The sequence below is a fragment of the Mirounga angustirostris genome, unplaced genomic scaffold (genome assembly GCF_029215605.1).
Source record: "Mirounga angustirostris isolate CCGP_5_RB_7025 unplaced genomic scaffold, mMirAng1.0.hap1 SCAF_7, whole genome shotgun sequence".
NCBI lineage: Eukaryota > Metazoa > Chordata > Mammalia > Carnivora > Phocidae > Mirounga > Mirounga angustirostris.
Genome location: NW_026991715.1, coordinates 144,126,802 through 144,198,890, shown reverse-complemented (window position 1 = coordinate 144,198,890; position 72,089 = coordinate 144,126,802). Strand labels below are relative to the sequence as shown.

At 35.3% G+C, this 72,089-nt stretch overlaps 1 long non-coding RNA gene across 1 annotated transcript; it reads left to right on the top strand.

Moving 5' to 3' along the window:
• The first annotated feature begins 19,003 nt into the window (after positions 1-19,003).
• LOC135365270 (uncharacterized) lies at positions 19,004-48,283 on the top strand. The gene is made up of 3 exons (XR_010412913.1): positions 19,004-19,203; positions 33,389-33,505; positions 48,009-48,283. It is a non-coding gene; the product is annotated as an uncharacterized LOC135365270 (long non-coding RNA).
• Positions 48,284-72,089: the final 23,806 nt, after the last annotated feature.

The window sequence follows — 72,089 nt, the reverse complement described above, 5'->3', positions numbered from 1 at the left end:
AATATCCCAGAAAAATGGATAGATTTTTAGGAATGATTTCTTTGAGCTTATGAGAAAGGATATGATCTAGTACATAAATGCCTACCTCTTTGGAGGCTCTAAAGAAACAAAGAGATGAACCCATGCAAAAATAATGGATCACATAATATATTTATAATGATAGATATTCATACATAGTAAGATATAGTGACATGTACATTTATGCCATCCATAAAAAAAATGGACTGGAAAGTTAACTGCAAATAGTTAGAACACCTGATCCTTTAGAAATGGAGAAACCACCATGACATATTCCAGCTATTTGACACTCATTTTTGTTGTTGTTGTTGCTGTTCTGCTAGTTGCCATTTGGTTAACAAATTCCTTCTTCATTCAGAAAACCTTATTAAATGTCTTACTATAAACTTACACTCTTACCTCTCTACAATTTGAGTGCTTTTGAAAATTTGTCTGTTGAGTGGTAACCATACTCCTATACAATGAAAAGCAATCTCTTAGCAACCTATAAATAACACCAACACTATGGGTCCCTTACAGTATTTTACTTCTTAGAGAGAAACCACAGATTCATCATTTCTGTATTTTTGTGATGGGACAAAACAAACATGATCTTAAACAACAACCTAAAAGTACTGTAGTATTGATATAAAATCAAGTGAAGATACTAGAACATGGGAAGAATTATCCTGATCTGGAGTTTTAAATGGAATTTTGGAACACTAACCCATGGATATCTAAATACAGGCTGAATTCATGATCTTTCCTAAATCCTCTTCTCCTTGTGGGGACAATCTGGAGATTATTATAATTAACCTAAACATATATCTGCAATTAAACCCCATCCTCTTACACTATGCAAATCCAGTAGATCTCCAAGTCATTCCCATTTCCTAAATAATTTCTAAACCTTTCTATTTCTTCATCCCTGCTAACTCTCATAATTTTTTTCAGTTCTTCTAACAGCAGACATCCCTATGTGTATTCCTTTCCTTTGTCTTGTTTTCCTATGATTTTCTCACTACTACTGAAATCATATTTCTAAAATAAGAATCTGATCGTTTCCTTAAAATAATCAGTAGTCTCCTATAAATTCCACACTTCCTACCGTGGTGTTTAAGTAATTCATAATCTGGTTCCTGTCTACATATTCAGAATGATCACTAATTATACCCCAGTACACGATCTACGCTTTGACTATTTATAGCTAACATTTATTGAATGGTTCATTGTGATAAACTCTCTGCATATATTACATTGCATATATTACTACATTAAAAAAATCACGACGACTCTATGAGATAGAAAACATTAGTATTCTAGTTTTACAGATAACTAAGCCCAGAGATGCTAAGAAACTTTGGGAACATCACACAGTTAATGAATGTCAGCAGTTAGATGTCAACCCAGCCGCCCACTTCAGAGCCACTATGTTCTGACAAGACTGGGGAACAATCGTTCCACGACCTGGAAACAAAATGTATCATTAAGTCTTCCATACCTTTAAATATGATATTTCCTCTGCCTCAAATGTCCTCTTTCCCCAGATAGAAATAGAAATTTCATTTTTCTTTAAGATTTCTAGCAATGTTTGCACACTGTTAACTCTCTGAGGTTTTATTGTAATTCTTTTTTAAAAAATCATAAAACCAAAATTCAGTTAATTCATGGCCTACCTCCTTCAGTAGGGAATAAATACCTTGAGGACTAGTGTGTTTTAGTAAAGTTTATATTTTTACTGAATATCACATAGGATGTGTTTTGCACATGGTAGCTGAATAAATAAGTCAGATTTATGCAATAGTAATGAAAGCCAGAAGCCAAAATACTTGGCATGGTGTCAGCAAGGGACGATTGTGGGAGAAAGGTTGGAGTTTGTAAAGACTCAATGCAAGGCCTTTTTCCAGCAATCGATCCCACAGCACAGTGCTGAAGGTTCTGTGTCACATAACAAATATTTTCCATGCAGTACATGGAAATAGGCACGAAACTCTGGGGAGATGAGGAGATTTTATTTTCTCTCTCTCTCTTGGCATTAATATATTCTCCAATTCTGTACTTCATTCTCCACACCCATTCTCCATTTGTGTGGCACCATAAGAAAAAAATATCCTTTATCTGATGCTTTTGGTTTTCACCAATATTTGGTAATTTTTGGTTAGCTATCCAGATGTGTCTGTGGAGAAGTCTCATTCTGAATTTGATATTTTTCCCTAAAATAAATTGAATTTAAAGGTCTATGTGGATCCTCTTTCATCTTTAATTTTTAAATATTTGGCAACTATATATATATATATGTATATAGTCTAAAAACAAGTTTATAACTAAACTAATATTTATAAGTTTATAATATTAATATAATATTAATAATATTATATGACTATTTACATTAATTTTTTCAGTTTTTTCATTGGTTCTCAAAAATCTTAAAAACCAGAGCTTAGTGAAATTGCAAGTATAACTACAAGAAGGCTTGTAGTTATGTTTTTTGAAGAACAATTTTATAAAATAATGACCTACCCTCAATCCATATATGTACATGCACACATACACATGCACACACATACACGTATGTGAAATGGTCACTTAAAAATATTTTTATTGGGGATAGGTCTAAGTAACACAAAAATTTTGTATTCTACCTTTGTCTGACATTTCAAATCATTATATAACCTTGATTCATTTATGACAGTGTACTTTCTCTCTTTTTTAAAGTTTTTATTTAAATTCCAGTTAACATACAGAGTAATACTAGTTTCAGATGTACAATTTAGTGATTCAGCTATGACAGCATACTTGCATTACATATTAGAACCTTTCCCTTCCATGGGTTGCCTCGTAAAAATGCAAATGTTTCTCTAAAATTATGAACTCCAACCAAAACTCCTTTAGTTAGGTATCAATTTTTTGATAATCAATTATTAAGATTCAATTATTCATGTGGCCTTAGCTAAATAGATTAGTCCTATGTCATGCACACATAAATAATATTACAATAAATTACAAAAATTTCTGAGGAAATTTTGATTCAATAAAAGCCATCGTTAAATCAAATTCCACCTCCTACACGGTATTAAAAACAAAGTAGTTATGTGTCCTAAAGCTCCTCTTGACTGTGAGTTCCTCAAGATGGGAAATCTATCTCATTTACCCCTTTTTCTCCGGTACCAAATTATTTGCTTTGCTTAACAAGGGATAAATAAATTACTTTTAGTTAGTTGCAGCTTAATGATTTATGTTTTTATTAGAATGTTGTGAAAAAGAGCTTAAGGAGTTGGAAAGAAAAGAAGATTTATTATCACCTAAGAAAGGCTATTTAGCTATTTAAGCTTCATGTTTCTCCTTTATAAAGGACAGGAATGTTATTAAATGCTCTACCAATCTCTTAAGGTTGTTATAGGGAATAAATTACCTAGCAGATATTGGTAGTTTCTTATTTGAGCTGTAATATACAAATCTGGGGTATTAATATCATTTTATCTGCCCCAAAGCATTCCTAACCCACAGCAATAGAAAAATAAAAGTGGTTCTCATTTTCTCCACAGGGAGGTTGCAAAGAAATTACTTATAATTTGAATTCATAGATATAGAGACAGAAGATTAGAAACATTTCATTACATTTGTTTCTGGTTTCCTTCACCTTTGTAGACTTTGCGTTATGATTTTGTCAAATAAGTAAAAGATTACTTACTCTGGTTTCATTTTCAATCTCCATTGTATCAAATATACTCTTTTATGAAACTAATTATTACTTTGAAATATTTTAATTGGTATTAAGGCTATTAATGGAGATTGATTAAATATTTAAAATATTAAAAATATACATATCATCTACCTAAACTGTCATGAATAAAATAACTTTTATGTTGCTTTGCTTAGAAAATTGTTTTTTAAGTTTACTTCATAATGAGACCATTGAAATCATATTACATGTAGAGTAATAAGAGTTACTTGAAAGAAAGTGCATTCTTATATTTAATTTTAAAGAATAGCTTAGTAATACCACCATAATCTTTACATTTGCAATTATTTCTATTATATGATATTTAGAATAAAATTGTCTATTTCAAATAATAAATGTGATATTTTAATCTATTGTATAATACTTCAAAAAATAATGAGTCTGATTTTTAAAATTTTTTTCAGATGATAAGGGATACATAGTTAATTTGAATGTTGGCAGCAGAAAGATGGAGTAAATATTCTTAAAATGTGAAAATAATGGAAGAAAAGCAATTTAGTGATTAGTTAGGAAGAACAGAATATATATAAATCACATGGTCATCTCCCATAAAGAAAAATAATTTTCTAATGAAAACAATTATTTTCATAGAGAGTTGTTTAGAGATTTTATGAAATGTTCAAGGAACGGAAAGTAAGTATTTTTATGATACTGTGATTCAGGAGAAACATCTGGTTGCCCTATAAATTTTGGACTCATCAGCAATTAGATGATATTTAAAATTATGAGAAGATTTCCTTAGGCAGATCCTATGAGATTAAAAAGATGAGGGGAAAATGGCAAAGTAGACCCACAAGGCCATTAGTTATTTTGGAAGAAAACCAAGGAGAGAGTGTATGACTACTATCCAAGTGAAACACTGGGTTTAGTTAAGAAAAAACTGTTAAATGATGTTGGCAACTCATGTAACTGAGAAATAAATTAATATAATTGAAGGATAGTATGTAAAACATTGCATAATTTATTTGAAAATCAAGATCAAATGAACACAAAATCGAAAAATATAAATTTAAGAGGTATGATAGAAAGAAATAGAAACCAGAATTGATTAATAAGAATAAAATATTTTATAATAGTGATCAAAGATAGTCTCAGAAAGAAGACACAAAGAACATTTGTCTCTATGGCTGGACCTAACAAACCTGTTAACTGTTACCATTGTTTTTATATACAAAGAGTTCTTGAATACAGAAAAAAATATCATGGAATTTTACAGAACAAAAAAATCATGGAAAATCTCTCTAGTTTTATCACTGAGTCCAATGAGGACATTGATAATAATGTTGGAGAGACAGCACAATAGGAGGAAATTTTATAAATAATTTTTATAAATACGAAAACAATCATCTTTAGAAAATTTTTTAAAATAGTATTCAATAGTTGGTTTAAAAATCCAATATTCCAGAAATATAAAGATGACTGAAAGAAGAGCAAATTAGTAACAGTAATAGTGTATGTGTATACCACAATAAGAAAGAAATTCTATTTCTTACTACACCAAGAAACATTAGAAACTATATTTTCTCCTCATATGGTCATCTCTCATAGGTGGAGAAAACAATTTTCCATAATTCAATGTATATTAGAGATAGAAAGGATCAATCACACCAGGGTACATAATAATCCCTTATTAGCAAAAAGACCCAAAATGGCCAGATGTAACACTGATTTAAGGAATCATTGTGAGCTTTGAGAAAGGTTCCACTCCTTGGAATTAAAATATCAGAAGCAATAAAATGAAAATACTGGGGAAAGAAATTTTTAAATGTGGATATTGTTGGGCATAATAATAATAAGAGTCATTCCCACTTGGGCTCCTGATTTCCAAATGCATATATTCTGCTTTGGGAAAAGCCATACCAAATGTTAGTATTTGATTCAAAGCCTTTATCACATTCTTGGTACAACGACCCAAATCTCTGCATTTCCCATTCCTCTAAAATGACTTTTTTCTTGAGAAGCAACGTTGTATACGACACCAGAGTACATAACTCAAATTCTGGGAAGATGGTGGTGATATAGAGGTCAATTTTAAATCTTCCCAAACAAGGTAACTAGGATAAGAAAACTAAAACTCCATAGAAAACATTTGCAAAAAAAAAAAGATCTGTTCCTGTTATGTTTTGCCATGTGACAAATTGCTTTAAACATGAGTGCCTTAAAACACACTTTTTATTATAACTCACACTTTTATGAGTCAGGAATTTGAACAGGGCTCTGGTTGGTAATTCTTCTCTTCCAGGTGATATTGACAGGTCTCTCACTAGTACTCAACTGGCAGGTGGTTGGGTCTGCAGGACCAAACAGAGCATTCCTTACAGGTCTGTAACCTTGGATGGGATGGGTAAAAGGTTAGAATTAGTTCAAACTACCAACCAGTTGACCTACTTGAAGATGCTTCTGCGTGGTGGTTGAGAGGTAGTAAGATTTCTTACGTGGTTGCTTAGGGCTTTCAGATGAGAGTATTCCAAAAGATAGGAAGTTAGAAACTACTAGTTTTCCTGAGCACTGGCATGGTGTCATTCCATTGTGTGCTATTTGTCCAAGCCCACCATGAAGAACTCCCAAATTCAAGGTGTAGGGCATAGGCCCCATTTTTGACTGAAAAATTGTTAGGAGTTGGCAGCCATATTTAATCTGACACACTAAATGACAACATATCTGAAGAAATACCATAATATGAGCAAATGAGGATAAAATAGAACCACAAAAATTCTTATATTGTTATAAGAAAAGAAGCGCAGGAAAGTTAGAGCTACTTGTGATAGCCCAGAGAAAAGGAGAAAGTCAAAACTGCTGTTGGAATGTCACTAGAATTTTTGGAAAGTAGGAATTAGGAAGGCAAATTGCTCTTCTCTGATAATTAAGTGCCTCCGGGGGTCTTTCCTACCTCTCTGAAAAGCACCACTATCATTCTTCTGTTTTACTTTTTTTTCCCTGTCCCACCACACATTCAATCCATACTAATCCTATTTGTTCTCACTTCAAAACACATTCAAAGTTTGAGTGCTTCTCTTTTTCTCCTCTACTATTACCCTGGTGAAGCTACCATTATTTCACACCTCTCTGATTTCAGTATATTTCCTATATGTCTTCCCCACGTCCTTATTAACCCCATACTACAGACCACACTCAAAGTCCTCAGCCCTTTGTCAATTATCCCTTTAAAGGGCAATTCAGATACTGTTTTCAAAGTAAGCCAGACTAATGCTCCTTAGAAAAGTAAGTCAGGTATTTTCACTCCTCTGCTAAAACCTCTCCAAATCTCTCCCATCAGACTCAGTAAATGCCAATCCCTTTAACACAAATGACCCCCAACATTCTATAAAATCTAGTTCCTCTAATTCTTTATGACTCATCCTCTACTGCTCTTTCCCTAGTTCACTCTGCTGCAGCATGGTGGGGTCCTTGCTGTTTCCAGATCCTGAGAACGTAACCCATCTCAGGCCATCATGCTTTGCTGTTCCAGCAGGCTGGAATGTCTTTTCTCCTATATGCACATGGTTGCTTTCTTCAGCTATTGTTCCTACTTCAAATACCACTTTGGCGGAATGTGAATCTCTGATGACCCTACTTATATTTGCAATCCCCTTCCGGCCTAGCAATCCCTAATTTTATCTTTTGCACTTAAAATAACATGCTATGTGTTCTACTCATTTTGTATATTTTCTGACATTCCACATTAAAATGTCAGCATCGTGAAGTCAGGGTGACAAACTTTTACCTGTTTCATTCATTATTCCAAGTTCAGTGACTGATGCAGCATCTCGTACATGATAGATGCTGAATGTTGAATAAACTGGTTGATGAATGAGTGAATGACAAAATTCTGGTGCAATTTTTATAAAATTAGGGAATCTCCACTTTTCTATTTTATGTATTTCCAAGAATATCTTCAAAATCTTTAGCAATGTATTTTTCAGTTTTGAACTTTGATGATAATGTAGGGGAATTATTTTCTAAGAAGACTTTTTTTTTTAAGATTTTATTTATTTATTTGAAAGAGAGAGAATGAGAGAGAGAGAGCACATGAGAGGGAGGAGGGTCAGAGGGAGAAGCAGACTCCCTGCCGAGCAGGGAGCCCGATGCGGGACTCGATCCCGGGACTCCAGGATCATGACCTGAGCCGAAGGCAGTCGCTTAACCAGCTGAGCCACCCAGGCGCCCCAAGAAGACATTTTTTAATCGTTAATTCGTATTTATCGTCTGTGAGAATTTTGCAGCACAGAATTAGATATGTTTGGGAATCTGATTTCACTGATTTGTTGTTAACCTGACTTTTCTGGGGTTTATGAAGACATGAGAACTAGTTTCTGCTACTTTCAAAGCCTAGACAGTAATGAGTTTAATTCAGAGAATTAAATATGTTTTCTCCAAATTTGCCTGTTGTTGTCTACTAAAATGCCTTAGCCTCTTCCCTTATCGAAAAAATATTTGGCATCTTGTACAAATAGATTTGTTTTGCTATTTTGTGGCAATCTACTCTTTAAATTACTGCATTTTAAATTGGGCTAATAGCTTAAAATTAGAGTTTTGATTATTATATGGGTTGTCTACATACATCTAATAGAGCATCCTGATTAAAAAGAATTAGAAAAAGTTTAATATTGAAGTTTTTAGAGTTGACACATATTTAAATTTGTATTTATACAATACAGTGCAAATTAATTTCTTGTCTACTTCAAGTTGATTCTGGCTAATGAAGCCAGCTTTTTCTAGATATAGTCCCTCATGGTAATCATTAAATACCCTTCACAGGAGAATATATTTTTTAATCTCACATTAATTATGTTTTAAAAATGTAAGATCTGATTTTATTAGTAAATATTCCACATAAAGCGGGCACCTGGGTGGCTCAGTCGTTAAGCATCTGCCTTCGACTCAGGTCATGATCCCAGAGTCCTGGGATCGAGTCCCGCATCGGGCTCCCTGCTCAGCGGGAAGCCTGCTTCTCCCTTTTCCACTCCCCCTGCTTGTGTTCCTGCTCTCGCGATCTCTTTCTCTCTGTCAAATAAATAAATAAAATCTTTAAAAAAATATTCCACATAAAGCAGTGTATTTTAATACATTCTTTTTTCTTCTCCTTTTAGTACATGACTACTTGAAATATATATTTAGATATGGTCTCTAACTTTTATAGTCTTTGACACTAGGAATATTTGCCATTTTCACAAAAGTGAAAACTGTAGCTCTCAATCATCTCTTTTAATATTTCCGTATAGCTTCAAATTTGGAAATTGAAGATTTTTCACGTTTTTATGGATTTTGGAGGCTGCTCACTCTTGCTCATTTTACCCTTTGATAGTTAACAGACCCGTGAATTTAATTATTTGCACCCTTATACCGAGGTTTATGTTATAAAATTGGGCATAACTACAACATGCACCTCACTGGAGAGTTGTGAACATTTATGGAAAAAAAGAAAAGTATATTGAGAACTTTGCACAGTACATGTCAAAAATAAATACTTAAGGGATGCCTGGGTGGCTCAGTCAGTTAAGTGTCTACCTTCAGTTCAGGTCATGATCCCAGGGAGTCCCCATATCGGGCTCCTTGCTCAGCAGGAGCCTGCTTCTCTCTCTGCCTCTGCTTGCCACTCCCCCTGCTTGTTCTCTCTCTCTGTGTCAAATAAATAAATAAAATCTCTAAAAATTAAATTAAATTAAATTAAAATAAAATAAATGCTCAATAAATAATGGCAATTATTATTTTTGAATAAATATTTAAACTTCAGCTGAAGGGTTTGCATTGATTATATATTACTTGAATTGTGCAATAATAGCAAACTTTCATTTGTTTTTTGTGTTGTGAAACACATTTCATATTTTAAATATCTTTGTGCATTGTTCTATATAGTTTAAAAACTACTTAACTGTATTTTTTGTCTGATTTGCTAACAACCAAAAACAAGAGGTAAAGCAAATTAATGTCCATTGAAGTTGAATGAAGTATTAAAACACCAGAAAGAAATTTCCTAAGCAGGGAATGGATTACAGGAAATTTCACTGCAAATTTATTACTTTTTCTAATTATAATTATATAATTATAATTATAATTAAGATCTAATTATCTGAACTGTGTAAGAGCTTAATTCTATTGTAAATATTACAACATATTTTAATATGAATTATTTAACTTATTTATAATGATGTTAAGGGGGAAAATTCTAGGGTGATCTAAGAACAACCATCAATGCCAGAAAGCAAAAATAGTAGTAATAATAACACAGTTTTTATTATTATTGTTAGTTATCATAAAAAATAATGAAGGAAGCACTCAAATCAACAGAATGGAACAAACTTCAGATGTTCTAGAGAAGGTTTAAGTGCTATCAACTCACCTGGGAACTTTTGAAAGATGTAGAGCCAGGTTTTTCTCAACTTGTAATCTTTCCCTCCGTAGGGCATTTGGAAATGTCTGGAGACTTTTTTAGTTGTCACAGTGGGGAGTGGGGTTGCTATTGGCATCTAGTGAGCAGTGGCGAGGGCAGCTGCCACACTTCTTACAGTGCACGGGACAACCTCCCACTACAGAGAATTATCCAGCATAAAATGTCAATGGTGTCCAAGTTGAGAAACCCCAACGTATAGGAAGATAAAAATAAAATAAAGAAACATGTTCAACTGCTACAGGAAGAATGTACCCAAGATGTATACAAAAATGTATACTCAAGGTCTAAAATACTGACAAGCTGAAGCAAGCCAATGTTGTGGAGAGATTATGGGAGAAATATTTGTTCTTCACTAGTTCTGTGGGGACACCAAATTCAGAAGCAGCCACTAAGACACGAAGGCAAGATTTATAGTGCAAATAATTTATGTGGAAGATGATCCCAGGAGTCACTGGGAAGGAAAAGCAATACATAAAGTATGGCTATGAAGCATGTAACCACTGAGAATACCTGAAGCTAAATCCTTCTGGAGAATACTGTCAGACAATGAAGATCATATGCCTCAGAATTATCACCAAAATCAAAGACAAGAAGCTGAAGTATTTATTGATACACCAGTAGCCACTGGTCAATGGATGAGGTCTGCTCCTCTTAGAAAGATTTATAAAACAAGTGGAAACCTACCTTTAGTTACTTTTCCCTTATTGATCTGTGTCTACTTTGGAACCATGGAGGTCACGTTCAATCCCCTTTGGACATTATGACTTTGTAGCTACTGGAAGATAACTGGCAATAAGTTGGAGCTGGCTCATAAAACCGATGAGGGCTAACTGCATTTCTTGGCAACTCCATGGTCAGTGATGTCATACTGGTAGTTTGAAATCAATCATGGTGCATTTGCATCACAGAAACTGGAAAAATACGAATCAGAACTTCCTCGGAGAGCCTGTTGTCAGACAGCTGTCAGAGACCCTGGAAAATTGCTCCCACCTCCTTAGGTCTTTCTAGTAGCTAGTTAAATTCACTGCCTAGAGAAAGGACATAGTCTGATCTGAATACCTTTGCTAGATTCATCTTCAGTTGCCTCTATTTTTCCCTTAATGCTATAAAGTGAACCAACATTGTTGTGAAACAGTACCTTTAGCATCCATCTTACGATTTTTAAGTACATTTCTTTATAGGAGTATCGAAAAGAAATTGATCACTGTGGGTCGGTCTTGCTTTGTCTCACCTGCTTAATAATTTAATCTCTTAATATAATTACAACAGGTTAATGCTTCAGTATGATATGAGGGAGGAAATACTAATCTTCTCTGGAGAATGATGAAAAAGTTTTAAAATTTTTTTATTGCTATGATCCTGGCAAATAAAGCTTGAGTAGAAGAAAAAAACTGTTGAAATGTTTAACCAAATTTGAAAATCACTCACCCTTAATAAGCAGCAAGAGCCCCGCAGTGTCTTCCTTAATTCTTTTAAATAATTTATCATTTGAATCTCCCCTGCGTGGAAGTTATATAGGGGAAGTTAAGGCATTTTTTTTTCACATGCCCTTTAGCTTATAAGTACATCAAAGATAGATCTGAGCTGCTCAGAATAAATGTCTCCATTTCAGAATGCATGCCATGTTATTTTTAATGATGTTACATGTACAAAATGGCTTATTTGACAAGGCCACAGGATTTATTTTAAGAGGTGAAAATAGTGCATTCAACATTGGCTTTGATTTTTATTTCTGCATTGAGTGTGGCTTTGATAGACTAGGCATATTAATTTTGGTTCACTTAAAAAATCCATAAGCTATTGCTTTTCTATTCAAAGCTTTGACAGAATAAGAAAACTGAATGTTTTCCAAAAGTATGGATGAAAATGTCTATAACAGAGAAACCCCAGTCTCCCGTGTATTCATGAGCATTACCGAAAGCATTTCAATTTGCAATATATAAAAGAATCTTCAGTGATTGAGAGAATTCTCATCTTTGTTTTACTTCTTTACTTAGCACTTATAAAAAAATTTAAAAAATATTCAGTAAGGCAAAGTACAAATCAGCTGTCATTTCAAGTTTATTAAACCTAAAACCTCAACCGTGAGCATTTATTATTTCATAGATCCTGAAGTTTACTCTGCTGGGCATTTGGAATGGTCTCAACAATTTAAATTTCTGATGAATTCTAATATAAGTAAGAAAAGATGGCGGACCTACCTCCAACTCTCCTTGTGAATGTAAGCTTTAGTATAAATACTGTCCATTTTTCCAAGAGACAACATCATATTTTATTCAGCTAAATATTAGTGGTTATTTTGTGATAAACTTGTTTAAAAATTAGTGTAACAAAATAAGGAACAAGGACCGCTTGCTGATACATATATCATCTTTATAAGTAGATAGAAAGAGAAAATTTAATTTAAGCAAAATATCATTAGAGAAACCGCAAAGAATGACCATGAGAATATAATATTAAACCAGCATGAATGTAAGACTTCAGTGTTTTCTTCTGTTCCTCCTGAAATATGAACTTGTTGATATGAATTCCCGATTCAGTGCCTGCATGAACTCTGCTAACATGCGAAATCATATCTAATTTTCAAAGGTATCTTTTGCTTTCATCGATAAGAATTTTGGTAGAGGAAAAATAAAAACAACTCTACTATTGTATTAGTCTTGAGGCATTGATCTAGCTTATAGATCACATTTTAGGAGGTCCCCACCAGTTTTCACTCATACTGTCAATGCCATTAAAATGTAAGACCATACCCTTAAATCAAAGAGCAATTACTCAGTATGCCAGAAATTTAGGTATGCATATGAATAAATTAAGATGCATCATGGATCATCTACTAAAAAAAAAAAAAAGATTGCCCAAGATCCATTTTCTTGTATATTTTCTGGCTGCAATATCTTTCCAATTCATCAGTGATAAAACAACTATTTCAGAATAGCATGTTAAGCTATAAGACTCATTTTTATATAGAGATACACATATGTACATACATATATTCATTTTTTAAAAGATTGTATTTATTTATTTACTTACTTATTTGAAAGAGAAGGAGTGTGTGTGTGTGTGTGTGTGTGTGTGTGTGTGTGTGTGTGTGAGCTGGGGAGGAGCAGAGAGAGAGGGACAAGCAGACTCGGCACTGAGCATGGAGCCAGCCAAGGGGCTTGATCCTAGGACCCTGAGATCATGACCTGAGCTGAAATCAAGTCAGACGCTTAGCTGAATGAACCACCCAGGCACCCCTATATATTCACTTACAAGTATGTTTATTTTCTTGAAAGAAATTTCTTCATAAAAAATTTAATGTCAAGTGTTATGTTCACAAGACTGTCCTCAAAGTATGCTTTTAGGGGTGCCTGGGTGGCTCAGTCGTTAAGCGTCTGCCTTCAGCTCAGGTCATGATCCCGGGGTCCTGGGATCGAGCCCCACACCGGGCTCCGTGCTCGGCGGGAAGCCTGCTTCTCCCTCTGCCACTCCCCCTGCTTGTGTTCCCTCTCCCGCTGTGTCTCTCTCTGTCCTATAAATAAATAAATAAATAAAATCTTAAAAAAAAAAAAGTATGCTTTTAGCAGGCATATCACATAATAAATATTTGCCTAATACTTTAACATTTAATTGAACCATTTCTTTTTTTTTTTTAAAGATTTTATTTATTTATTTGACAGAGAGAGAGAACAAGTAGGCAGAGAGGCAGGCAGAAGGTAGGTATCATCATTAATGTTTTATTGGTACTTATTTACAGATATTTGACAAACTAAAGAATTTATGCAGAGTAACAGTGCAATAGTGTGTCTAAATATGTCTCTAATGTGATTTCCATGGTACTTCAATTACAGCTTAAAATAAACACTTTTTCTTTTCAGTCTCTAGAATTAGTTAGGGAAAATCAACCTACAAATTATACATTATATATTAAATATCAAATTGTAAATGTATAATCATTATAAGTATAATACTTATAATCATGGTTATTTTAAGTATTATTAATATATAGTTAATGATAAGTATAATGTACAATTATGTATAATGTGTGTATATGTGTATATATAGATAGGTATAGATAACAATTCAACCACAATATAATTCAAAGACTTCTCTATTCGTCCTTGAATGTTAACTTACTCTTTTTTTTAATTATACTATTTTATTGTGAAAATACAACCTAAGGACCAATGCAGAATGCATATTTTTAGAACTAAATCTCTTTTCCAGCTCTAATCGTCCCTCCTCTGTAGACAGTGATAATCTGGCCTGTGAGAAAGAAGGTAGGCAAAGTATGGACCTATAGATGGTGGCTCCAGGGTTAGCCAAAATTATATAGCCTATTTCATAGGAAAAATTTAAGGATACTTATTAAGTGCTTAAAGCAGATCCAGAAGCATGTTATATGCTTTATACAAGTGTTTAGTTTTGTTTATTTTACTTTGTTTCTATAGAAAACATCAGCCACGCATATGCATGGATCATGGGTATTACTACTAAGTGTCATGTTTGTAAAAATGGCACTATGTTAAACAATTATTTTATATATATATGTGTATATATATATATAATCTGGGTTTTATAAATTTAATAATTTTGAACAGGAAAACCTAAAGAAATAAGGTTGTGTTCATTGTACAAGTTTTCCAATATGCAGACACAGGAGAATATCCAATGCTTCTCTCAAAAATCTTTTTATTTAATATATTAATACCTTGCTTCTTTGCATGGTCATTAATTAAATCAGTAATCATCAATTATTAGCCATCATTGTGCGGTTAATAAAAGTGGTATTCTAATGTTTAAAATATGCAAAATTTCTATTGGCATTTTACCAAGCAGTTAGGCTTGGGTTCTATTTCATAAGAGCACCTCTTTCTTCGTAAAGCTATTGATTACCATGAAAGCTTTTGGTAGCCTAAGAATCCTTGGACAAATGAAGTGAAAGGTGATGAGTACAGCTGAACTTGGCACAGATGAACACACAGCCAATGCATAACGTAAAACCAACGATTTTATTTAGAGAATAGTATTTTCTCTGTATGGATGTTTTTTTCCCAAATTTCTGACTCCATTGAAACACGCACACACACAACACACACACACACACACACACACACACAGTCAAATTGTTCCTCATGCGAATAACTACAAGCATATGCTTGTTCCCAGGAGCACAGCAACACTTAAGACTCCTTTATAGGTATCATGTCACTGAAGGGATATTTGCAACCATCTGTGCCATGTCTTTTTGCCTGGCTTTGAGCGACAGGGGTATGCTCTTTTGTACCTGGTGCTAGACTGGTGTCAAATGGAAGAATTGTCTCAGCTGTACTGGAGTGAGATTCTTTTCTTTTTTTTTAATTTTAATGCAACCAATTTGTTTATTTTATTGGAGTAAGAACACTTAACCAATTTTTAGGTGCATAATACAGTATTTTAACTGTAGCTCAGCTCTTCCCAGGTCTCTATCAAAAAGCATATTATTTGATACAATGTGTCCTAGGATTCAAGTCCTTCCTCTACTTCTAATAAACTATATAACGATGAGTAAATCAACTAACATTTCTGAGCTTCATCATTAAAATGCTAATAATATTGCCTGTTTATTTTCACCTGCTAGTAAATATAAGAAATAGCGCCCACATGATTAGATGGTAAACACTAGATTCTATGAATATATAAAATTGCAATATCAATCCAAATTCTTATGTATGAAGTGCATATCTATAGAAACGGCCGCTGAAACAGTGCACGATAAAATATTAACTTCATGCCAGCATTATTTCTCTTAAAATAGAATAAAAATGTAGAAAAATAACAAGAATTAGTGATTTTCTTCATTCAATTGTTAAAATCCTCTAGAACATTTAAAAATATCTCTTGGCTAGACTCAGATTCATGCACTCTGCTTAATTATTCCTTATTCAAGGGAAATAAGGGGATTTCATTGCATTTTATGTAGAGCCCTTCAACTACTAAATTAGAAAATTTGGCATGCATTCCTAAAACAGAAGAGAGATATAAAAAGAACACATTCAACTTCTTGGAAGCACAGTCTCTATTAAAGAGAAAAAAAAACATATATTTACAGCTATCAGGAGACAAATGCCTTTCTTGATAAGATGTAAACTTCTTTTTTTGCAGTTAATCATTTTGTTCTTCCTACAATAATGCTTATTTTGTTGTCAGTCAACCCGAATGTGTACTTGAGGTAATCAGTTTAGAAATGAGGCAGCTTCTGCTGCCACTTCTACTTTATGCTGAGAATCTTCATATTATTTGCGCAAGCAGCTTGGATCATTCTAACCGATGGGTAGATCAAACATATAATATGATAAGTATGTTAATAGGTAGTTTGATAAGAGACAACCAAGTTTATTTGGACTTTCACCAAATTATTTTACTCCATGGAGAGAGTGATGTCACCAAAATGACAGAGTATGAGACCCCAAGCCCTGTCCCCTGATACAGATCAATAATCAGACTGCTGTCCACAAACAAAAAAAGCACTAGAGTACACTTAAAAATTTCAGCCACACCATGAAACAAAAAACCTGAGAACAATCACACAAAAAGGGAAGGAAGTTTCATTCTGCTTTATCATTCCATCTTCTAAGCCAACGCTGCTCATTGCCGAGAGGAAACTCTCCAGCTAGAAAGAGCGCCTTTCACCAGGAAAGGGAAAGTAGAGTGAGCAACCAGCATCCCCAGGTTTTCAGGACACCATGGGAAGGACCCACTTCAGTTTTACCATTCCAGAGAATGGCAAAGCTGAGACAGAGAGAGTTGGCTAGGAACAAGGAAGAAAAGCAGGGGATATCAGTATCAGCCAATGCATCAGAGCAGTCTTTTTTTTTTTTTTTTCAAATTTATTTTTTTGAGAGAGATTGAGAGAACGAGTCAGGGGAGGGATAGAGGGAGAAGCAGACTTCCTACAAAGCAGGGAGCCTGATGCAGGACTTGATCCCAGGACCCTAGGACCATGACCCAATACGAAGGCAGACACCCAACCGACTGAGCCACCCAGGCGCCCCAGAAGAATCTTTATAAGCAACGTGTTGAATGATGAGAATTCCGAATCAGTTAACATATGGAGACCATCCACAGACTCTTCATACAGAGGATTCTGAATAGAGATTCAATTCTTCAATACCCATTTCAAACTTCTCATTCTTTCATAAGTCAGCAAAAACATGGCAGACAATATTATTTGGTTATCAAGCAGCCATTTTACTCCTTCCTTGTGTAACAAAACAAAACAAAACAAAACAAAAGCAAAATATTTTTGAGGGACAATGACAACCCTGTGCAACTTTCCCAGAGAGTTGCTTTCTCAGCTTGGTTTGCAATTGGACATGGCTATGGATATATTTATTTATTTGTTTTAAAATTTCATTTATTTATTTATTTTGAGAGAGAGAGAGTGGGGGGGGGGAGAACAGAGGGAGAGAGAGAATCTCAAGCATACTTCACACTGAGTGCAGAACCCAATGCAGGGCTTGATCTAATGACCCTGAGATCATGACCTGAGCTGAAGTCATGAGTCAGACGCTTAATCGACTGAACCATCCAGGTGCCCCCTATGAATATATTTATATATCCTATAAGGCAATAAGGCAGAGTCTTCTGGTGGGTTTCTGAGAGAGAAAAGATCCATGTGAAGAAAAGCCCCTTCGCTTCCCATGCACACTGTCTTTGAATTTGGGCATGAAAAGTGCAATTGAATAAGGAGATAGCATAATGAGATTCAGGGCAATACACTGAGAATGGTTGAAAAGATGGATAGACAGGTTAATTTGTTGACCTTCTATAAGATTCCCTGGCAGTAGCATAATTAAGTCTCTATTTCTGTAGCCGCTATTAGTTGGGTATTCTGATATTTGCAGTTGATATAATACTAAATGAGTAATCAAAAAATTGCTGTACCTGTGCATACTAATTTTCTTCTAAAATCATGGTTACAAATGTGTTGCATTTTAATTCAATGGTGTTAATATTAACTATTCAACTTATGAAGCCAGTATTGCTTGGCATATCTAGGAAATGAATACATACATCAGGGCTGTTCCTTACTTTCAGAGGCCTTTCAACATATTTTAGAGATAAGAGAAAGATTGTATGTCACATTTTGGCAAGACTTTCCTACTTCTCCTCAAATTCTCTCCCTCTCTTCTGATCCTGAGAGATCATGTCAATGCATCTAAAATGGCAGTCTGTATATATTTCAGTGTGCTTACAATACTTTCTTTTTTTCAGTGGCAATATAACCCAGTATTAGTTACACTGTCGTATTCAATGCCCTGCACAGAATATTGTCCACTCAGACACTTTATTCATATTTTCAAACATTACTTAATTTGTTTACTTAATAGACATTTCTTGAACAGTTAGGATGGACATTTCTTGAACAGTAAGGATGGACAGAGTCTTGAGGGGGTTAGGCATATTTTTAAGGATTAAGGAGTCAAGCTTCCTGCCCTCTAGGAGCTCATGATTTACTTTTACAATTAAAGAAATACATGGCATACTTTTAGCATACATTATTACAAATGCATTTTTAAAATAACAATGAAACAAAAACCCCACCACCCTCATGACCGACAATAATTAATTCTGCCATAGAGACTTGCAAAATAAGTCACAGAAAAAGATACATACAATCTTAGCTGAGAATAATGTGTTGTGTTTGGAAGAAGAAAGAAGGGTGTTGTGGAAGTATGAAGAACATGGAGATTTAAACCGGTTTGGAATTTTCAGAAGAAAAACATTTTTTGATGTGTTACTAGTTTAGACAGTAGAATAATCTTAGAGGTTTTTGACATGAATTTGAAGATGCGTATATGAGATGTTAGCAGTAAAAAACTGAAGTATCCACACCCGAATCTCATGCATTGTTTTAGACATTAGAGCTGGTTATCATGTTTCTGGTTTTCTTTTCCTTCCAGGAACATGGGAAGATCAAACTTTCATGTTCCCTTGAAGTTTAATATGGCTGTGTAGCCACCCAAAATTTATTGGGGTCTTTTCTATGCCCCCAAATCTCAAAATTGCTTTGACAGTTGGGTATTACATCTCTTCTCAAATATACAGGGTAAGTGTCCATTGTGTTTAATGGAAATATATTCTCTTTTCTAATATTTTGACCTCTTACTAATACTAATAATACTAATACTTTTTTTAGATACATGACAATGCCAACTCTTTTCCATCTTGAAATAAAACCAAAAACATTAACAAAACTAATAATAAAATACCCTTCCTTTCACCTTGTATGCCCTCCAATGACTGACTCTCCTTATCTTTCAATGATCCTGCTTAGCCAATACGAAATAATTGCATATGGTTATTTTCACCAGCTTTATATCTCAGATTCACTGAAGCCACTATGATTTTGCATCTAGGTCTTGACTTGGTCAAGCTCTCATCATAGCATATTTTATTATACTGGTAATTTTATATTTTATTTTTCTGATATGGGCATTTATTTTATCTTAGTATACAATTTTTTTGAAATTTAGCTATAATTAAATTTTTGCATGTCTTTACCAATGAATATATGATTTAACCAATTCAAAATTTGTTGGGAAGCTAATATAAACTTGGTATTCTCATGGAGCTGGAATGATAAAAATTGGTAGTTATGGCCTATTAAGAAATGATATGTGGTAAATAATCTAGGCTTTCACTTGAGACATCGAAACACAGCCTGTATTCTAGAAACTGTGGTGAAGTACATATCATAAATTCTTCTCAAAGAATAAAACCCAATTTGGGATCATTTTAATCCCTGATTAGATTAATGTTATCAGCTAATATCTTAATTTCTATTTAGATTCAAAATATATTCTACTCTGAAAATATTATTACATTATTCAGAATACAAATATTATTCCAACCTTAACAATTTCACAATTTTTAACATCAGAAGTCAAGAAAAAATGAGAAAATAACACATTGCTTTGAAATACTGCAATTAAGTTGACCACTGACATTTCTAAAGAAACTATATAATATGGTAGGTGGTGGAATACCTTGACATTTTTTAAAGAAAATAACTACTGATCCACAACCTTATGCCCAGCAATTGTATCCCCCAAATGAAGTAAAAATAGATACTTGAGCCAAACACATGTTGAGAGATTTGACACCAAAAGAACAGCCCTAATACAAATATATTTTTTCATGTCATTTTATTTTATTTATTTTTTTATTATGTTCAGTTAACCACTGTATAGTACATCATTAGTTTTTGATATAGTGTTCAATGATTCATTAGTTGAGTATTTAAAAAAGTTCTTGAGGCTTGTGGAAAATGTTAACTGATAAAAGTGTTAGTTTTTTTTAAGTTTTTAATCTTTATTTTTCTCTTGTTCCATTTTCCTAGTATCACAAAGTGTTCCCAAACTAGAAATTTTTTTTTGTTCTTATGTTAATCCCCATACATTACATCATTAGTTTTAGATGAAGTGTTCCATGATTCATTGTTTGTGCATAACACCCAGTGCTCCATGCAGAATGTGCCCTCCTCAATACCCACCACCAGGCTAACCCATCCTCCCACCCCCCTCCCCTCTAGAACCCTATTTGTTTTTCAGAGTCCATTGTCTCTCATGGTTCGTCTACCCCTCCGATTTCCCCCGCTTCATTCTTCCCCTCCCGCTACCGTCTTCTTCTTCTTTTTTTTTTTTCTTAACATATATTGCATTATTTGTTTCAGAGGTACAGATCTGAGATTCAACAGTCTTGCACAATTCACAGCGCTTACCAGAGCACATACCCTCCCCAGTGTCTATCACCCAGTCACCCCATCCCTCCCAGCCCACCCCCCACTCCAACAACACTCAGTTTGTTTCCTGCGATTAAGAATTCCTCGTATCAGTGAGATCATATGATACATGTCTTTCTCTGCCAAACTAGAAATTTTTAACCACTTAAATTTATGATTAGTGAAAGTGGCAAACTGACGTTGCCTTTATTTTATTTTGTACTTTGTGCAGATTATTCTTTACTTCCTTCTGACTCTCCTCCCTTTTGTTGGACTGTTCTTAAATTGTCATTTTCCCTTTAGTTATTTGGAAAGCTTTATATAATATGTCAACTTTCTGACATTTACACTAAAATATATCTCATGTGTTTGACTTAAAGACTAAATTTTAACAATTTAAAGAACTTACTATGAACTATATTGATAGAATGAAAGCACTCATTTATATAGCATTATAATTATCAAAAGTTATTCTGCATGCTTTAAATATAAGGATTTATTTATGTATTTTCATGCATATATTTTCCAAATATTTATATTCCTAATTTTCCATAGTCTACATTAGAGATTTTAATACCCTAGGGCAGAGGAATATTTAAGTCAGGGTATAAAGTGTAAATAAATAAATTCCAAGAGCTTTCCTTCCAAGAAGTATGTAGCAGTTAGTAGGAAGCCAGTGAAGGCACCAATCTTGTGGCAAACACTTAAAATCAATGAAGAAGAAGAAAAAAATATATATATATACATATATATATGTATATATATATGTATCTGTCATTCCTAGTGGAACTGAGATTAATGACCAATTCAAACCTAGGGACATTTGCTGAGTCTGAATTTACTCTGAATTTTGTGCATGTCATAAGATAGAGGATTCTACTAGGCTTTCTATAGGAAGAGAGAAGCTTGAGATGGCCCTGTGGGCTGGCAGAATTAATCATAATCTAAAAAAGCAATAGATGCATGATTGGTTTTAATCATGAGACATTTACAGATGATGGAGCAATGTATTGAGTTGGAAAAGAATGGAGGGGTCCAGAAGAGTAGAGTTAAATCTGTATATAACCCTTTGCTATCTAAGAGACAAAATACCAACAGAGGATGAAACTGATACCAAAAACATCACAGGTCTCACCTTCAAGTCATTCAAAACTAATTAGAAGTGAAATATGTATAATTAAGCTGCAGACCAGACAGTCTCAACACAGCTAAATCCCTGCTTCTTATCCTACAGACCTTTTAAAATAGTATCATTTTTAATAACAAGAGACTTAGCAATATCCATGCTATCCATGGCTGACGTTTTCTATAGAAACAAAGAGAAATAACACACTGAGCCGTATACGGAGTATAACATGCTTCTGGATCTGTTTTAAGCACTTGTACAGATCTTCAAGTTTTCCATATGAAATAGGTGATAGAGTCTTAGCTAACCCTGGAGCCACAGTCCCTGACTCCATATTTTGCCTCCCTTCTTTCTCTCCAGGCCGGATTATCACTCTGCCTACAGATGAGGGATGATTAGGATTGGCAAAGAGATACAGATGTAGTTCTAAAACTCTGAATTCGCATTGGTCCTTAGGATGTATTTCCACAGTAAAATAATATAATAAAAAAAAGAGTAAGTTAATTTTCAGGGTAGAATACAGAAGCTTTTGAGTATATAGCTCTCTACCTCTCTACCAATTATACATAATTATAAATTGTACTTACAATTACTTATCATTAACTATATATGAATAATACTTAAATACCTATAATTATAAGAATTATGCTTAAAATGACTATTATACACTTATAATTTAATATATGTTATGCTTATATATATAATATAATTTGTAGGTTGATTTTTATTAATCCTAGGCACTAGAAAGAGAATGTTTTTAACCTATAATTAAAGTACTACTAAATCACATTAGAGACACATTTAAACACACTATTGCACTGTTACTCTGAATCAGTTCTTTAATTTGTTAAGTATCTCTAAATAAGTAGCAATAAAATATTAATGATAATACATACTTTAAAGATTTCTTGAAATGGTTCAATTAAATGTTATTTTTAAAGTACTAGGTACATATTTAACTAGTATTATATGAAATGCATGCTATAATAATACTTTGAAGGCAGTCTTGTGAATATAACACTTTAAATTATTTTATGAATATATTTATTTATATTATGTAGATTTTATGAATTTACTAATTTTGAATAGAAACATACACACATATATATGTATATAAATATATATATTGAAATGTTATTCAGTTTTATAAAAGAAGGAAATCCTGCCTTCTTTTATGGATAAACTATTGAGGATAAACCATTTATAAGGATAAACCTTAAAGATATTATGCTAACAAAAATAAACCAGTTAGAGAGGGACAAATACTGTATGATTCCACTTGTATGAGGTATCTATGAGAGTCAAACTCAAAGAAGCAGAGAGTAGAATGGTGATTGTCAGGGCTGGGGGAGGGAGAATGGGAGTTGTCATTCATTGGGCATGAAGTCAGTTATATAAGATGAGTAAGTTCTAGAAATCTACTGTACAACATTGTACATATAGTTAACAATATGGAAATGTGGACTTCAAAATTTGTTTTGAAGATAGAACTCTTCAGTATTCTTACCACAATAAAAATTTGTTATTTAATACCATAGTTCTCTCGCTTTACTCCCTAGATAACTTTCAGTAAGCAGTCCATGGTTGATTTGCCTTCTAACATAGATTCCTAAATTCCACTGTGCAATGACGCAATCTGAAAGCCTACAGTTACTTCGAAAAAGTAGTATATCAAATCCCAGTGGAGGAGAGACACGCATGAGATAATTTTTTCTTTTCTTTTCTTTTCTTTTTTAAAGATTTGATTATTTATTCATGAGAGACAGAGAGAGAGAGAGAGAGAGGCAGAGACAGAGGGAGAAGCAGGCTCCCTACGGAGCCACCCAGGTGCCCCGAGATAATTTTTTCTATTTTAAGTTTTTTTCTTTATTTAAATAATCTCTACACTTGACATGGGGCTCGAACTCAGGACCCTGAGATGTAGAGTTGCTTGCTTTTCTAACTGAGCCATCCACGCACCCCTTGCATGAGATATTTTTATGTAAACTGCATATGTCATGAGGGTGCTTAGATATCTGCTTATTTACTCCATTTGTTTACAAGCATTTGAACAGGCTTGCTTTGAGGGGAATGGCATGTGGGAATCAATCTGAAATCTACTTCAATACCAACCATAAAATCAACAATTAAGAGAAAAATGTATACTGGGCATCACAGAAATTAGCTGTATGACAAAGGGACACCGAAGCATTTTAAAAAGAAAACTTAGTGAAGTACTTTCTCACACTGTTGAATGACTCAGTGACAGCGATGTTGTAATGACAGTCAAATGAGCTCAGAGATGCACGATGCCAGCCAGAACTGGACAAACACACAGGATCCAGTGTATATGAAATTTGTAGTAGTGAGTGTGCAGGTTAAGATTGAATTTTCGATGTGAAATGTAACTCTTGTATTATATCACTCTCATTTCTATAAAGTTTTATACCAAACAGAAGTGGATATTATAATATTGTTACATATGTCCATGTGTTATCCTGCTTTTGGAAAGGCATAGATAGATGGATAGATAGATAAATAGACAGATGGTAGATGGCTCATGGTATTTTGTTAAGTCAGCCATAGCAAACTAGTACAAATACCTTGGTCTGAAGCAGGATAACCAAGAGGCCGTATGGAAATAACTATGATGAGATGGAAATATGGATTTAATTAGGACGCATACCAGTTAGGCACACATTAGCAGGAATGCTAGGAAGAGAGTAATGAATAAGACAGACACAATCCCATCTCTTAACAAACTTGTTTGCTAATGATTACAACCCATTATCATTTTTTTAAACAAAGAGTGTTTTTTTAAAAAAAGATATATTTATTTGAGAAAGAAAAGGGGGATGTGGCAGAGGGAGAAACAGAATCTCAAGCAGACTCTGTGTTGAGCGCAGAGCCTGACGGGAGGCTTGATCTCACGACCCTGATATCATGACCTGAACTGAAACCTAGAGACTGATGTTTAACTGAATGAGCCACCCAGGTGCCCCACAACCTATTATTTTTAATGTAAATATGTACATATTAACTTGTGCCCCAAATCCCTGCTTTCCCTTAACCTATCACAGATCTATTCTAATTTTGATAAATAGATACACAAATTACTGTTTCTAATAGGTCCATAATCTTTCATTTTATGGCAATACAATAGTTTTATTAAAAATACTACTTTGGGCAGTTAGGTTGTTTCTAAGTTTCACTACCATACAAGTTCCACAGTGCAGTGTTTAAGGTGTTAAATTTTCCTGGGATTAAAATTTTGCTGCTGAAGACTTCATTGCCATCATATGAATGTGTTTTGGTATATTAAAGTGGAATTGGGAAAAGTTTCAGAAATCATCAATAAGCCAATTCATGCAGCCTAAAGATGTGACAAACCTTTTTATAAAAATTCTTATTATTCTACATATTATGTAAGGGAGTAACACTACCATGAAAATGAATTTAGTCAAGCACTGTATTTGTTACTGAAGTATCTTAATATTGCTTATTTAATATTAAGGTTGTGATTTTTTTGTATTTTGTATAATATTATTAGTGTTTAGTCCTCATTAATTAGTATACTGAAATTCAATACCAATGCAATATGTTTCTGCAATTTTTTATTGGAGTTTATCTTAACAGTTTTATATGTGTTGATGGCTGCATTTCAAAAATGTCAAAGTCTTAGATAGGAAATAGTTCTCAGGAACTGTCTCATAAAATATCTATACCCTTACTACTAAATCAAGAAACCTTTTTTTTTTTCCCTTCTCTTTAACCAGTGACAAAGGCAATTTTGGCCACATTTACGAAAAAGCATAAAAATGGGTTTCATGTTATAAGTGGTTTCTGGATGGATTAAATTTCATCTCTTTCCTCTCAATTTGGTTTTGAAATCAGGTTAAATTTATTTTTAGTAGGAGAAGAATCCCACCTCCAGTCAATTTTACTTACCAGTTCATGAACTATTTTATTAAAAATATTTCTATTTTAACAGAGTTTCCATGCTTCTGCCATTTGTCTTGCCACTAGAGCTTTGGAATACACCATTCTTCTTTGAAATGTATTTCTCTATATCTGATTAAAGCTTCCTGTAACAATGCAACTTCTTTTGAGTATGATTCATACTTCTGATATGGTGCACATTTGATGGGCTTTCAGAAAGAAGCAGGGTAAGTAAAGCTCATTGACATTTTCTTGGATACATTTGTTATTATCCATCTCTTGGTATGTTTACATTCTAAGGATGCCTTCCTTTAGTGCAGCTAAATAATTCATGTGGAAAAAGAAAAAGATTTGTAGGGAAATAGTGCTAGGTCTCCTTATTTTTTCTTATCTTTTTCACAAAAGAACAGATGTACCAGAGCAAAATACACCAAGGGTTTGGTTTGCCTTCTCCCAGTAAGGAGAAATTCAGGGTATAGTGAAGAGACCTGATAGTTAGTATATAATTTCCAAGAAAAGCAAAGAGCATACTGCAAGAGGAAAGTATACAATATATATGAATAATTAGTTTCCTTTTATGCTTGCTTTGCTTTTGTTAACTTCTTGGTGACAGCCAAGTAGCACATGAGTAAATCAAATACTTGTAGTCTCCAGAGTAGTTCAAGAAGGGGAAGACAACATAAAAAAAGATTTGTTATAAAAATACCACCATCCCTGTGCTAAAGTGGTTTATTAATATGTGTGGTTGGGTGTTTGTCCTGCAAAGGGACCTCAGGCTTGTTGGCTGAGTCTCTGTGTTCAGTCCAGTTCTAGAGCACTGTGGACCGTTAGGGGGAGTTCAAGGTACTCTTCCTCCTCGTTCCTGAGTCAAGGTTGAGATTGGATTTCTCAACATGTTACACAAGGTTTTTAAAATTTCAGGCTTCTGCCTGGTGGGTGCTGTCTTTGTCTGTCTCTTCTGAATTCGGCTAGAATGGAGATCCTCTCAACCCCTTCCCTCTCCACACAGCATGCAGTTCCATCAGGAACTTCCAGGTCCCCCAGAAGAAGCACTTTTTTTAATCTCATACATTAGGTCTCCAACATGGAGCAGGTGCAAATGAAACGTGGGATAAATAACCTGGACCGGAAGTTCTGAGCCTTAGTAAAACAGCCTGTGTTCAAAGGTAGCAACTTGTACAAGAAAGGTCTGTAACTTATAGGCTTTAGCTGTGTTTGCTCTCAGTGTAGTTTGTGCACCCAGAAGAACAAGATGCTTTCATTATGCTACATATTCTGGAACAAGCCGACCAGAGCAGGGGTTTCCAATGGAGAGTTTGGGTCTACAGTCCTCATTTTCCTGCGTGAATGTGTGTTTATATGGATTCAGGGGTAGGTATACTTGAAGATGCTTCTGAAGATGACTTAAGCAATAGTAGACAGGTGGGTTAAGAATTTAGGAACTTTGGCTACTATTAAAAAATTGCTTCACAAACATTACCTTAAGAAAGCGAGGTTAATTTATACCAGGAAGAGGGGAATGAGATGAAAGAAAATCCCCAATTTGAGAGGGTAAATCCTTGGATTAAGAGAGTTCTCTAATATCAAAGCTGAAAATGCAAATGAAGCTGGATATCCACTGAGCAGCATTCTATAGGGAAATCAGCTCTATCCTGACTGTGCTGATGGGAATTCTCCTGGCCTGAGTAGTGGTCACCTTAAAATAGGTGAAGTTAATCTGGAAGGTATTTGACTTTGTGGTGTGAACCTTTGTTGGATCTCTGTATTTCAAACATTATGTGCTTTTATTCATTCCAGGTTAAAATAGTGGTGAGTCACTAAAAAAAAAAAAAAAAAAAAAAAAAATAGAAGCGTGCATCATGGACTAGAACAAGTATGGAGTGCCTTGCTTGGATATGGAGAAAACTGCCTCCCAAAGCATAACAAATAGTGCAATGTTGAGATGCTGAAAAAGAAAGATCCAAGAAAGAAGTGGCAAAAGGGAAAATGAAGGGTTTAGTAGTAAGATGGAGAGGAAATAAAATGATGCAGCTGTGGGAAGAAGTGAGCACTGGTTGCACTCTATGGCTCTCTATGGCACAGGTGTAAATGCTATAAGGAGCAGGAATACTGTAGGCACTCCTGAGAGGTGTGGAAGCACCCTCTATTGCTCGCATGGCGTAATTTGGGATATGTTGTTCTTATGCTCCACCTTCAGAGTCAGATAAACCCTCCACCCAAAATTTGGTTTGGGTTATGTCACTAATGATGATATTCACACACACACCCCCCAAGAAGATATGAAAAAGTGTATTACTTACATAATTGATGACTCTGGTGAGAGCAGGGAAGGCTTCTCAAGTGAGTACAAAATGTCTCGGAAAGGCAACTCGTCTGAGATTTTACTGTGGTTAGCGCTGGGGTCAGGGTGAGGGTTCTTGAGGGTGTGGTTTGAATCTCCAGCTGATGCCAGAGGAGGGAGCACCCAGGCCTCCCAGTCAGCTTGCCAGCTTCCCCCAGTGTGGGATGCAAAGGCGAGAGGCAGGGGTGAGAAATAAAACTGCCAGCAGTCACACACTAGTTAAAGGGCTCAGAGCCTTCATTGTGGCCACCGTCTGCTGAAACCTGCATAAGCCTCTCTGATGACCTCGTTCAGACAGAAGAGCTAAGCATGAACCGAAATGGAAAGTAGAACCAGAGAATGCAGCAGAGTTGGCTACAGCCATGCCTTAATTTATTTCTGAAGCTTGTGTTAAAAACACGAAATTTAATGTACTCTCAGTCAAGTCCCTAATGGTGTTTATGACATGACAAAATGGAAAAGAAAGCCCAAGTGGAAAAGAAGAAAAAAGAAAGCAAGCAAGCCCAGGTGACCAGCTCAAATATGGGTGTGAAAGCAAGGCAGCATAGCCATGACATTCAGGGCCAGTTGTAGAAAGACTGCATTGTTTAATAAATGGTGCTAAGACCATATAGATGAAGGCTGAGTCCCTGTCTCCTCCCCATATGGCGACAGATTTCAGATGGATTTTAGTTCATATCAGAATTATTAAACTGCTAACATATTTGAGGTAGTCTTTTTTTTTTTAATTTTGGGATGTAGACACATTTTATATTTCTAAAACCAGAGGTCAGAAAGTTAAAGAATTAAAAAAACAAAAACAACAACAACCACAACAACAAAAAAGAAAATTAAAGAATTGCCTACTTACAGGAAGGGCAGCTGTGGCAGCTTCCAGAGGTTTTCCTCTTAGAACAGTGGGGCTATCCCTTCCATCTCTTCCTCTTGGTCTCTCTCCCACAGAGGGTGGGTACAAGGCTCCCAGACTAGAAATATTAACATTGTGTTCCAAAAGGAGAGGAGTTACTGAATGACTCTGGAAGAGGGATGTCATGAAAGCTTTGTATCTTTCATCTTTTCTGGGAGAGAGAAATAAATTCCCATCTTATTTAAACTTCAATCTTTTTTGTTTGTTTCTAAGATTTATTTATTTATTTATTTGAGAGAGAGAGCGAGAGAAAGAGCACAAGAGAGGGGAGGGTCAGAGGGAGAAGCAGACTCCCCGGTGAGCAGGGAGCCCGATGCAGGACTCGATCCCGGGACTCCAGGATCATGACCTGAGCCGAAGGCAGCCACTCAACCAACTGAGCCACCAGACGCCCCTAAGCTTCAGTCTTATTTAACCACTTCTTAACTGGGAAACGGCAACAAAAGCTCTTGCAAGGTAACTGGACAAAAAATAACATAGGAGGAAAAAGATAGGAGGAAAACATTCCCTAGGAATTCACAATACAAAGAATACAAAGGTACTGTAAATTAGTTTTATTTTTGAATTTTCTAAGAAGAAATAAATATACATAATAGTGATAAGGTAAATCAAATATCAAATATGTAAATATATTATAAACATATACATTGTATATTAAATAGTAAATTTTTGAAATTATATCCTATACAATATGCTGTTATAATAAAATACATGTGATAGGTTACAAAAATTAGATTGGCAAGGTTTATAAAAGTTTGGTCAAATTTTTTGTTGGCCAATTTGCTAGGATTTAAGCAGTCCCACACCACCTGCCTTTGGCAAGGAAAATGCAAATAGCCTATATGAAGATCAATTTGACAATGAAACCAAAGAATTGAAAAGTGACTCATTCAACCATTAAGAAATCATCTCAACAAATTTCAAAAATATGGGTACATAGTTCTGTCTAAATTGAAAAAAATTTATTTACAAGTAAAAATTTGGCTAGATAAAAATATACAATCATATTAAGGCATGATATTCATTCATTAGAAATATAGATTAGCTTGGGCATCAAGTAAAAAACAAATAAAAAAAAGAGTAAAGAGAGGTAGATTTGGGTTCATTTGGAGTGGGGGTAGGTAAGTAATTTTGGTGTGAAAATCCAATCCTATGTCTATGTAACAACACATGTACAGAAAACTAATGTATAGAAAGTAAATCCTTTCTGTAGATTATCTCAATCCAGTCAGTAGAGCCGATACTCTTCTGAATGTGCTGATTTAGTTGATTTTAATACTTATTACTGTAAATGAATCTGAATTTCATTCTAATGAAGAACATGATGATTTAGCCTAATCCACCACAAGTTAGGAAATCATTATTGCTAAAAAAATAAATAAATAAATAAAGTTTTTGATTTTAGATTTTTTTTGAAGATTTTATTTATTTATTTAACAGAGAGAGAGAGAGAGCACAAGCAGGGGAAGCAAGAGAGGGAGAAGCAGGCTTCCCGCTGAGCAGGGAGCCAGACGGGGGACTTGATCCCAAGACCCTGGGATCATGCCCTGAGTCGAAGGCAGATATTTAACCTACTGAGCCACGCAGGCACCCTGATTTTGGATTTTTAAAGGTGCTAAGGAATTTTCTTAAATCAATATGAACTTTTTTTTTTTTACTTCTCAGGATACAAAAGAAACTATCAGTGGAAAAAATTTGTTTTTTATAGTAAAAATGTACACTTTCTTTTTTAGTCAGCACATTTTAAGATAAACACCATATTTGTAACTTTATTTAAGTATTTGTTAGCTCACAGAACAGAAATCTGATTTCTGGGAAAATTTGAATTGTGCAACTTTCTATACATATTACATTATTTAGAGATTGAATCTTTTAGTTATCAGATAGTAACAAGCTTCTGACTATGGATAATATTAATGGCATCTCAGCCTTATCCCTCCTTGAAGATGACATCACATATGCATATTTACTTTATTTTTTTTTACTTCTTTCCCTGTTAGCAACATTACATACAACGACTTAATTATCTGGATAGAACTGCCTTGCATTTTGTAAATGAAGCACTGTCACAACATCTTACGTTTTATGACAGAGATAAATTGCATTTCAACAAATGAAGTTTTTATTCCAGTCCAATTTTCACTGATGGAGTTGTTTGAGCCAACAATCCCATTCAATTCCCTTTTTTTAGGAATTTCAAGTCAATACATTAAATATGATTTAGTGTGGCACTAGGCAAATATCTCAGGCAAGAAAGAACTTAGTATGAATTTTACAAAGAAATTTAGGAAATGGAATTGGACACTTGAAGAATGCAATGGGAAGTAAGATAAATAGAGGTGCTAAAGTAATTTTTGTATTAAATGTTTATACAATTTATGAGGAAAGTCTTATGTGCTTCACAAAATCATCGTGCACCATGAGGCCTATATCTTACAGCTATTCAAAAGTGTAATAAGACAAAGATGACATTTCATGTATGAAGGCCTAGAAAATTCAAAATGCATTCTTGTAATAGATAAATAAATAAGTAATGCAGATTTTTAAAAATCTAAAACAAATAAGGAATACTTTTGGTTTTGTGCTTATCCATAAATATATGTAATTCTTGTCCCCACAAAATCCAGTGACCATACATATATGTATATAGAATTAAATGTAGAATATTAAATTTTTTGAAAATATTGAGGGACATATGCTGTAAAAAAAAAAAAGATAACTATACACTCTGGAGGGGAAAAAAAACCAATCTGAACTTACTGTAATGTGAATATAAGCAGGCAGATTCTAAAACGAAGTGGAAATTTTCAAGAACAGAAAGACAGAAGGTGAATAGCTTATCTTCAGCAGCTTTTAGCCTGAAGGCACACTGCAGTTGACTTCACATGTAGCAGCTAAAATTCTGGTAGGATATTCACAATCAGAGGGGCTTAAAAAAGCGGAGGAGAAAGGTGGAGAAAACCACAGATACTGCAAGGGGTTGGGCAGCACCCAGAACAGAGCAGGAGATGGGAGTCATGTATTCTGACCTTAAAGTACAAGATATAATTTTAAATTACTAGATCTAAAATAAATAGGAAAACATGTCTTATTCTCAAGAAAAAAAACAACGGATATTGGCAACGCAATAACCCAGATGTTGGAATTATCAGGTTAGGATTTTACACATGTATTTTTAGCTATGCTTCATATTGTAAAGAAAAATAAGTTTGCCATCAGTGAGAAGGTAAGAATATATCAGGAGGAAGATAGAACATATAAATACAAGTGAAAAGAAAATTCTAGAAGTGGAAACATATCTGAAAAATTTTCAATGTTGAATCCTTCTGAATTTGTTGAATAAACATTAATTACTACCCCTACCTCTGACTTCATCTTCCCTATATGTGAGTCGGTAAACAAAATTCCCTTTTTTATAAGGACAAGTCATATTGGATTGGGGCCCACCCTAATGATCTCATTTTAATTTAATTGTATTTGCAAAGACCCTATTCCCAAGTAAGGTCACATTCTGATGTGCTAGAGATTCAGATTTAAACACAGGGATTTTGGGGGGACACAATTCAGGCCATAAGAGGTTTAATGGAGGAAAAAGTTAATATCACAAAGATACATTAATGGAAATTATATGATCAGAAAAAGAAAATGTTGAAAAAAAAAGAAAACATAAGAGAACAGCTTTCTCATGGAACTTTTGGACAATATCCAAATATCTAAAAAGACTGTAACAGGAACTCCATAAAGAGAGGAGAGAAAGAGATTATGGCAGAAAACTAAGTATTTGAAAAGATAGTGGTTAAGGGGCTCCTGGGTGGCTCAGTCATTAAGCATCTGCCTTCGGCTCAGGTCATGATCACAGTGTCCTGGGATCGAGCCCCTCAACGGGCTCCCTGCTCGGCGGGAGCCTGCTTCTCCCTCTCCTGCTCCCCCTGCTTGTGCTCTCTCCCTCTGTCAAATAAATAAATAAAACCTTTAAAAAAGAAGAAATAAAGTAGGGAATACCATATAGCTTAGGTGAGCACTGTACTGATGGAGTGAAATTAAACCACCTCGCCCGGCTTTTTATCACTTTTTCACAGGTGGCTGGTGTTAGTTACTACTTATCCTTGACTTCATTCGCCTCATAAAATTGGAGGATGTGCTTCTTGACTTTGAGAAGTTCCAGTCACTGTTAGTTTCACATCTCTTCCTACTATCTACCTATCTTCGCCTAATGCAGGAAAAAATGAAAATCTTCTTCGGCTGCGGTCAGCATGGGCTATCCCCCAAACTTGAAGGGTTTGCTCCGGTCCCGTCGGTGTATCTGCAGACCCTTGCCTGCCCCGGATGAGCTCTGGTAAGCTGCTCGTGTTCCAAAGGTCACAGGAATGTTGTGCCAATTAACTCAATTGTGGTAATCATTTCACAACATATACATAAATTAAGTCATCCCCTCGTACACCTTAAAGATCACACTGTACAGCCCAAATGTATACAGTTTTTATGAATAAATCTGCCTTCATAAAACTGGAAAAGTTTTTTAAAAAGAAGAAAAGAAAGGTCACAATTTGGAAAACACTGTTTTAGCAGCTCTATCATGAATGTTTCTGCAGTGTTGGGGGTGGGTGGGTTGTCCTCTCCTCCCCTTTTCCAAACAATTTTCGACATAGCCCCTTCCAGTTTGTCCTTGCAATTCTTGTATGTGCTTGTGGCCGCCACACCTAATGATTAAATATGTAAATTTTCGCTGGATGACACAGTTTAGTTTGCAGAGTTGGACGCCGAACGGTTTGACAGCCCGGGAAAGCCTTGAGTTCAGTTGCTGTGACAGTTTACTGTTAAGTGTTCAAATCATGCTAAGTTTGCACTAAAATGTTATGCTTTCAGCGGCAATTCCATGCAGTAATCAGTTTTGCATGTTTAATTGCATATCTTTTATGAGTCATTTAGATGCAACTTCTTGCAAATATAGCCTTGATTTGGGGTAAGAGAAAACCTAAAATGTATGTAAAGCTTCATGATAATGCAGGGCCGAGGAAAACCGAGTGGAGGCAGCTGGGTGATGGCACAGCAACGTGTTGATTGGTAGGAAAACAAATTAAAATATACTGTACTATAAATACTTGCTTTTTCATTTGAAATCTCTGTTGGTAGATCTATGATGGTATTTGAAGTGATCTTCCTTCACTTGGACATTACAGGAAAAAAGGGAAAAAGTTACGAGTTATGTTCTTCTTGGCAATGCTTTTTGGTAGTAACTTAGGTATTTATTACATCTTTTTTATTCTAGGACTTCCTGATTGATTATTAGCACATTTATTATAGTTTCTTATTTCATTAAGGCAAATTAGATTCATTAGCTCAAATAAAATTGTTTGTCTTTGTGAATCTAAGTGTGGAAAAATCTAAATAAATCAAAATTAACATTTCTCTACAGATCAAAAATGTGTTTGGAAGCTTTAATCCCAATTGCCTGTGATTATGAAATATGATTAAATAGTTTTCAATTAGCTTTAAACTTAAATGCGTGCATATGGTAAAATTTTAAATGTTAGGAAAAGAAACTATATACAGGAGATGAAGAAAATTTTTCCTGTTCCCGTAAATCCTCATTTCTACTCCTCAGAGCTGATAGATTATTTTTGCAATGTTTACCCTTAAAAAAAATCAACACTGGATTCTTTCTGAATAGATTATTATCAGATAAAATAATGATAGTGACCGTTATATTGATGTGGTGGTGTCAGAAGAAGCAATGAAATTGAATGGATCCTATACTAATTTCTAGAGAACCATATTAAGTAAAGTTTATATATGACAAGCAATATTTAAAATTCACAAAATAGCAAATGTAATAAGATATGAAGAATACTGTTCCCAATAACCAGGACTTGAGGGGTACCTGTGTGGTTCAGTTGGTTAAGCAGCTGACTCTTGGTTTTGGCTCAGGTCATGATCTCAGGGTCCTGAAATAGAGCCCTGCATCGGGCTCCACACTCAGCAGGGAGTCTGCTTGTAGATTCTCCCTCCCTCTCCCTCGGCTCCTCCCCCTGCTCATTCTCCCTCTCCCTCTCTTGCTCTCTCTCTCTCTCAAATAAATCAATAAACCTTCAAATAACCAGGACTTGAAATCATTATTGTTTTATCAAATTACTTGCTCAATTTTATTTTGAATCAATAAAATAAAATAGTTCTTAGAATGGTGAAGTTCTTTTTCTCTATCCCAGAACAATTCCTATACACCTTCCCTGAGAAGAAGCATTGCTTGAATTTATAATGTATGACCCCGGGCTGATAGATTTGTATCTTTATGAGTATAGGCTAGATTTTAGGGAAAAAGAAAACTGCTTTGTTGGTCCTGTCATATGTTACATGATATTTTCTTAATCTGGCTCCCTATTGTTGGATATTATGAATGTCTTAAATTATTTTTTTCTCAAAAGGAATGCACCAGTAAACATTTTGTTCAGTCTTTCCTTATGAACACGAGCTAGAGTTTCACTAGAAATGTGTTCTTCAATATAGTGGCTTCCGGCCACATGTGGCTATTGAGCAATAAAAATGTGGCTGATGTGAATTTAGATGTGTTGGAGAGTATTAAATACCTACTTTGTTTCCAAAACTTCATAGAAAAGGTGGACTGTAAAATATCTCATTAGTGTTTTTATGTTGATTACATGTTTAAGTAACGATACTTTGGAGTAGTTTAGATATATTATTAAAATTAATGTCATATTTTTATTTTTACTTTTAAAATACATGGATACACACGTGTGCATAATATATCTGTATACATGCACATGTATGTGTGCATGTAATATGTATATGAGTATGTAATATTATATGTAAACATGAATAAGTATAATCAGTTAGAAAAGTGCATACCATATAGGCATATACAGAGATCAATTTGTTTAGCTAGCATTCTATTGTCACATATTTTTTTTTTTTAAGATTTTATTTATTTATTCATGAGAGACAGAGAGAGAGAGAGAGAGAGAGAGAGGCAGAGGGAGAAGCAGGCTCCCAAGGAGCAGGGAGCCTGATGTGGGACTCGATCCCAGGACCCTGGGATCATGACCTGAGCCGAAGGCAGACGTTTAACCATCTGAGCCACCCAGGCGCCCTCTATTGTCACATATTTTTAATGATTATAGCTTTAAAATAAAATTTGAAATCTGGCAGATTAAAACTCTAAATTTATTTTCTTTCTCTATTAATCATGCTATTATATCTTACCTGATATAACTTTCCCTTTTCCATACATTTAGAAATCAGTTTATTTTGTTCTGTGGAAATAGTCTTTTGTTAGCTTAAATGTGATTACATTGCTTTTATCGATTATTTTGATCAATGTTGACTCTTCCAATCTATTTGTATGGCATAACTCTCTTCTTTTGATGTTCCCTGAAAATATATATTTTTATATAAGTAACTTATGTATCTCTGGTAAAAAAATATTATACAAAACCTTCAGGACAGTATTTTATAATATTTGCTATTCCGATTAATATATGAAATTTGAATGTTTGAATGGTGAATCATATATACCTACAGCCTAAACTGATAAGATAATAACCCCAATTAAGTATTTTTCCCCCGGAGAAAAGACCACTTTGCTCAATGACTTCTGTCATTGTTACAGAAATGACAGAGATTCTTTCCAAACTCAAATTTCAGTGTTAACTTGTCTAACAAGGTCTCTGTTATTTAAGCAAAGAGGGAATGAATCCCATGGGTGCACCTGCCCTCACACTTTGCTCAATTCTTCCTCTCCACGTATAAAACGTGATAGCCTATTTGTTGACTGGACACACAATTAACACTCCGTGTTACAGCTCTGGCACCTGGAAAATCATGATGTCTTCCTTACATGTTTTGAAGAGCAGAGCAGAATAATGTAGTTAGATGTTATTCCATGACATTTGTAAATACTGTAATAATTTTAATACATTTGTAGGTCTCAAATATCCAACTATTTCTACAAATTAAGCTTTGTGTTGGTTCTTTGGATTTAGTGATGCTCTAAACACATGCTTGAGTTCCTATCAGTAAATGGGTCAGCACGTCTGATGATATGTGACTGGTCTGGGACTGATAATGTCCCTGACACAGGAGATGTTCAGAAAGGATTGGCCTTGAACTAGGTGTCTTATCAGACCTGGATCAAGATGATGGCTATTACATTGCATTTAGAAGAGTCTAATGAAAGTCACTTAATGTAGTTTTAGTCATTTAGTATAGTTGAGTAGTTGAATATTGTCTCATGATTACATGTCTTTTATTTTATGGCTTTCTGATCATATTTCTCATCATGTTGGAAAGAGAAACAAACATGGCTTGGGAACTTTCCTGATGAGTTTTATTATTATGTTCCTGCAAGCAATTTTTAACTTTACTGTATTTATATCACTTATTTATGGTATATACTTTATCGCATAGGAAATTTTTATAGCATGCACAAATATGAATTTACCACTGATATTCTGTCAACTTTAAAGGAATTGCATTGAAATCTCTGCATAAAAGGTAAGGATTCTCCCCCTCCATGTTCTCTTTCAGTTACCAATAAGGGAGGTTTGAGTAGCCCCGGACAAGATTTACTGTGTCTGACTGGGCAGAGTCTCTCTATAGGATTTAAAATTTTTATTTATTTTACAAATGCCATGACAGGAAGTCCCCAAGATGAGACTTGTCAGAGTAAAGTCTGGGTGTCCCCAGGCAAATACACCAAGCAAAAATACATGCATGACAAGTTTCTTGGAATCGATGATTTTTAAAAATTATTTTAGTTATAATCCAAACACAGATGTGAGGCAGAGAAAAATTACATTGTCCTTAATTTGAACACCAGACATCAAAGAAAAATCACACATACACCTGCACTGTACAATCTTCCTTCCAGTCTAAGCAAAGCTGGTGGCATGCTCTCCTCACAGAAAAGCAGTAAGCACGCATCCATGCAGACATGTGATAAACACTTTGCCGAATGTCAAAATACTGTAAAAGTGTTATTTTTTGTTTTTGAGGTATTATTTACAACGGGTGAAATGCATAATTCTTTTTTTTTTAAGATTTTATTTATTTATCTGAGAGAGAGAGAATGAGAGAGAGCACATGAGAGGGGGGAGGGTCAGAGGGAGAAGCAGACTCCCCGCTGAGCAGGGAGCCCGATGTGGGACTCGATCCCGGGACTCCAGGATCATGACCTGAGCCGAAGGCAGTCGCTTAACCAACTGAGCCACCCAGGCACCCCTGAAATGCATAATTCTTAAGGGCACAATTCAGTACATTTGTATACCCATGTAACAGCCCAGAACAAGCTGTAAAATAAAAATGTGTAGTTCATATTTTTTTTCTCAGCATAATGTTTGGAGATTCACCCAGGCTCTTGCATAATTCATTTTATGCTGCTGTCAGATAAGCGGAAGAATGTTGTTTCATTGTCGCGTGATAGTCTATTGTAAGAGGATACCACACTTGTTTTCTACTCTTTTCATAGATATTTAGGTTGTTTCCAACATTTAACTGGTGAAATAAAGCTGCCACTAACATTTTTGTGTATGTGCACTCATTTCTTTTAAGTACATACTTATGCACGAAATTTCTGGGTGATAAGGTAGGCTTAAGTCCAGCACTTCATTAGAAAGAGCAAAACTTTTTTTCCTAAAGTGTTTTAACAATCTGACACTTAGACAAGCACTGTGAGCTTTACATTTGCCTCGCATCCCCTGCAAATCTGGTTTTCCATTACATCTTTGTAATTCACATAAAATGAAATATACTTATTTTAATAAACGGTGTTATGAAATTATGACAAACATATGGAACTCTGTCCTTACAAACACGATCAAAAGAATGAATGTTTTCATCACCACAAAAGGATACCTGTGTCCTCCTATGATCCAGCAATTTCACTTCTAGCTGTATACTTAAAAGAACTGACAGCAGGGTCTTGAAGAGAGATTAGTACGCCCATGTTAATGGAAGCATTATTTACAATAGCTAAGAGGTAGAAGCAACCCAAGAGTCCATCAATGGATGAATGGATTAAATAATGTGGTATATTGGGGCACCTGGGTGGCTCAGTCGTTAAGCGTCTGCCTTCGGCTCAGGTCATGATCCCAGAGTCCTGGGATCGAGCCCCGCATCGGGCTCCCTGCTCAGCGGGAAGCCTGCTTCTCCCTCTCCCACTCCCCCTGCTTGTGTTCCTCTCTCGCTGTCTCTCTCTCTGCCAAATAAATAAAATCTTTAAATAATGTGGTATATACAGACTGTTATTCAGCCTCAAGAAGGAACGGAATTCTGATAAATGCTTAAATGTGGATGAACCTCATGGGCATGGCGCTAAGTGAAGTAAGGTAGGAATAAGTCAACCTTGTCTCAGGCAATATAACTCAAATTCAAGTCTTCATCTTTCCAAGGCCATCTTCTCTCATGTCTGTGTGTCTCTGTGTCTTCACATAGCATTCTTCTCCTTGTGTCTCTGTTTTTTCTTCTTTTAAGGACAGCAGTCCTACAGGAGTAGGGCTCACCCTAATTGAGTATGACCTCATTTTGGTGACATCTGCAAAGATGCCATTACCAATAGGTCATATTCACAGCTACTAGGGGTTGGGAATTCAACATACCTTTGAGTGGGTGGGAGGGCACAATTCAACCCCAACACATTTCCTTTGTGAATTCTCCAAATCTTGTGTCTATGATTCACTGGGTTTATTTTTTCTTATATCAGTATCTAATTGATCCAGCAGTATTTGTTGAAAGTATTATCCTTTCTCCTTGGAATGGGCTTGGCACCTTTGTCAACATCATGGATCACATGCATGTAGGTCTATTGGTGGAGTTTATATGACTCCACTGAGATAGTACATGTAAGTTACACTATTTGACACTGACTCGCAGTTCTTGGATGTGAACCCTGGAGGATATTCCACATGTTTTCTCTCTGGTAGTTCTTTCTTCAGCCTCCAGTGGTTTCTCTACATGCAGGCACTTATGGGTATTCAAATGAACACCCAAAGAGAAACCCTATGAACATCACTAGATCTTTCTGTGCAGTTCTCTCTCTCTGTGCAGCATTCTCCTTAATACTCAGCCCATGGGTTCTGGCTGCCTTTGTGTCCACGAATACTTAACTGTTTTCTCAACAGGATTGCTAGCCCTAGTTTGGGTTTCTCTATCTCCCTAAATTGTGACTTGTAAACTCTCCAATTTGTAATGTGGGGCAATGCCAGTCTCATCTTTTTTGTTTCCTTTGTCTTGAGGATAACTATCTGAGGTGTCAGTTGTCCAAAATCTGAAAACGTGTTGCTTCATATATTTGGCTGTTTTTAATTGTTTAAGGTGAGAGGGTAAATTTGATTCCTGTTACTTCATTCTAACCAGAAGCCAAAATCAACCATTTTTAAAGATCACATCTTTTAAATATGAACTCTGCTCACCAGCTCAAATGGAAACTTACCAGTCAAAATGTTGGTGTATTCATCTTCTAAAATCATATTAATTACATCTCCTCTTGAAATGAAGTAATTGCTTAATAAATGTTGAATTATGGAATTAATGGAAGAAGGAATGTATGAATTAATAAATATGTTGACATTAACAATGTCATTGTTTTTAATGACAGAATAATTTCATAATAGAAGTAAGAAGCAAGAAAAGGAGTATTATGTTGAGATGAAATGGAGAGAAGAAGAGAAACACAGATTTAGAACAGTCCACAAAGTGTTTCAAAAAGAGTCTGCCCAAATAGACATCTGCCCCCTTTCCAGTCACATATGCCAACTCTCATTTGAAAACTGCTGCTTTAAAACCCCGGATGATGGCATTGAGAATATAATCTAAAATCATTTGCAAATGTTTTCTAGTAGGATTTCTCATTCCTAGAAGAGAACCAAAATTACATACAACTTTTGTTGACAACCTTTCCATATTAGAAGAAATCCACACATTTCAGTTAAAGTGCTTTATATTTGAATAATAAGATGGTTTTAAAAATTATCTCCAATAATACTATTTAGCAACGTCAAATTTTCTTGACTGTTGCTATAATTAAGGAACATGTCTGGTGTGTAAACCTTTGCGATGCTCAAACCTATGGTGTGATTCCTTAGTAAAGTGCTACATTTCACTTTGCCAATAGAGATGCACCAGCTTAGTCACCTGTCATGAATTCCCACAAATGTGGCTATTACTGCAAACCTCTGACTCAACTCTAAGTCAAGCTGCAATTTGCTTCATGATGTGCTGTGATGGGACAAGAGAGAATCAATTTTCATTTTGGAGCAAATGGAATAAATCTGCACCTGCAGTTGACATGGAGGTCAGAACCTCATCCCAGGAACGCAGAACACGCCACAGATGTTCCTAGCTTTATAATTTTTAGATTTGATGACTATAATTCACTGAGTATACACACCTGAAACTACTCACTCAATGACTTCAGCTGGTGTAGAATGAAGTGAATCAATTATTTAAAACAGGCTGCCACTAATAACACTTCAATATAATTTCATAGTCATTGTTATCTGCTTAAATGATACTCCACCATCATTTCAAATGACCCAAGCAGACGACCTTGTCATAAAACCTGTGAAGTTGTCTGTGAAACTTCAAATAAAACAGAGCGAAAGCAGAGGAGCTTTCCTTTATTGCACACTTACCATATGTCAGATAGTGATCTATTGGTATATAGAAGCAAGCGCAGCTGTCTATCTCACTTCATGATGACAAAAATCCTGTTATCTGGCTTTTCTTATTTTCATGTTTATATTAGGATTTTGTAAACCTAAAGAAAACCATACCAAACAATATTAGTTAGAAAGTGTCATGGTTGAGGTGAGACTGATTGATTTTAAAATAAAACTCAAGAATTTTCTCAAAAGCATAGGTACATGAAATTTTTCCATTATTCTGGCTGTAATTTCAGTTCTTGAGGGTAGGTTATTTTAAATATTTATTTTTCTATTAGAGTAAATATCATAGCAATATAGGCTTTTATTGATCTGTAGTATGTCTTTTTAACTTCTAGCATGTGTTATTTAATAATTACCACAATAAATATGTTTTAAGTAAACAAAGAACAACCTTTAAATATAAATGGGAACTGGAAAACATTTTTGTTTTCCTTAAAGACATAAATGGAAAGTGGGACAAAAACCATGTTCAAATGGTAATATTTTTCATAGAAATTATGAATAAGCTTATTATTATCATGAATAAAATGTTTCACTTTTTTTCTGTGTAAGAGGAACTTTTAAAATACTGGGGAAATAATATAGAAGAGAAGAAAATGGCAGGGGCACTCATTGTATTCTAGATCTCTCTCTCCTTTTATTCTTATTGCCCTATAGATCTATTCTGAAATGACAGATTATTTGGTGACTACTTAGGCAGGCCCATGATGAGAATGTTGGAAGGATTAAAAATAAGTCAGAATGGATTAGAGGAGGTGGGCCTGTGACTTAGACCTATTTCTTTTCCAAATGGTAATAGAGCATTTGGCCGTTAATATTTATTTATATATTTTTAAAGGTTTTATTTATTTATTTGAGAGAGAGAGAGAATGAGAGAGAACACATGAGAGGGGATAGGGTCAGAGGGCAAAGCAGACTCCCCGCCGAGCAGGGAGCCCGATGCGGGACTCGATCCGGGGACTCCAGGATCATGACCTGAGCTGAAGGCAGTCACTTAACCAACTGAGCCACCCAGGCGCCCTGGCCGTTAATATTTAAATTGATTCAGACCAATGGGTGAACACACAGAAGTAAATTTGTAGACATTTATTGCCAGACTGAATGGCTTTAGGGTCATTCTATGGAACAAATCACTTTTGTTGGGGTGGTAGGCCATGGTCAGGTTTGTGGGAACAGAGACAACAACTAGGGGATAGAGGAAGCATGTGTGAGGCAGATTGTCCCGTGCTGTAGGGCAGGGTACAAGGAGCAAAAGCAGAAACAAAGTTGTTCTGACGGATCAATATGGCGGTCATTAATAGAATCCTGCAGCTTGATGGAGAAGGAAAAGCCCAGCATGCCAACTAATCCCAGACTCCTTCTGACTTGCAGATAAAAGGCTGATAATTCTCTGCATATCTTAATTAAAATTGGCTGTTCTCTGGGGGAACTCTTCCTGTAAGTTAAATTATGCTACAGACTATTGATGAGTGGACTTGGAGAAGACTGGACTAGACATATTTGGTATGAATTACTAGGATTCTAATGAAATTATAGAACCTTAAAGCATGAGCATCTAAATGTACCTTTGAAATCTATCTAGAAATGCAAAGAGGGAACAAAGAGGGAAAGATTAAGCCATGTTATTTATGGTACATGCTTGGCATGCTAGAGATTAAATGAGGATGGCTGAATAGACTTTTTATCATAGCAACAAATTCATGAGGTGGGGTCAACAACTCCCATCTTGCTCTGATAAAACTGAGGCTCAATAAGGTTATATAAGAACTGTGTAACATTTACAGGAAGTGTCAGATTCACTGTATGAACGAAGCTTTGTCTGACAAGCTCTGCCTGAGGAAGTTCATGAGCTTTTAGACAGATTAACACTTCTGATGTGCCATTTCTCAATGTCTGCTTCTCTTTCCAGCACTACTGATCCACCCTGGATTGACTTTTAAGAATGCATGTGAAGTGCATTTAACACGTGAAAATGTATTGCAATTTTCTGCAAAACCTGAGCAGCAGAATTAGATGTGAATAAAGAGCTTCTTGAGACTCATAGGGACCAAGAAATGCTCATAAATGATTTTTTTTTTTTTTTTTTTTTTGGCTAGAAAACAACTGTCACATGCATTGTTGAATATTCCCTAAAAACTGCAGGAAGTGATCATTTATGTTGTATATTAACTAATTTTTAATAGCTAAATAATAAATCTTTATCTTTTTCACTCTCATAGATACATGTTCCAATTATTACTCCTTATTTTTAATGTCATTTACTGGTATTTTATTAGAAAGCTAGCATATGATTGTAATGGTCAATTTGGACCTTTGAAAAGTATAATACATAATTAATAAAAATAATGTAATTTTACTACCTAAGCAGGAGTCAATAGACTATGGTCTGCTGGCCAAAATCTAAAATATTTATTGTCTTGCCTTTATAGAAAGAGTCTGCAATCCCTGACTTAATGGATAATATTTTTAACAATTGATTATATTATTTTGCTATTTCTCTGTGCACTGTTTCCATTTACCAAGGTAGAATAAACATTTCAACGTCATATATTGTATGTTCTAAATATTCTTTATTTCTTTATTTTTCCTAGAATGAACCGAAAGCATGTGTGTATATATACTATATATAATTATATATACATATAACAAATTTATGGGCTACTTTGAAATTCTAATGAAATCCAGTGAAATAAAATTCAGCCCAAACTGTATGAATTAGAAAAAAAACTTTTCCAATCTTTGGACACTCATTGCCTCCCTCCAGGAGATGATGTATCAAATAGGCTTATTTGTGTTCATTAGGAAGGTGAATTGAACCTGCTAAAGTTGCATAATTGCTTATGTCACATATATGTAGGTCACAAACTGAACTTATTCTTTACAATTATCAACAGTGGCAAAGCGATGCCAAAGACAAATATTATGAGTAAACTGTAATTCAAAATTGTTTATATTGAAAAAAGAAGGGGTGGGTGCGGCACCCTCAGCCAGGTGTTCTGGGCTTCAGGCTGAGAGTGGGTGTGTAAGGTTAAGGGAGGGAGGGAGAAGCAAAGCTCAGATCCAGATTTGCTTCTGAGCTGGCTGGACCTCGGAGCTTGCAAGTCTGGTCTCTCTCTTTGTGGGGAGAGGGTGGGTTGCAGGTCCCTTCTCTGTATTCCTCCCTGTAACCCCCAAAACTCAAGCCATCAAGGAGGAGGCCTTCTGATGCGTTTATCACTGTAGCATGAGACCATCCACGTTGCAATCAGATTTATCATAGCCCTGGCACTGTCTAGAAAAGGTCAGGGAGACAAAGAGTCTCCAGTCTCTGTATATGGATTCACTGCTCACCATCATTTGGATGATCTGGAAGAAACCGAAAGGACAATGCCCAAGTGTTGTTCAGTGTCAGGGCAGGTATCTGGACACCTTGATGCAGAATTCAGTCATTTAAATCAGCCTTAAATTGCAGAGCTGGTCCAGAATTTTGGGGGAGGCCATGAAATTAAGTGTCTATGTGTCTAGAGTGCCCATACAAAATTTTCTAGCCCCAAAATGTGCTGGTATAACAAGAAAAAAAAGAAAGTGAGAAAAGAAGGAAAGACAAATGCTAAATACTAAAAAGACATATACATACATAAAGAGACCTACACATTTGTATGGATACATGCATATACAAAACACGAGCACATACATATATATATCTATACCTATATCAAGAAGGTTATTAAAATGAGAAAATCTAGAATCTCTGTGAAACATCTCATTTGTTTTTAAAGTTAACTTGTGAGAACATGTAGGTAACAGGAGATTCCCCGTTTCACCTGTAGTTCAATTCATGCATCCAATACACACTGTGTGCACACAATGTACCAAGGTCTGTGCTAAGGGCTGGGACTATTGTAGCTCACTTTTGGAAGTTTTTAACTGGAGACACTTAGCAGACATCCAGATGGAATTACACAGCAGGCAATTAGATGGATGAGTTTTGAGTTGAAATGAGTGGTCTGGACGGGGAGTATTTTGATCACCTCCTATTCACCCTGTTGGTGAGGGAGGGATTCTCACCCTAGGGTTACCACCCAATATGGGGCAGATGAGATCCACAGCAGTTTATTAGTCATATATACTCACAGCCTGGTGGGGGGACACACATGCGGGGCCAAATGGAGTGAGTAGTGGGAAGGAGATCCACTTTGGGCCAATTAAAGGAAACCTAGGAATTACATTCATAAACTTGATGATAACTTATTCCATCTTCATCTCTCCAGATATGAACAAGACACATGCAATCACTTCAGCTGTTGACAGTGATGTAGCTCCCGAGTCCACTGAGAAAGGAGCCAACAAACATGGAGGATGGCAGACCACAGACAGCCATAGGGAAACAAATGTAAACTGATTACACTGAGACTCTCCATGTCTTCCCAAAGTCTTACTTGAGGCAAAACATCTCAGTGATAATTATATCAGGGATGGAGTTCCTTTATTGCTTTAGCCAATTTAATTTGGCTTTCTGTTACAAATTTAATCATTTTTGAGAAGCTGTACTCTTCCATGCACAAACTTTAACTTTCTCACAGAAGGCAGTTTTGAGAATTGAGAAGAGCAAAGGGTAGTTACATGGTTTGAGGAACAAAAACAACAAAAATACCGAGGAGGAAATGGTGGCAGTTTCCTTAGATCTTTCTCAACAGGAGCAAACTGGTTGCAAATTCAGGGGAACGTTAGCCTCCCACTGCAGTCCTGTGTCATAGAGTCCCTGTCCTCACCTCTAACTCATGTCTGTTTCTGCTTTGAGCATTCTTTGGAATAATCCTGTGGATTGTATGTATTTCCTAGTTTTCTAAGTTTCAATATTTTTTGATTGACCACATATGGATTTATAATTTTATGTGGTTTATTAAGCCACTTTTAATTATGACAGGTTCTAACTAGCCTTTTTGTGACAAAAAAAGCCATTTCTTACACAATTGATACAATATTTTTCTTGTGTTTGCTGTGTTCGTTGCAGATATATATATTTTTAAATATCCCTGTTTTAAAAACTCTAAATTACTTGGAACTTAGTTTTTTAAATGCTGTAAAGTAGAGATATAAAATAGTTTTTTTTCGAATTCATCACTTAGAGTCCAAACTTGCTTTCTGACTTAAAAATATGGTTTTTCATAGTTAAAACCTATAAATACACCTGACTCTATATTTTCTATTGTTACATTTATCTAATCAACATTTCTTATGAGGGAATTTGTCACTTTTAACTACTATAGTTTTATAGCATCATCAGATGTGATACAGTATAATTATGCATCTTTTAAAAATGTTTTAGATATTCTTACATATTTATTCTTCACCATGAAATTTAAAATGAATTTGCTAATTTCTCACCCAAAAAAAGGATGCTGCTATTTTGTTTTTCAATTACATTTAATTTATATATTATTTTGGCCTGTCTTATATGGTTTTCATCACCATTTATTTCTGTTTTAAAGAGTGAAACTTTTTATGGTTTTCTTAATATGGACTTTCCTAATTTCTTATAAAATCCATTTCTTCATAATTTAAAGTTTTATAGCTTTTGTGACTGGGATTTGTTTTTCGTTATATTTCCTAATTGGTAATTTCTGTTACATAGTCAAGCTATTGATTTCTGTTTATCTATTTAAAAACAAATGCCCTACCTGAAGTTTAGACACTCTAGTGAATTTCTTAGGGTTTTCAATGTAGATAATATAATATAATGTATTTCTTCCAATATGTATAATGCTATTCAAAGCATGAAAAATAACTTTTGGTAAACAGCCAGGGATTTGGTTAACTTTTTCTAACATTAACATATATTTTATTTTCATTTTCATTTTTTTTAGAGAGAGAGAGAGAGAGAACACTCATGCATGAGTGGAGGGGAGGGGCAGAGAGAAAATCTCACGCAGGCTCCATGCTGAGCATGGAGCCCAACTCAGGGCTCGGTCTCACCACCTGAGATCCTGACCTGAGCTGAAATCAACACTCGGAGTCGTAACCAACTGAGGCACCCAGGCACCCCACTGTGCATATATTTTAGATGTGGATATTTATTTTGAGGTTCATATTTGGAATCATTTTGAATAAATACCCTTTTTTAAAAAGATCTTATTTATTTATTTATTTATTTATTTATTTTTATTTATTTATTTATTTTAGAGAGATTGAGAGACAGAGCAAGCAGGGGGAGGAGAAGAAGGAGAGGGACAAGCAGACTCTACACTGAGTGCAGAGCCTGAGGAGGAGCTCAACCCACGACCCTGAGATCATGACCTGAGCCAAAAGCAAGAGTTGTAGACTCAACTGACTGAGCCCCCCAGGTGCCCAATCAATATCCTTTTGATTCATTTATCTGAGCTTTGTTTTTTCAGTTTAATCAAGGGTCTACCAGCATATTTGGTAAAATTAATATGTTTTTAAAATTTTAAGCATTAACATGGTGAAATATTAAAATGTTTTTCAGTAACAAAGCCTCCTAGTGTTCCTCAAACCAACCAATCCTGTTCAGGTTACATCACCTGTTTCATGGGGTGCTAGAATCTTTTTGTCAATATTTTGCTTACACTTTTTCATCATAATGCATCATATGCATTATAATGCATAATGATAAATTGTACCCACTATTTGTCCTTCTTCACGTAATTTTATTGGAGATTAGCAACAGAATTCTGTACAACACAAACTGTAGAACATAGCTGTTAATGCTATGGGCTTTGGATTCATACATTCCAATGTTTGAATCCCAGCTTTGTCATTTTCTAGCTTGACCATCTTAGGTAATCTGGTTATATCTAAATTTCTGTTTCGTCATATTAAAAATAGGGTACCTGTTGAGTTTTGTGAGGATTACATGAAGTGAGAGATAATGCAAGCGACCTACTTATTCCAGTGGCTAGAACTCCAATGTTAGTCAATAAGTATCAATCATAAAATAATGGTAATAACACTCTATATTTTTATTAATTTATATTTAGAGGACATGATCTAAGTTGATCCATTGTTAATAATCAAAGTACATTTTATTGGACATTGTGTGGGTCCCTGCTTTCCAGATGTCGACCAAGGAAGAAGGCTACAACATTTCAGATATCCATCAGTTTGTTAGAAAGGAGGTCATCACAATCAACCAAATCAGTGGTTTCTGTATTGAACAACTTATTTTTCATGGTTTTGTGGCAGATGGAGATTAGCTTGGGTAGATCTTCCATTAGCATAATTGCACTAGCCAGTCAAATAATGTGAGACACCCCAGCCTTTCAACCCCAGTTTTGACCACCATGGTTCTCCCCATTTTTATATAGCACTAGTTTACCCACTCTACAGTCTGGATATGCTTCCTGGGGATGCTGCAGGGATCATAATAAGCCACAACTCTAGGCATTGACCTTTAGCCCTTGACATTCTGAGTTAGCTGACTTGGCTGGGGAAACTTCTACTACTTCCCTCACATTCAGAAAATCACACCTAGGTTGCTCTGCCTTCATTTTGCAATATTTCTAATTATCTTATCTGATGACTAACTTCATTTTCTTCTTTTTTTTTAAAGATTATTTATTTATTTATTTGACAGAGAGAGACATAGCGAGAGCAGGAACACAAGCAGGGGGAGTGGGAGAGGGAGAAGCAGGCTTCCTGCCGAGCAGGGAGCCCGATGTGGGACTCGATCCCAGGACGCTGGGATCATGACCTGAGCCGAAGGCAGACGCTCAACGACTGAGCCACCCAGGCGCCCCCTTCATTTTCTTCTTAAAATTAGTATAATTCAGTCTTTCTCTTCACTTACATATCCCATTTACCATCTCAGTATGGAAAAGATTAGAGGATAACTAATAGAGATTTTCCATCCCTGTCTTAGTGAGAGTCATTTTTTATGTTTTGCATCAACAGTATTTGTTGATACTTTTACACCTCATCGTTACAGTTACTAGGTCATGTTGCCAGTTTCTTGGATTTAGCAATAAAGAAAAGCAAGTAACACCTAAGAGTACAGCATCTGCTCTATCCAATTTAATTTCTCCATAGTAACTATTTAGGGAAAAGTGTATTTCGTTTTAGAAGAGTTGGAAAACAGCTGTTCTGACAAAATATATCCCTGTCAATGTTATATCCTGATGTGAAACGAGTCTCTTACCTAACTGTTCTGCTCTCGTCCTGAAAACCTGTTATTCAGGTATAGAAACCTGTTTCTATACCAGAAATTCATATTGGAGGAGCTCCTATTTGCATGTTATAGTATAGGAGGGTCCCTACTGGAGTGAAAGATAACACATGGCATATGCTTTATAAATATATCTAATGGCATTTATGGAACAGTGGGTAAGAATATGGATTAGTAAAATGTATATGTAGCATAAATATTTATAAATATATAAGGCAGATCTTGTATCATGGAAGTGTGCAGAAGATAGGTTTTACAAAAAAAGCAAGAAAAGACAAGGAAGAAAGAGAAAAAGACAAAGAAAGCTAGCTGACTGGAGTCTGAATCTTTGCTGTATATATTTTCAGTTTTTAAGACTTTTCAAGAAATACATGATTACTGATACCCAGACAGGTAGATAGCCTGTGATCATTGAGCGTTTTTTAAGAGTTTTTATTTATTTGAGAGAGAGAGAAAGAGAGAGCATGAGCAGCAGGGAGAGGGAGAAGTAGGCTCCCCGCGGAGCAGGGAGCCCAGTGCAGGGCTGGATCCCAGACCCCGGGATTAAGACCTGAGCCAAAGGCAGATGCTTAAGCAACTGAGCCACCTAGGTCCCCCAAGCATTTTCCATTACAGAGCATGAGGACATTCATTTATTTTATAATGGACTAAAGAAATATATATACACATTTTATTTGTATGTTTTAAATACATTTTTATGAAATACATATTATGAGCTTTACCATAATCACTACATTACATTTACATTAAGAGTATTAAATTCTGCTCTGATTTCATCCAAATTAATGGAAGTTTTGTATTAGACACATACAGACACTCACTTAGCTCTGTGGACCGTTTACTGTGTGAGATTCTCTTAGAATGATTTCCATTTCATTGAAATAAAGATTAAATATATTAGAATAGGCCTATAAGGAAATACCCTCACCCCAAGTAAGCCAAAATATTGTCTTTAACATTTGGCAAAGAAATCAACATTCTTTTATTTATTTTTTTTAGTGCTATGCAAGTTCAACATCATAATCTGCATTATAGCTAACTACCCTGAATTTGACCAAATACTTCTGCGCTGTTTCTCACTAACGCTGTTAAGTAGCAGTTCGTTAGGGAGAGTTTGGAGCAAAAAATTTCCTCACACCAGGTCTTTCTAATTACCTGAGCAAGTTTTTTGGAGACCTACTTCTCTATTTCAGAAGTTCTATGACAAATGCTTGTGGCTCTATGGATTTTTATATATGACAGCCATCAATTAGGAGAGTAGTTATCTCCACAGATTAGTTATATATTGATAAAGAGTACATGACTGAAAAGTGTTAAACTAATTTGGGGACTACACTAACACAAGGGAAAAAAATAATTCATGGTTTTGAATAAGAACTGTTTTTTCAAGGAAGAGGGTCCAAAATACATATTATTAATGCTCAATCTTTTTCTCATTAGAACATTTTACTATGGTTTATGGGACACTGGCCAATCCATATCTCCAATCCTGATTTCATACAAATGTCATAACACCATGCTAACTATTTTTTATGCCAAGTACCTGCCAAAAGTTTCTTACATCAGGACCTTTTTTAGAAAAAATTTAAGAAATTTAGAAAAAATTTAAATTCAATTAGCCAACATATAGGACATCATTAGTTTCAGATGCAGAGTTCAAAGATTCATCAGTTACATATAACACCCAGTGCTCATCACATCATGTGCCCTCCTTAATGCCCATCCCCCAGTTACCCCATCCCCCCACACACCTCCCCTCCTGCAACCCTCAGTTTCTTTCCTAGAGTTAAGGGTCTCTTATGGTTTGGGGCGCCTGGGTGGCTCAGTCATTAAGCATCTGCCTTAGGCTCAGGTCCTGATCCCTGGGTCCTGGGATCGAGCCCTGCATCGCATTGGCCTCCGTGCTCCGCGGGAGGCCTGCTTCTACCTCTCCCACTACCCCTGCTTGTGTTCCTGCTTTCGCTGTGTCTCTCTCTGTCAAATAAGTAAATAAAATCTTTTTTAAAAAAAGAAGTCTCTCATGGTTTGTCTCCCTCTCTGATGACTTCCCATTCAGTTTTCCCTCCCTTCCCCTATGATTCTCTGTGTTGTTTCTTATATTCTACATATCAGTGAAACCATATGATAATTGTCTTTCTCTGATTAACTTATTTTGCTCAGCATAATACCTTCTAGTTCACTCCACATTGATGTAAATGGTAAGTATTCATCCTTTCTGATGACTGAGTAATATTCCATTGTGTGTGTGTGTGTGTGTGTGTGTATCACATCTTCTTTATTCATCTGTGATGGACATCTCAACTTCAGGACCTTTTAATTCAATTCAAAACTCCTTTTCCTGGCCTTTCCTGGCTCCTTCTCATGTGCCAAGATTCACAAGTAAGACTGCCTCCCTGTAAAATCTGCCCAAACACCTCTGTTAAATGCTTTCATACATTCCTTGGCAGCCAAAGCTTATTTTACTTTGAGAGATTATACTCATTTATTTTGGTTTTTTGCTCATCTCTGATAGAATGCAAGCTCCAGGCAAGCAGTGAATACTTTTATCTTGTTCCAGGCTTTTGACAAATGCCTGAAAACCACATTAGGTACTGAAGAAATATATATTGAATGGATGGATAAATAAGATGAGTGATGGCAAGTCAAAATGTTTGTAAGGAAGAAATGATAGCACAAAATCTCTCAGAAAAGTAAAAAAAAAAAAAAACTTCCCTTTTAAATAAACTTATTTTTATTCAAATTTAACATGCATGCAGAATGGAACACAAAATAAAGTGGACAGCTGGCCGAAATTTTACAAACTGATCACATCTGTGTAACCAGAACACAAATTAAAAAACTGAATATTATCAGTACCTGAAAGCTCCCATTCATTCTTGTTTAGTTACTATTCTAGACATGCTCCTTAAAACCACAAACTGCAGGTTTATTAAGACTTAGCTATTTAAGCAGACTGGATATGTCCTGCTAGGTATGATTTTGTAGATAAGAACTCGTCAGTATTATTCTTTTAGCAAATATGATTAGCAAATTTACAAAGAGGTCCATCCTTGTAATGCAGTCATTCCTTTAGAATTCCCTAGGAGGGAGAAAGGGAACTATGATCTGTCACTAGACCTTTCTCAGGACAAGAACATTTATGAACGAAAATAGCCAAAGCCCTAATCGGCATTTTGAAAAAAAATCTTACCTCATTATTTTTTAAAAAGATTTATTTATTTGAGAGAAAGAGACAGAGAGAAAGGAGGAGGGACTGAGGGAGAAGGAGAGAGAATCCCCAGCAGACTCCAGGTGGAACTCAACCAACGTGGGGCTCGATGTCATGACCCTGAGATCATGACCTGAGATCATGACCTGAGCTGAAACCGGAGAGTCAGAGGCTTAACTGACGACCACTCAGGCGCCCCATAAAATCTTACTTCATTAACAAATCATTGCAAATTATAACAATGGCATCCTAATCTATCAACTATTAAATTAATATTTGTTTGCTTTTAATTGAGATTACTTGCCATAATTTAGTCCAATGCTGGAAAACACTTTGACAATTTGTGTAAAGATTCTTAAAAATGTTCATAAGACCTAACACAGTAAGTATGCTCCTGGAATATTACTAAAGGGAAACATCAGCAATATGTGAATAATGGTAAAATATTCCAACACAATCTTAATATGCAACATCATGTATCAAAAACAGCAGAATGGTTAAATATACCCTAATTTTCTCTAAAAATCAATTTTACTGCCATTTAAAATGCTATGGAGACTGTGTAACACAGGATCTTCTCATTGTATAATCTCTATTAAGATCCTTAAAAAGACTCATAGCTTTGGGGCACCTGGGTGGCTCTGTCAGTTAAGTGTCTGACTCTTGATTTCAGCTCAGATCATGATCTCAGGGTCATGAGATTGAGCCCTCCATCCAGCTCAGTGCTAAGCATGGAGCCTGCTTGAGATTCTCTCTCTCACTCTCCCTCTGACCCTCCTCTCTACAAAAAAAAATTTCTCATGGCTTTAAACCCATAGTTTAGCTTCCTGAAAGTTATTAACAAAATGTAGACACATTGAAACATATTAAAATACTGTAAATTTTGCAAGCAATAAAAATAATATCAAATAATTAGAGAATGAAAATGTTAAAATGTTAATTCTGCACATGAAAATGTGCATTATAGTTGTGTTAGGAAAAATTCCATTCTTATTCAGAATTACTCCTAATAGGGTTACCTTTTAAAAGTATGCAAAGGTACATGTAATAAAAATCAGCAAAAATAACTTTAAGGTAAAACTACATGAAATCTTTGTGAAAAATTTGAGAACTAGAGAAAACTAGTGATTTTCTGGTTCAATATAAATTACCAAGAGCTACCCCCCATAATAGCAACTATATTATTATGATGATGATTACATTCTAGAATATACTCATACCTTCCCACTTAACATCTTGGTTTTTCTACTCAATAGCTTTACAATTGCTTTTTTAAGTGATAATTTATTATTACATTATTGTCAAGTGACCTTTTATCATCACTGTTGGAGTGTGAAATAAATGAAATCATATGTTGTCTATAAGTTCCTTGATATTAAACAAAAGACAGTTTATTTCCTTTACATAAATTCACAAAAAAGTGGAGGTAGTTATACTAAGTGGTTATGTAAATTCCAATAGTAAAAGTAAATCAGTTTTCCTAATGAATTTCAATAAGTTTCTAAATTCTTGTGAGACAAGATATTCATTTCTTGGTGTATAAGGTTTATAAAAATTATTCAATTGGCATAATAAAATATCAATTTACATTCCATTAGGAAAATTTTCATTTTTTTGGTTTCCTTCATAAACAAACATGTTGTAAATTATGAATCCAAAAATGAACAGAACTTACATAAAAGGTAATAAAAACACTTATTTTTAAAATAAATTAAGGAAATAACACATAATACCAACTTTCCTATCAAATCTTATATATTGCCCTTTAATATAAAAACGTTTAAAGATATATATAATATGTATTTTGCATTTCTCTATGTTAATCACAAGGACACCAAAATTAAAAATACTGTATCATTTACTGTCACTCACAAAAACAGAAATGGAAAGACTGACTGTGCTCAAGAATTGGACCACTCGGGTGCCTGGGTGGCTCAGTCATTAAGTGTCTGCCTTCGGCTCAGGTCATGATCCCAGGGTCCTGGGATCGAGTCCCACATCGGGCTCCCTGCTTGGTGGGAAGCCTGCTTCTCCCTCTCCCACGCCCCCTGCTTGTGTTCCTGCTCTTGCTATCTCTGTCTCTGTCAAATAAATAAAATCTTTAAAAAAAAAAAGAAAGAATTGGACCAATCAGCATGATAGAGATGCTACTTCTCCTCAATTGATATACAGGGATAACAAATTCTCTCAGAATCCCAACAAGATCAGTACAGATATGGACAATATTCTAAAATTTATGTGGATAAGCCTAAGAATTAGAAGAACTAAAACAATTCTGAAAAAGAAGAATAAAGTAGGAGAAATTATTCTATCTTTTTTCAAGATATCATATACTTACAGTAATCAAGACTGTGTGATATTGGAAGTAGATCAGTGGAACAGAATCGAGAACCCAGAAACAGACCCACATAAATGTGCCAAACTTATTTTGACAAAGGTGAAAAAACAATTGCAGAGAACAAATAAAACTTTTGCCACAAATTGTGCCAGAACAATGGGGCATGTCTCATACTTCACCCAAAAATTAACTCAGCATGAATTACAGACTTAAATGTAAATGTAAAAAAATAAACTTTTTGAAAGAAATAAGATGCAAATATTTGAGATATAGGTAAAGAATTCTTAGACTCTGCAGATGCCTTTTAGTTTGAATGTAGTCCCACTTGTTTATTTTGCTTTTCTTGTATGTGTTTTTGGTGTCATATCCAGAAAAATCATTGCCAAGACCAATGTCAAGGAACATTTTTCCTATGTTTTCTTCTATGAGTTTTATGGTTTCATGTCTCACATTTAATAACTACATGATTCTTTTAAGTTGATTTTAAGTTGATTCTTGTGTAGCGTAAGATAAGGGTCCAATTTAATTCTTCTGCATAAGAATATCCAATTTGCCCAATACCATTTATTGGAGAGACTATTCTTTTCCTATTTTGTATTCTTGATGTTCTTGTCAAAGATTAGTTGACTGTACATGCATGGGTTAATTTCTAGTTTCTATAATGTCCATTGGTTTATGTGTCTGTATTTATGTCAGTATCATGCTGTTTTGATTACTGTTTTTGATGACTATTGCTTTGTAATGTAACTTGAAATCATAAAGTATAATGCCCCAACTTTGTCTTCTTGCTCAAGATTGCTCTGGCTACTTGGCATGTTTTGTGGTTCCCTATGGGTTTTAGGACTGATTTTGTCTTTATGTGAAAAATGCCATTGAGTTACTGGTAGGAATTGCACTGATATTTCTTCAAAAAGGACCCACAAATGACCAACAGGTATATGAAAAAATGCTTAACCATTCATCATCAGGGAAATTCAAGTCAAAATTACAAGGAGATATCACCTCACACTTGTTAAAATGGACATTATCAAAAAGAAAAGAGGTAACAAGTGTTGGCAAGGATGTGGAGGAAAGAGAAACCTTGTGGTGTTGAAAACACCTGCATGGTACATGTGACTGAGGTCACTGAGGTCTCTTTATAAACTTTCAAGACTGAAGGGCAGGTGGGGACCCATTTGTCTTGCTGCCTCCCAGTACAAGCCTCGTAGTATGCTATTATTAAAATTGTCAGCTACCAATCTGGAGTGACCCGCCTCTTTCTTTGGTCTTTCTCTGCCCTCTGAGTACAAGGGTCAGTTTTAGATTACACCTGGGAAGCTCCTGAGAGGGTTGCAAACCAATAGTCACACACACACACACACACACACACACACACACACACATTAATTTTGGACATCACCTTTCTTATTGCTGGGAATTGACATATTTAACTGACATATTTGGAGGTAAAGAATAAAGAAATCAGGTATGCTCAGATATGAGAGCAACGCAATTAAAATAGAAGGCCAGCAAATGTGGAGGACAGAACGGTGGTCTAGGGCATATGGATGGTAGCAGTGAACAGAAAGCAGGACAACTGTGTCCTGAGACATTAGTATATTATAAAATCATAGAGTAGCTCCATCCATCTGCCTCTTGCCAAGCATTTCAGTTTGAAAGCATGATTGAGAAAAGTACTTATTAAAGTGAAGGTAATCAGAAGAAAGGCTTCCATGGCAGTGTTACGCTAAAACTCATTTTGCTAAATCACTATGTAAATACTGGAAACTGATATGATTTTGATAAAGACACATAGCTCCTTTGAATTGACATTCATGAGAACATACACAACATTTGTACCTTGATAGTGGCCCTTGCTCTGTAGCTGGAGGGAAGGCTTTATCCCTCCCTAAGTTACTGAGGTGAAGTTGAAGCAGAATTTAAGAATATCAGATATAGGGCGCCTGGGTGGCTCAGCTGGTTAAGCGACTGCCTTCGGCTCAGGTCATGATCCTGGAGTCCCGGGATCGAGTCCTGCATCGGCTCCCTGCTCGGCAGGGAGTCTGCTTCTCCCTCTGTTCCTCTTCCCTCTCGTGCTCTCTGTCTCTCATTCTCTCTCTCTCAAATAAATAAATAAAATCTTTTAAAAAAAAAAGAATATCAGATATAATCTTGTGAGACATTTACTTTATCGGAGGTCATCATGTGCTTCCTAGTCTGCCACCATAGCAAAAAGGAGATAATGACTTCAGGCAACTGGACATGAATGACGATAACGTTAAGGACAAGAGTGGTGAGGGCCAAGGTAAATCTGGAGTTTGGGCAATCTTAAGCGCATTCACCTTCATACAGGCACTCAGGGTTTCAGGGTTCCCCAACTAACCTATCAGACTGCAACTCTAGCATAAAACATATGGTGATGTTGGGTACATCTTTTTTTGTAACTCTGATATTTACACAAGCTAATCCTGGGGTTCTTATCAGCACAGCTTTTGTCTGGCGCAGAGAAATGAGCCCTTGCCACAGCCCTTGCCTTCTAGCTTCCCCACCAAGCCACGAGTTCATAGTTCTCTAACTTAGGCCTGTTATTTGTGTGGTGGCTCTTTGCAACAACCAACAAACCTTACAATCTTCATAATTACTTTTTATGCCTCTCAAGCACTATGGATACTGCGTTGACCAATGAATGCTTCCAATTATATGCCGTCCCAATTCACAATATGTGATTGTAATACTATATGCACCACCCTACTGAAAACCATGGAAGGGACCCTGGCTGTTATCTGGCCAGCATATCAGCCAATGCCAGGATCCCATCCTGAGGATCTGCTTGCTAGGTCTGTTACTAGTTGTCTAAGTTTAAGCTCTCCAAAGCAGATTCCAAAATAAGATTTCAAATACAAGTAGTTTATTTCGAAAGTAATCCTGGGAACCACTGGTATAAAACAGGAAAGTATAATGGAAACCAGAGGGCATATAGTTAATTGTATACTATCAATGAATCACCTTTATGAACAACTGGAGCTTGATCCTACTAAAGAACTCTGAATTGCAGTTTAGAAACACTTGCTTAAAAGTAATCCCACTTGAGACAGATTTATTTATGCATTAACTCCTGTGAGTCATAATTGGATAGCTACTGGAACAGGGATGGTGATCATTATTTACAGGCCTAGTGGGCAGGAGGTCTAATCTGGTACAGTTGACAGAGAAAGTTATCAGGCAAAGATACCCAGATGCTCACTGTTGGAAACTGGACAAGAATTATTGCAGTGTTAGGATGGATTTGAACGTGGTGTTGACAGCTTCTGCTACAACAATTAATTCAGTAAAGGAAAATTATATATGTGTTTTACTTTAATCATATTGGGTCTGTAAGAATACAGAGTGCATTCAAGTAACATGTATTCTGGAGATCATCTGCCATGATTTCAAGAGATACAGAGAGATGGTGTTGGCGTTAGTATTAGCTGACTCTCTTGCATAGCACTGGAAGCAACTTGATCATTTTAAATATTTGAATACTAACCTAATTAGTATTCAATCTATTTAAATTTAGAGTAAGATAATAAAGATAGATTGCTGTAATGCTCCAATCAGTCATTGTTTGAAATTGCAAAATAAATTAGCACTTTGTATTTAATAAGACACTGTTTTCCAATTGAGTCATGTGATTTAAAACAGGTAGCAAGCTATTGATTATTCTTTTTAGTCATTACAAGTAATTAAAGCTTAGTAATTCTAATAGGAATCCAATTCATTATTTCATTATTTCAATTTAAAACCCTCTAAATTATAACAAAGGGAAGGATCATGTGCTTCATTAATTACAGTTTTACTAATGCACAATAATGCCAAATGTAAGGTAACTATAGATTTGTTTCATTTTCTTTTCCCCATAATATAATTTCATATTATTGTGGTATATATACTGTGGTTTAGGTTTTTATTGGGGGTTTTTTGGAATTGAGTGTAATCTAAATATTATAGTATTTGCTACATCATTTTTGGTGTTTTCAAATCAAGCACAGTAGACCACAATATTTATTGCTATGCTCCATTCAAACCAAATGTGTAATATCAAAATGTGAAGGTAACAACCTGTCATTATATTTCTGTAATTTAGCAGCCCAGTAGAATTTTTCTGCTTTAGCAGTCTGCATTTCCTTGGAAACCTGATCAATAGCCAAAGGTCCAAATTTGTTACAAGTGGTGATTTTTTTTCAACTTTCTTGCTCTGAATTAGTGCTTCAACATTAATTACAGGATCTCCAACTGAAAATAAGAGTAAGATTTACAATGAGAACCCACAGCAGTGTTCTCTACATTATGTTTCAGGCTGAACTCACCTCTGAAATACATGTTTCATTTTCAGCTTATTTATGGTCAAATAAAATATAAAATATATCTCAGAATCTTCCCTGAGGTCCATATATTCAAGGTGACATCAAAATAACCTAAAATATTTTGAAAACAAAAACTTCTAAAATTATATTTAACCATATGCAACTGAAATCATCTCAAAAACAGTAAATTGAATTATTTTAGTATCATTCCTATAGAAGTAGCTATTCGTTTTTAAAAAAATAGCACTTTAGGCTCCATAGCTCAGGGCTTAGAGCACTGGTCTTGTAAAAAAATAGCACTTTACTTATAGCTATGTTTGTTACAACTGATAAGGCAATATTAATACTTCATAATTAACTAAAGTTCATAGTTTACATTAGTATTCACTTAGTGTTGTACATTATATTGATTTGACAAATGCATAATAATATATATCCATAATAACAGTAAGATACAGAATAGTTTCACTACCTTAAAAATCCTTGTGCTCCACCTATTCCTCCCTCCTTTCAAAATTCTGGCAGCCACTGGTCTTTTTACTACATCCATAGTTACGCCTTTTCCAGAAGTCATGTTGTTGGAATCATACCATATGTAGCCTTTCCAGATTGGCTCCTTTCACCTAATATGCATTTAAGGCTCTTCCATGTCTTTTTATGGCTTATTAGCTCTCTTTTTTTAATCACTAAATAATATTCTGTTGTATGGATATATACCACAGTCTAATCTGCTTATCTATTCGCCTACTAAAGGACATCTTGGTTGCTTCCAAATTTGGTCAATTATGAGTAAAGCCGCTATGAACATCGTATGCAGGTTTTTTTCGCTTTGATATTTTACTTACTCTACTCTTCATATCATTCATTTTTGCTTTAGTTTTTTAATCCAATCCTGCGTAATTTTGATCTGCTGTATTTTTCTTTCACTACCTTTTATAGTTATTTGTTAATTCTATTGATACAAATGTCTTATTCTTACAAATATTCCTCTAGTACATGAATTTTCTGGATTCCTTAGCACACAGCTTATTACTTTTATGTTACCATTATATTTAAGAAATTTTAAATTTTTACCTAATTTTGTCTTTGTTTTTTTTTTTAAAGATTTTATTTTTATTTATTTGACAGAGAAAGAGACAGCCAGAGAGGGAACACAAGCAGGGGTATTGGGAGAGGGAGAAGCAGACTCCCTGCTGAGCAAGGAGCCCGATGTGGGGCTCGATCCCAGGACCCCGGGATCATGACCTGAGCTGAAGGCAGACGCTTAACGACTGAGCCACCCAGGCACCCCCTAATTTTGTCTTTGCAGCAAAGTTTGCTTAAAGAACATTTTTATTGCTGTTCATTTGTTTTTAAATTTCTTTGCATAAAATGGCTTTTTTGTTTGTTGTTAATTCCTCCTACTATTTCTTTTTTATCCCCAAATTTATTAAGGTATTCTAGACAAATAAAACTGTATATATTTTCTGTGTACAATGGGATATTTTGATATATATATACTTAATTAGCAATCAAGCTAATTAACATACTCATCACCTCCTATTGTTACCATTCTTACGTATGTGTGTGTGATGGGAACACTGGAGACGTGCTCTCTTAGCAAATTTCAAGTATATAACACATTTACAATAGTCACCATGTGTATATTAGGTCTCCAGAACTTAGCATGTAATTTCTCTATCTTATTCCTTTGAATTTGAGTTGTTCATTTTAGTCAAGCTATTAAAAAATGTTGTGAATATTCCATTGTATCTGAAAAATATGGTACAATCACTATTGTTGCCATATGCACTTAGGAATTTTCATCTTAAAACATGTTTTATTAGATCACACATCCAGTTTGAGTAGAAGTACATTACTCTTCTCCTACCCCACCAAAAGTCATTTCACTCTGAAAGAATAACAAAGAAATCCATATAAAGTACTGACCAACTGAAAAGTATATATAAAAAGTTATATTATCTTTATTTCTCCTTGAATCTCCTGTTGTTTCATCTCACATCAGTTGTTGCTATGTAATTGGGTTCACACATTTTAATATCTGCTGGCTAGTCATTGAGAACCATAGCCCTTAGCATTAAAAAGTATCGTCTTTGTCTCTTAATTCTTTTGGTCAGGATTCTACTTTTTCATATATAAGAATTGTGTCCTCTGCTTTCTTTTGATCTGTATCTTCCCAACATCTCTTCATCTATAATTTATTTTTAACCTTTCCAAATTAATTTATTTTATTTATGTACTTTGAAATCTTTTTATGTTTTCTAGTTTAAGAAATTTTCTTTCTCTTTACTTATTTATTATTATTGTTTTTTGGCATAATACAGTTGAGCATCATTCTCCTGTATTCTTTCTAGTTTAATCTTCACATGTAAAATATTATTTTTAATTTTCAATTTTATCTGAGTCTGTAAGGTCTTTTTAAAGGCTTAAAAAATCATACTAATTCCCATTTTTAAAAATTCTTTATTTTACAGCTCAATGATTAATTTTCTATAGAAACATACATATAACCTCTGTAATATCTAACCATATATAGACTATTTGATTTTTTTAAAGAAACACACTTAAGAATGTTCATCTGAAAACATGGTATCTTAGGTCAGGAGTCAAGTTTCAGGAACACATTTTTTCCCCTCAAAACAATCCATTATGGAAGAAGAACAAAGGGAAAGAAACCCACATAAAATACGAAGTAATCAAATAGCTTTAAAAAACTAACTTGATGGTATACTAGGGCGTATAAGTGGCACTAATTTCATGCATTTTAATTATTAATCTAATGTTTCAAAAATATTTTTTGTAGGACACATTTATGAATGCTGGATAACTCTTATGTTTTAGCTTGTAGGTAGCTAAAAGCATTTCTTTTGATTATACATGAATTTGAATTCCTTCCAGTTTTTACCAACAATGCAAAAGTTCAAGGCATTGTTCAACACTAAACTATAACAATGATATCAAACAGCTTTTATACTAATTATAAATATACCATCAGTTCAATGAAAGCGTTAGGTTACAGCAAGTAAAATATTACAGAGTATATAATTTTCCTTTTTTATGTGCTGGTATACAAATAAATATATAACAATTTTGCATTTGTTCTGCTAGAGACCCAAAAGTTGCAATTTTAATTATCAATTTGTTGAAATAACCATGTTCTTAGTTACTAACACACAGAAATGACTGAAGTCAAATAGATAAAAGTATGTCTACATTTCTGACACAGTTGTATTGCTTAAGAAATCACAGACCTTGGTTAAAAAGTATTGTGACAATACTTTGGCATAAAGTCTCCCTAGAAAAGGAAACAGGCTGTGATAGCTCTCTGAATTCTATGGAGGACTTACTCATTAAAGCTGTTCCTCTGTGACTTTTTAAAAAGGTAATATATAGGAAGAATGTCCTGACCCACATATGGATTCAGATGATTGTGGAGAATAGTGGGGAATGAGGGACAAGATAGTTTATTCCAGAGAATAAAATTCCTGGTGGCTGATGGGATGCTCACACCTCCAGGCTTGTGGACCATCTCCAGATCTGATAAAATGGTTTTAAAACTACTGTGGCCCTATCTCTTCACTTCTTCCTATTTCAAAATTGTGTGTGTGTATGTGTGTGTGTGAGTGTGTGTGCATACTGTAGAGGTAAGATAACTTGATAACTAGCTCATAAATTCCAGATTAAGAAAAAAAAGTTTAGGATAGGATGTAGATATGTCCTTGCATCAACTAGAAATCCTGGACATTAAGCTGGTTGCCACGATAGTAGTCTGTTCAGGTTGCTATAACAGAATACCACAGACCTAGGGGCTTAAACAATAAACATTTATTTCTCACAGTTCTAGAGGCTGGCAAGTCCAAAATCAAGGCTCCGGCAAGGTTTGGTGTCCTGTGAGGACTTGCTTTCTTGTTCGCAAATGGTCTTCTGTGCACTCGGTCCTCACGTGGTGGAAAGGGGAAGGCAATTCTCTTCAGATTTCTTATATCAGGGTACTAATCTCATTCCTATGAGCTCCACCTTCATGGCCTAAGCACTTCCCAGAAACCTCACCTCCAAATGCTATCCATGGAGCATTAGGTTTCAACCTCTGAACTTTGGGGGAGGGAGACAAACTTTCTGTTTAGAGCAGATGGGATGCCACTTTGGGGCTGTTTTCCTTGGCAGGGGTTCAGTTAGTTCTATGTGTAGGGAAAAAAGGATATTTAAAGACCAGGAGGGAAGACTGTATCAGAGATTGGTATTGTTGGCTAATGAAACCGTGTGTTTCCCCACATTTCTCAGTCCCTTCTAAGAGGGAGACTGTCCTCTAGAACCAGTAACTGGCCAATGGGCTGTGGTGGAATGAAGTGTTTCATCTATTCAGGAATCAGTGCTTTGTTTTCTGTGCTCTATTTTCATAAGCTGGCAGTTTTGAAAAACCTCATGAAATGGTAGAACTGTCAGATTTGGTCCCATTCTTAACCACCATTGGTTCCGTGCTTTTAGTAGGAAAGAAATCTTCTTCATTACAAAAGCCCAAGAGTGGGCTGGGTGGCATTTTTTTTGTTCGTTTGTTTGTTTTGTTTTGTTCATTTCACCATACTGTATTCCGACTAATAGATCAAGGAGTCATAACTGCCAAACATTTTATGATTCATCAGATTTGTGTACGGATTTTTATTTAGGTTCTCATTAATTAAAAAAAAAAGAAAACATAAAAACCAGGCTTTAGTAAACTACTTTCCTTCACAGTTCTTCTTTCATACAGTTGTTTAGATTACAAGCATAGATGATAAGTAAAATATAATGTATGTTTTAAAAAAGACACCAGGAAAAATCTATTTAATTTTCATCTTAAGTCCTGAGAAAAGGGGAAACATGTAATGATATGTTAACAAGTGGCAAAATAAATTTTGAAGTCCCTTTAAATGAAAATGTAAATGTAAATCAATAAATACTACGAAAGTATGAAATAATTAAAAGTAAAATACACATGTCCACTCCTACTATTTTTAGATAACACATTCTCAATTCAAATACATCAGTGCTAAAATGTAACTCTGTGAAATTGAAAATGTAGTATAATATTATACAATCAGGTGTAACATTGTTACATTACTATTTTTTATTAAGTGCGTCTTCAATTTGATGCTGAATGTTTTCTAATACCATTCTTAAATCCTTCACTATCATTAACTCATAAAAATTCACCTTTGCCACAAGACACACTGCAATTACTGCTGTTCTTGGGGTTAATCAGCATCATTAATGGCCTAGAAAAGTCACCTTTTAAAAAAATGTCTGTAATACCTACTTACTGTTTTTATCTGTCTTCTTGTAGTGACCAGTACTTACTTAGTACTTACTTGATCAAGTTATTAGCAGCTGTAGGAGGCAGTGTTGCCTCCAAGGAGGCACTTTGCCACCAATCATAAACGACAAGATCATATATTTTACTGGTTACATCAGTTATTTGAAAGTAATTTTAAAATGAAGATCTTTCTCACTGGAAAACTTTGAATGACTTTCCAACCAATGCTATGGTTTTGTTACTCTATGCCTGGCAGAAAATTAATAAAATACACCTTTCCCCCACTGTTAGGGGGAACAACCTTCTCTTAAACAATGAGCAAGCATAGATAATAACATATCTGTAGTGTGCCTCATTTCACACTTCCAGAATTTAGTTATTTTAATGCTGTGAATGTGCATGGTTGGAGCATATGGATGTGTGTGTGTGTGCACATGTGTAAAATCTTGGGAATTGGTCTTACTTGGCTGAATCAATTTAGTGAGTACTAGTTTACAAAAACCAATTGAACAAAATTTTGATTTACCAAAACTTGTAATATGTTAACTATTTATAATAATATATTCTTCAAATTTGGTTCAATTTTAAAAATTCTTTTGAAGTTTCAATTTCTTGGTACCCGTTTTATATGAGCAATTGCATCACACTTGTTCAGTCAAAATTTTCTCTGTCTTGTTAAGTGAAATGATAATTACATGTTTGTTTCAGCTTCTAAATGTCAGAATCTCAAAAGACATGTTAAATAGCGTTTCCGTCATAATAGGCTAGCTAGCAAATTGGTAACTAAAGAAATTAGAAACAAAAGGAGAGTGGAAATGTATTGGGAGAAAGACACTTGCCCTGTGTATTGTGCTCAAATTTCAAAATATATAAGAAATTCTCATTTTGCAATGTCTTATATCCTGGAATTAATCATATTTTGGCCTGTACTGGGAAAATGATTTCAGCTATGCTATATTAATATCAATTAGGTTGAACTACATGATAACTTTAAAGTATATCACAGGTAGTTAAAAATATCCCATGCCACTGTAAAGACCAAACTAGGTGTTGTGAATGCAATTTTGGTGAATAAGTATTTGGCAATGGTTATTTTCTAATGAAAAATAACTCACATTTAATCCTCACATATAATCCTATGAGTAGATACTACAATACTTTGTAGAAATGAGTCAAGTGAGGCAGAGGGTGTTAAGTAATTTACCCAAATGCATTGTGAACAACGTGAACCAGGCAATATATCTGTAGTATTTTTACTATACTTGATTTTTATGGAATTGATTTCTGAGACTTTTTCTTTCCATAATTAGTAAATTCACCAACTGATGTTTTGCAAGTTAACATAGTCAGTAAACATAGTCCCCATGATTATGTTATCATTCACATTTTTGGGCCATATAAGAAAAATAATGCCCTATCATATGTTTAGTAACAGTGGAAAGTAGCATATAATTTTAAATCTTTTGTCTATCATCTATCTACCTATCATCTATCTATCATTACCATCTATCTATTGTGTACTAAAGTTAAATAAAATTGAGACAGAAATTTCCAATATCAGAGTAAGGTGGGTGGTTCTCCAGAAACATCCAGTGAGGCAGGCAAGGGAATTAAGAGTCATTGTAATTCATTCAAGTTTGATTCAACTCTTGGTTATAGTCATAGATAATGTGAGTATATTAACAAATAGGCAACATTTGCTCTGTAGACCAAATTTTAATTTATTAATTGTCAATGAATATATGTTTCAATTTTTTTTTTTTCATTTTAAGTCAAAACATTCCTTTAATTAGGGCATGGAGAATTGAATGCTTTTTATGTAAGTGTTCACTTCTAGGCCTCAGAGCCTTAGAGCCTGGCACAGATAGAACATGAGACAGCATTTGCAAATTAATAAGGAGCAGACCATGGGAGGACAGAATAAACAAGCCTTCCCCCCGTCCTATTTTTCAATTGTCACAACCCTCACATGCTCAAATATTCCCTATCATTTCCGAACAGTAATGAATAAACAAGGCAAAAGTCTTATACTTTGTGACAGTCCCTGCATCCAAAAGTAGAGACTATCTCAGTCTTTCATATTCGATCATGCCTGCATAAGATGATTCTCTGGCCCCCCACTTTAATCTCCAGTGTTTCTTTTTCCTTCTCTTTGTCGGAATTTGCCTGTGTCTCTCTACTTGCCTCTTTATTTTCAACCTATTTTGGTTTGTTGCAAGTGTTGTTATTTTTAATAGCATAAATAAATATTTTCTGGTTGTTGCAATATTATATTTTCATGGCATTCTGTCATACAGAACACTCTACATGATAACTTCTATGCTTTGATTTCTGCAAGCTTATTTATGATATTAGTTAATTTTGTGCCACTGTTTCCTCTTTTTTCTCTGGTTGGGTCATTGCTATTCATTTCCAATTTTCCCATGTAAATTTGCAAATCGTTTTCCTTTCTATTTATAGATTCCTTCCCTCTTCCTGGCTTCCTAAGGCAATGCATGAGTCTGAATTATATGCTAAATCTTACAACTTCACTCCAAAAGAGGGAAATATTTCTCTTTTGTTTTATCATTATATTTTATTCATTAGTTATATTTTCATGTTGTTATGCCATGTCCCTTTTTTTTTAAGATTTATTTATTTTTATTTGAGAGAGAGAGAAGAGAGAGGGAAGAAGGGCAGAGGGAGAGGGAATCCAGAGCAGACTCCATGTGGAGCAGGGAGCCCCACCTGGGACTCAATCTCAATACCCTGAGGTCTCGACCTGAGCAGAAACCAAGAGCCCATTGCTTAACTGACTGAGCTACCCAGGCGCCCTGTGCCATGTCTTTTTTTTTTTTTTTTAAAGATTTATTTATTTATTTATTTGACAGAGAGAGACACAGCGAAAGAGGGAACACAAGCAGGAGGAGTGGGAGAGGGAGAAGCAGGCTGCCCGCGGAGCAGGGAGCCCGATGCGGGACTTGATCCTAGGACCCCGGGATCATGACCTGAGCTGAAGGCAGACGCTTAACGACTGAGCCACCCAGGCGCCCCTGCCATGTCTTTTTTGTATCTCAAAATCTTTTTACCTTCTGTGCTATTAATTCCATTCTTTCAAGTTTTTGATTTATGCCTAGAATCATGGCCTGGAAGATGAAGGGCAAGCAAGATTTCAAATATTTAGTTGATGGGTGGCAGACACACCCCAGCTTGCTTTGATAGGTCGCATCTGCAATCACTCCCTGCCCTTGAGCGCAGGTTCAAGCTAAAACTTGCTTTTAACTGACAGAATGTGACAAAGCATATGGGATGGTCACTCTCGTGATTATTGACATCATGTGAAATTCCGTCTTGGAAGGCTGGAGGGGCAAGCTCTCTTCCAGAACAGGAAAAAGTGAGCTGCCATGCTGTGAGATCACCTGCGGGAGGGCCAGGTGGCCCCGAAGTGCAGGCAGCCTCTGGGAGTGAGAAAGCCCCCGCTGACAGCCAGCAGGAAGTGGAAGCCTCGGTCCTCCCGCCACAAGACACGGAATTCTGCGAAGAGCCACTCGATGTGGATTGCGGGAGGGGACACTATGCTCCACAGAAGAACACAGCCCAGCAGGCCCCTGGATTGCAGCCTTATCAGACTCTGAGCAGAGCACCCAGGTCCGCTGTGAGCGGACTCCTGACCCACGGAAACTGTGGATAATAGATGTTATTTCAAGCCGATAACTTTGTAGTCCTTTGTTAAGCAGCAATATAAATAAAACAAGACTATTTCTTCTTGTGGTTTTTCTAATTTTTTACCTTCAATCTTAGTGCTCTCACATTTTATTTTTATTTTTCCCCACATTTATTGAGGTATGATTAACAAACTAAAATTGTATATCTTTAGGTTGTAGCACATGATGTTTTTTATTTTTGAAGGTGTATAATATGAATGAATATAGGTTCACCTGTGAAATGCTTGCCCCAATCAAGATCAAGTTAATTAACATATCTATTACCTCACATAGCAACTATTGTGTGTGTGTGTGTGTGTGTGTGGTGAGAACACTTAAGACCTATTCTCTTAGAAAATTTCAAGTATACAGTACGGTGTTATTAATAATAATCACCATGCTGTACCTTAGATTTTTAGAACTTATTTATCTTACAATTGAAAGTTTGTGCCATTTGACTGGCTCCCCATTTCCCTCACACTCCCAGCCACTGGCAACTGCTGTTCTATTCTCTGCTTCTATGAGCTTGACTTTGTTTTAGATTCTATATATAGGTGAGATCATACAGCATTTGTCTTTCAGTGTCTTCCTTATTTTACTTAGCATTATGTCTTTCAAGTTCATCCATGTTGCCACAGATGGCAGGATTTCCTTCTTTTTTATATCTGAATAATATGCCATTGTGTGTGTATATATTTTCTTTTTCCATTCATTTGGTAGGAATGTAAATTGGTACAGCCACTGTAGAAAACAGTATGGAGGGTTCTCAAAAAGAATTACCATATGATCAAGCATCCCCACTTCTGGGTATATATCCAAAAGAAATGAAATCAGAATCTTGAAGAGATGTCTGTACTCCCACGTTCATTGCAGTATTATTCACAAAAGCAAAGATGTGATCTAATTTTTCAGTTTAAGTTTTCATACATTTCCTCTGGCAGTTTTGTTTCCCTGGGCCTGAATTGTGAATATTCTGCCTGGTCCCTTCAGAAGTTTTCAATTTCTCATTCTGCTCATTTTTTACTAATGTCTAGTTATAGGAGAGTGTTAAAGAACAAATGTTCACTGGTGATTAGAGAAATGTGGTATTTACTTATGCAGCCATGATATATGGAGTGTGGCATACTGTGTGACCTGGGTAAAGACCTCTTCTCTCTGGTCAGATGGTTTTCTTCCAACTCCAAAGGCAGAAAGACTCAGTCTAACTTTATCACATTCTTAACCTTTCTTGGGTCAGAAATCCCTAGTACACATGAGTATTTAAAAACTTTTATGGGAATGAGGTTGTTGTTATCCATAAAACCAGGGTCCATCCCTTCCCAGAATCCACCCCTTTCTGCCTGTTATTGAGGATTTCCTCAGCCAATGAGGTGAAAATGTTAGACCATTCCCCCTTGCTAAGATGCAGAGAGAGACCATGGCTTCACTTACATCCAGATGCCTGGTTCTCAGGAGCCTCTTGGCTCAAGGAAATCCCACAAAATAGAGCTGGCAGGAAAGGAGACTAGAACTAGAACCATGCTTCATATTCCTAGAACTCTCTCTGTCCCCTTGTCACTTCTGTCCCATCACAATTACTCAATACCCTTATGTACCTTTCTACTTTAACTTGGGATATGTCCTGTATGGATATGGAGACATGTTTTAAGAATAAACTTAAATAGTTTAATGCTATGAATTTCAACTTATCCTCTAATGTAAAAGAAACAAAACAACAACAAAAAAGCAATCCAATAAATATGGACAATACATACCATTATTAATCAAATTAATATAGATTTTTAAAAATCTTCATGTTTATCACTACATTTGCAAATTTAATTACAATATGTCTTGGTATTGGTCTGCTTTTATTGATTTTGATGGGAGTTTATTGTATCTCCTGGATCTGGATGTCTGTTTTCTTCCCCACATTAGGGAAATTTTCAGCTATAATTTCCTCAAATAAACCTTCTGCCCCCTTTTCTCTCTCTTCTTCTGAGACTCCTATGATACAAATGTTATTACATTTGATGGAGTCACTGAGTTCCCTACATCTATTCTCATGTTGCATAATTCTTCTTTCTTCTGTTCAGCTTCATTATTTTCCATTATTTTGTCTTTTAGGTCACTAATTGGTTCCTCTGCTTTTTTCCAGCCTGCTGTTCGTTATATCAAGCCTGCTTCTAATCTCATTTATTGCATTCTTTATCTCTGGTTGATTCTTTTTTTAGCCCTTTTTCCTTTGTGGTAAAGGTCTCCCTGATGTCTTCTATTCTTTTCTCAAGTCCTGTGAGTATCTTTATGATTGTTGCTTTAAGTTCTCCATCAGAAATGTTACTTACATAACTGTTTTGCTTAGATCTCTGGCCATGGCCTTACCTTATATTTTCATTTGAGATAAATTCCTCCTTCTTGGCACTTCATCTAAATCTCTGCTTTCTTCTCTGTGTTAGAAAAGCCAGTTGTGTCTTTTGATCCTGAAACTAATGGCCTTATGAAGAAGTCATGTAGTGCCCAGGGCCTGGTGCTTCAAGGAGTGTCTCTGGTGTGTGCAGCATGTGCTCGGCTGCTTTGCATTGGCTGCTCTATTCTTCAGGCCAGTCATCTGCAGAGGCAAACTATTGCAAGACAAAAGAAGTCTTTAACTTACAAGGGAAAACCCATAAGACTAGCTGGAAATTTCTCGAGAGAAACTCAGCAAGATACAAGGAAGTGGCATGATATATTCAAAGTGCTGAATGGGAGAAATCTGCAGCCAAGAATATTCAATCCAGCAAGGCTTCATTCAAATACAAGGAGAGATCAAGAGTTTCTCAGATAAACAAAAACTAAAGGAGTTTGTGACCACTAAACCATCCCAGGAAGAAATATTAAAGGGGACTCTGAGTGCAAAGGAGAGACTGAAAGTGACAAAGACAGGCTCAGAGAAAATCTCCAGAAACAATAATAAAACAAGTAATAAAATGTCAATAAATACATATCTATCAATAATTACTTTGAATGTAAGTGGACTAAATGCTCCAATCAAAAGACATAGGGTGTCAGAATGGATAAAAAGAACAAGACCCACCTACATGCTGCCTACAAGAGACTCATTTTAGACCTAAAGACACCTGCAGAATGAAAGTGAGGGGGTGGAGAAACATTTATCAACAAATGGGTGTCAAAAAGAAGTGGAGTAGCAATATTTTATATTGGACAAATTAGACTTTTTTGTTCGTGTATTGTTTTTATCTGGCTTTGGTATCAGGGTAGT